At 43.3% G+C, this 72,089-nt stretch overlaps 2 protein-coding genes across 2 annotated transcripts; both read left to right on the top strand.

Moving 5' to 3' along the window:
• Positions 1–11,684: 11,684 nt before the first annotated feature.
• On the top strand, positions 11,685–43,773 carry mycbpap (mycbp associated protein; the record flags this gene model as incomplete). Its single annotated transcript, XM_080722701.1, has 18 exons — positions 11,685–11,739; positions 11,923–12,051; positions 12,663–12,769; positions 16,719–16,722; positions 17,044–17,159; positions 18,105–18,255; positions 19,266–19,384; positions 23,221–23,324; positions 24,875–24,983; positions 25,673–25,865; positions 26,366–26,553; positions 27,585–27,731; positions 30,698–30,796; positions 35,945–36,090; positions 37,232–37,362; positions 38,606–38,703; positions 41,322–41,501; positions 43,630–43,773. The coding sequence occupies 18 exons, from the start codon at positions 11,685–11,687 to the stop codon at positions 43,771–43,773; spliced, it is 2,220 nt and encodes a 739-aa protein (XP_080578827.1).
• A 9,244-nt stretch (positions 43,774–53,017) lies between these two features.
• epn3b (epsin 3b) lies at positions 53,018–68,130 on the top strand (the record flags this gene model as incomplete). The annotated part of the gene is made up of 12 exons (XM_080721630.1): positions 53,018–53,086; positions 53,951–54,109; positions 54,761–54,844; positions 55,674–55,839; positions 55,969–56,103; positions 57,834–57,952; positions 59,762–59,848; positions 61,789–61,915; positions 63,852–64,022; positions 64,935–65,027; positions 66,978–67,277; positions 67,832–68,130. The coding sequence occupies 12 exons, from the start codon at positions 53,018–53,020 to the stop codon at positions 68,128–68,130; spliced, it is 1,809 nt and encodes a 602-aa protein (XP_080577756.1).
• Positions 68,131–72,089: the final 3,959 nt, after the last annotated feature.

The raw sequence follows: 72,089 nt of genomic DNA, 5'->3' as shown, positions 1-72,089 counted from the left end.
TTTTTGGTTAATGCACAAAGTCCAGAGAAAGTGTCTAAAATATGTGCGTTGTAGGCCACTTTGGAGCTATATTACTCCACATTTCCACTGTAAAACCATTCAAAACTATTATCAGAGGTACAGTGGGACCCTGTTAGTTGATTCCAATTGGAATGGTGAACAAACCTATGAAGGAAGTGTTTTGGTTAATGCACAAAGTCCAGAGAAAGTGTCTAAAATATGAGCGTTGTAGGCCACTTTGGAGCTATATTACTCCACATTTCCACTGTAAAACCTTACAAAACTATTATCAGAGGTAGAGTGGGACATTGTTAGTTGATACCAATTGGAATGGTGAACAAACCTATGAAGGAGTTTTTTTGGTTAATGCACAAAGTCCTGAGAAAGTGTCTAAAATATGTGCGTTGTAGGCAACTTTGGAGCTATATTACTCCACATTTCCACTGTAAAACCTTACAAAACTATTATCAGAGGTAGAGTGGGACCGTGTTAGTTGATTCCAATTGGAATGGTGAACAAACCTATGAAGGAAGTGTTTTGGTTAAAGCTCAAAGTCCATAGAAAGTCTATATTACTGTATTATTACTATAGTAGTTGTAGGCCACTTTGAAACTATATTACTCCACATTTCTACTGTAAAACCTTACAAAACTATTATCAGAGGTACAGTGAGACATTGTTAGTTGATTCCAATTGGAATGGTGAACAAACCTATGAAGGAAGTGTTTTGGTTAATGCACAAAGTCCAGAGAAAGTGTCTAAAATATGAGCGTTGTAGGCCACTTTGGAGCTATATTACTCCACATTTCCACTGTAAAACCTTACAAAACTATTATCAGAGGTAGAGTGGGACATTGTTAGTTGATACCAATTGGAATGGTGAACAAACCTATGAAGGAGTTTTTTTGGTTAATGCACAAAGTCCTGAGAAAGTGTCTAAAATATGTGCGTTGTAGGCAACTTTGGAGCTATATTACTCCACATTTCCACTGTAAAACCTTACAAAACTATTATCAGAGGTAGAGTGGGACATTGTTAGTTGATACCAATTGGAATGGTGAACAAACCTATGAAGGAAGTTTTTTGGTTAATGCACAAAGTCCAGAGAAAGTGTCTAAAATATGTGCGTTGTAGGCCACTTTGGAGCTATATTACTCCACATTTCCACTGTAAAACCTTACAAAACTATTATCAGAGGTAGAGTGGGACATTGTTAGTTGATACCAATTGGAATGGTGAACAAACCTATGAAGGAAGTTTTTTGGTTAATGCACAAAGTCCAGAGAAAGTGTCTAAAATATGTGCGTTGTAGGCCACTTTGGAGCTATATAACTCCACATTTCCACTGTAAAACCATTCAAAACTATTATCAGAGGTACAGTGGGACATTGTTAGTTGATTCCAATTAGAATGGCGAACAAACCTATGAAGGAAGTTTTTTGGTTAATGCACAAAGTCCAGAGAAAGTGTCTAAAATATGTGCGTTGTAGGCCACTTTGGAGCTATATTACTCCACATTTCCACTGTAAAACCATTCAAAACTATTATCAGAGGTACAGTGGGACCCTGTTAGTTGATTCCAATTGGAATGGTGAACAAACCTATGAAGGAGGTTTTTTGGTTAATGCACAAAGTCCAGAGAAAGTGTCTAAAATATGTGCGTTGTAGGCAACTTTGGAGCTATATTACTCCACATTTCCACTGTAAAACCATTCAAAACTATTATCAGAGGCACAGTGGGACCGTGTTAGTTGATTCCAATTGGAATGGTGAACAAACCTATGAAGGAAGTGTTTTGGTTAAAGCTCAAAGTCCATAGAAAGTCTATATTACTGTATTATTACTATAGTAGTTGTAGGCCACTTTGAAACTATATTACTCCACATTTCTACTGTAAAACCTTACAAAACTATTATCAGAGGTACAGTGAGACATTGTTAGTTGATTCCAATTGGAATGGTGAACAAACCTATGAAGGAAGTGTTTTGGTTAATGCACAAAGTCCAGAGAAAGTGTCTAAAATATGAGCGTTGTAGGCCACTTTGGAGCTATATTACTCCACATTTCCACTGTAAAACCTTACAAAACTATTATCAGAGGTAGAGTGGGACATTGTTAGTTGATACCAATTGGAATGGTGAACAAACCTATGAAGGAGTTTTTTTGGTTAATGCACAAAGTCCTGAGAAAGTGTCTAAAATATGTGCGTTGTAGGCAACTTTGGAGCTATATTACTCCACATTTCCACTGTAAAACCTTACAAAACTATTATCAGAGGTAGAGTGGGACATTGTTAGTTGATACCAATTGGAATGGTGAACAAACCTATGAAGGAAGTTTTTTGGTTAATGCACAAAGTCCAGAGAAAGTGTCTAAAATATGTGCGTTGTAGGCCACTTTGGAGCTATATTACTCCACATTTCCACTGTAAAACCTTACAAAACTATTATCAGAGGTAGAGTGGGACATTGTTAGTTGATACCAATTGGAATGGTGAACAAACCTATGAAGGAAGTTTTTTGGTTAATGCACAAAGTCCAGAGAAAGTGTCTAAAATATGTGCGTTGTAGGCCACTTTGGAGCTATATAACTCCACATTTCCACTGTAAAACCATTCAAAACTATTATCAGAGGTACAGTGGGACATTGTTAGTTGATTCCAATTAGAATGGCGAACAAACCTATGAAGGAAGTTTTTTGGTTAATGCACAAAGTCCAGAGAAAGTGTCTAAAATATGTGCGTTGTAGGCCACTTTGGAGCTATATTACTCCACATTTCCACTGTAAAACCATTCAAAACTATTATCAGAGGTACAGTGGGACCCTGTTAGTTGATTCCAATTGGAATGGTGAACAAACCTATGAAGGAGGTTTTTTGGTTAATGCACAAAGTCCAGAGAAAGTGTCTAAAATATGTGCGTTGTAGGCAACTTTGGAGCTATATTACTCCACATTTCCACTGTAAAACCATTCAAAACTATTATCAGAGGCACAGTGGGACCGTGTTAGTTGATTCCAATTGGAATGGTGAACAAACCTATGAAGGAAGTGTTTTGGTTAAAGCTCAAAGTCCATAGAAAGTCTATATTACTGTATTATTACTATAGTAGTTGTAGGCCACTTTGAAACTATATTACTCCACATTTCTACTGTAAAACCTTACAAAACTATTATCAGAGGTACAGTGAGACATTGTTAGTTGATTCCAATTGGAATGGTGAACAAACCTATGAAGGAAGTGTTTTGGTTAATGCACAAAGTCCAGAGAAAGTGTCTAAAATATGAGCGTTGTAGGCCACTTTGGAGCTATATTACTCCACATTTCCACTGTAAAACCTTACAAAACTATTATCAGAGGTAGAGTGGGACATTGTTAGTTGATACCAATTGGAATGGTGAACAAACCTATGAAGGAGTTTTTTTGGTTAATGCACAAAGTCCTGAGAAAGTGTCTAAAATATGTGCGTTGTAGGCAACTTTGGAGCTATATTACTCCACATTTCCACTGTAAAACCTTACAAAACTATTATCAGAGGTAGAGTGGGACATTGTTAGTTGATACCAATTGGAATGGTGAACAAACCTATGAAGGAAGTTTTTTGGTTAATGCACAAAGTCCAGAGAAAGTGTCTAAAATATGTGCGTTGTAGGCCACTTTGGAGCTATTACTCCACATTTCCACTGTAAAACCATTCAAAACTATTATCAGAGGTACAGTGGGACATTGTTAGTTGATTCCAATTAGAATGGTGAACAAACCTATGAAGGAAGTTTTTTGGTTAATGCACAAAGTCCAGAGAAAGTGTCTAAAATATGTGCGTTGTAGGCCACTTTGGAGCTATATTACTCCACATTTCCACTGTAAAACCATTCAAAACTATTATCAGAGGTACAGTGGGACCCTGTTAGTTGATTCCAATTGGAATGGTGAACAAACCTATGAAGGAGGTTTTTTGGTTAATGCACAAAGTCCAGAGAAAGTGTCTAAAATATGTGCGTTGTAGGCAACTTTGGAGCTATATTACTCCACATTTCCACTGTAAAACCATTCAAAACTATTATCAGAGGCACAGTGGGACCTTGTTAGTTGATTCCAATTGGAATGGTGAACAAACCTATGAAGGAAGTGTTTTGGTTAAAGCTCAAAGTCCATAGAAAGTCTATATTACTGTATTATTACTATAGTAGTTGTAGGCCACTTTGAAACTATATTACTCCACATTTCTACTGTAAAACCTTACAAAACTATTATCAGAGGTACAGTGAGACATTGTTAGTTGATTCCAATTGGAATGGTGAACAAACCTATGAAGGAAGTGTTTTGGTTAATGCACAAAGTCCAGAGAAAGTGTCTAAAATATGAGCGTTGTAGGCCACTTTGGAGCTATATTACTCCACATTTCCACTGTAAAACCATTCAAAACTATTATCAGAGGTACAGTGGGACCTTGTTAGTTGATTCCAATTGGAATGGTGAACAAACCTATGAAGGAAGTGTTTTGGTTAAAGCTCAAAGTCCATAGAAAGTCTATATTACTGTATTATTACTATAGTAGTTGTAGGCCACTTTGAAGCTATATTACTCCACATTTCTACTGTAAAACCTTACAAACCTATTATCAGAGGTACAGTGAGACATTGTTAGTTGATTCCAATTGGAATGGTGAACAAACCTATGAAGGAAGTTTTTTGGTTAATGCACAAAGTCCAGAGAAAGTGTCTAAAATATGTGCGTTGTAGGCAACTTTGAAGCTATATTTCTCCACTTTTCTACTGTAAAACCTTACAAAACTACTATTATCAGTGGTACATTGGGACATTGTTAGTTGAGTCCCATTGGATTGGTGAACAAACCTATGAAGGAGGTTTTTTGGTTAATGCACAAAGTCCAGAGAAAGTGTCTAAAATATGTGCGTTGTAGGCAACTTTGAAGCTATATTTCTCCACTTTTCTACTGTAAAACCTTACAAAACTATTATCAGTGGTACATTGGGACATTGTTAGTTGAGTCCCATTGGATTGGTGAACAAACCTATGAAGGAGGTTTTTTGGTTAATGCACAAAGTCCAGAGAAAGTGTCTAAAATATGTGCGTTGTAGGCAACTTTGGAGCTATATTACTCCACATTTCCACTGTAAAACCATTCAAAACTATTATCAGAGGCACAGTGGGACCTTGTTAGTTGATTCCAATTGGAATGGTGAACAAACCTATGAAGGAAGTGTTTTGGTTAAAGCTCAAAGTCCATAGAAAGTCTATATTACTGTATTATTACTATAGTAGTTGTAGGCCACTTTGAAACTATATTACTCCACATTTCTACTGTAAAACCTTACAAAACTATTATCAGAGGTACAGTGAGACATTGTTAGTTGATTCCAATTGGAATGGTGAACAAACCTATGAAGGAAGTGTTTTGGTTAATGCACAAAGTCCAGAGAAAGTGTCTAAAATATGAGCGTTGTAGGCCACTTTGGAGCTATATTACTCCACATTTCCACTGTAAAACCATTCAAAACTATTATCAGAGGTACAGTGGGACCTTGTTAGTTGATTCCAATTGGAATGGTGAACAAACCTATGAAGGAAGTGTTTTGGTTAAAGCTCAAAGTCCATAGAAAGTCTATATTACTGTATTATTACTATAGTAGTTGTAGGCCACTTTGAAGCTATATTACTCCACATTTCTACTGTAAAACCTTACAAACCTATTATCAGAGGTACAGTGAGACATTGTTAGTTGATTCCAATTGGAATGGTGAACAAACCTATGAAGGAAGTTTTTTGGTTAATGCACAAAGTCCAGAGAAAGTGTCTAAAATATGTGCGTTGTAGGCAACTTTGAAGCTATATTTCTCCACTTTTCTACTGTAAAACCTTACAAAACTACTATTATCAGTGGTACATTGGGACATTGTTAGTTGAGTCCCATTGGATTGGTGAACAAACCTATGAAGGAGGTTTTTTGGTTAATGCACAAAGTCCAGAGAAAGTGTCTAAAATATGTGCGTTGTAGGCAACTTTGAAGCTATATTTATCCACTTTTCTACTGTAAAACCTTACAAAACTATTATCAGTGGTACATTGGGACATTGTTAGTTGAGTCCCATTGGATTGGTGAACAAACCTATGAAGGAGGTTTTTTGGTTAATGCACAAAGTCCAGAGAAAGTGTCTAAAATATGTGCGTTGTAGGCAACTTTGAAGCTATATTTCTCCACTTTTCTACTGTAAAACCTTACAAAACTATTATCAGTGGTACATTGGGACATTGTTAGTTGAGTCCCATTGGATTGGTGAACAAACCTATGAAGGAGGTTTTTTGGTTAATGCACAAAGTCCAGAGAAAGTGTCTAAAATATGTGCGTTGTAGGCAACTTTGGAGCTATATTTCTCCACTTTTCCACTGTAAAACCATTCAAAACTATTATCAGAGGTACAGTGGGACCTTGTTAGTTGATTCCAATTGGAATGGTGAACAAACCTATGAAGGAAGTGTTTTGGTTAAAGCTCAAAGTCCATAGAAAGTCTATATTACTGTATTATTGCGACCGTCAGGTCGCACTTTACTATCAAAACCACCACAAAGTGTAACTCCCTCCGTCTGTCTGTCACACCTCACACGTCACACTCTTGCCCTGCTCATATCTCCGCAACCGTTGCCCCGATCCATGCCAAATTTGGCACACACGTTCCTTGCCTGCCAAACTACAAAAAAAACTCCAAAATGTGCAAAAATGACCAAATGACCACCCCAACCGGCCTGCTCACGGGGAATTCCCGGGGACCACCAACTCCTGCTGCTCCACAACGGATGCCAAAGTGGTGGCGCCCCCAGTGGAGGACCCCCTACACTGCAGCTCACATAAAATGCCGTAACTCCGGCTAGGAGCCACCGGGACAGCCGGGCCCGGTACCTATTCGTCCGCCTTGCCGGCGCGGAGACCCCACCCCTCATTTCTCACATGGCCCTCTTCTAGCGCCACCATGAGGCCAATTCTTGCAAAACACATTTTTGGACACTGCTCCTACAATTTTCGCCCTAAAATCACGCAAATCGGTACACAGTATGTCTACACTCATCCCATCAACATGAATCTGTCCCATATAGCGCCACCTCCAGGCCGATTTTTAAAAACACATTTTTGGACACTGCTCCTACAGATTTTGCCCTAAAATCACGAAAATCACTACACAGTATGTCTACACTCATGTCATCAACATGGATCAGGAACATTTTGGCAAAACACATTTTTGCCCTATTTGTGGAGATAAGTGACCTACGGTCGCTTATCTCCCGATTAGGGAGCCTTACTGGTTACTATAGTAGTTGTAGGCCACTTTGAAGCTATATTACTCCACATTTCTACTGTAAAACCTTACAAAACTATTATCAGAGGTACAGTGGGACATTGTTAGTTGATTCCAATTGGAATGGTGAACAAACCTATGAAGGAAGTGTTTTGGTTAAAGCTCAAAGTCCATAGAAAGTCTATATTACTGTATTATTGCGACCGTCAGGTCGCACTTTACTATCAAAACCACCACAAAGTGTAACTCCCTCCGTCTGTCTGTCACACCTCACACGTCACACTCTTGCCCTGCTCATATCTCCGCAACCGTTGCCCCGATCCATGCCAAATTTGGCACACACGTTCCTTGCCTGCCAAACTACAAAAAAAACTCCAAAATGTGCAAAAATGACCAAATGACCACCCCAACCGGCCTGCTCACGGGGAATTCCCGGGGACCACCAACTCCTGCTGCTCCACAACGGATGCCAAAGTGGTGGCGCCCCCAGTGGAGGACCCCCTACACTGCAGCTCACATAAAATGCCGTAACTCCGGCTAGGAGCCACCGGGACAGCCGGGCCCGGTACCTATTCGTCCGCCTTGCCGGCGCGGAGACCCCACCCCTCATTTCTCACATGGCCCTCTTCTAGCGCCACCATGAGGCCAATTCTTGCAAAACACATTTTTGGACACTGCTCCTACAATTTTCGCCCTAAAATCACGCAAATCGGTACAAGGTATGTCTACACTCATCCCATCAACATGAATCTGTCCCATATAGCGCCACCTCCAGGCCGATTTTTAAAAACACATTTTTGGACACTGCTCCTACAGATTTTGCCCTAAAATCACGAAAATCACTACACAGTATGTCTACACTCATGTCATCAACATGGATCAGGAACATTTTGGCAAAACACATTTTTGCCCTATTTGTGGAGATAAGTGACCTACGGTCGCTTATCTCCCGATTAGGGAGCCTTACTGGTTACTATAGTAGTTGTAGGCCACTTTGAAGCTATATTACTCCACATTTCTACTGTAAAACCTTACAAAACTATTATCAGAGGTACAGTGGGACATTGTTAGTTGATTCCAATTGGAATGGTGAACAAACCTATGAAGGAGGTTTTTTGGTTAATGCTCAAAGTCTAGAGAAATCGTCTAAAATATGTACTTGTAGGCCACTTTGGAGCTATATTACTCCACATTTCCACTGTAAAACCTTACAAAACTATTATCAGAGGTATATTGGGACTTTGTTAGTTGATTCCCATTGGAATGGTGAACAAACCTATGAAGGAAGTTTTTCATAGAAAGTCTATATTACTATATTATTACTATATTACCTGTAGGCACTTTCTACAATAAAACCTTAAAAAATTGTTATCACATGTACAGTTGGATAATGTGAGTTGATTCCAATTGGAATTGTGAACAAACCTATTGTGGAGTCTTTTTTTATTTTATTTTCAGATAAATTGTCTAAGTAATATATGACAGACAGACAGACAGACAGACAGACAGACAGACAGACAGACAGACAGACAGACAGACAGACAGCCAATGCCTGGTTGGTTGTTTAAGTTGGCCAAAATCTGGCCATATTTTCCTAAATATGGAGATGACTGATGTCTCACATCATAGATGTCTGATGTCATAGACCACATGAGATTGACACAATAAGTCCATATATGGGCATTCCCAGATTTGGGCTTAATATTTATGACACCAGGGTACTTCATATATGTGCATAAAAGAGGGACAAGGACGGAATTCCCTTGCAAGTGTGAATCACGCTGCGGCAAAGGACAGCATTCATTTGCAAGGGTCTTGGCCGTAATGGTTAGATAGATAGATAGATAGATAGATAGATAGATAGATAGATAGATGTCAAATATCATGAATATTCAAATATCATGACTATTCAATCAAAATGAGGTCACTGATTTCTTTTTTTCTTTTTTTCTTAAGTTGCTGTCAATGATTAGCCAATTAATTATTATTATTATTATTATTATTATTATTAGGCCTACTATTATTGTTGGATTATAGTATGAGGTAAAACCAGTGGTACTCACATTCATTACTTGAGTAAAAGTATAAATACTGCAATATAGAAATACTCTGTTACAAGTAAAAAATCAAAATGTACTTGAGTAAAAGTACAAAAGTATTGGAATAAAAGTAAAAGTAGAAAAAGTAAAAATAGGCCTACTAATGTTTGAAAATAGCAGATCTACAAGCTGAGAAAAAAAAATACTCTGGTAAATTAAAAGTACTTGAGTAAATAATTAGTTACTTTCCTCTGGGTAAACCCATAGAGTTATAGGGTAAACCGTAGAGCTGCTTTGTGTTGATAAAACACTCAAAAGATACATTATGTATCTTTCAGGACCATTGCCCGCTTTCGTCACAGCCCCAGCGAGCTCCTACGGTAATTACACTACATGATGCGCAGCGAACTTTGATCGTCGGCTCACTTCACCTCCCGTTTTGCAAAGTCGGATGGCTTCACTCCAGTAACTTGGTGTGCCAGTGTGCCAATGTCCTCGTGCATTGGAACAAACATGCACGATCGATGTTCTACGGCTATCATTTAGTGGTGAAAAGGCACATGCTGCATGTCAGAATAAAACTAGGACCTAGTATCCATGTAATGTTTCTGAGTCTGAGGTGTTCAAAGGCTTATTCACGAGTCATTCTATACAGCATGACAAGTTGTAATAGGCCTGCGGCATAATAAATATCCTTGAACGAACCACATTTCTTAAGTTCAGACAATAAAAGTAATAGCCTACAATTAGGCCACTTTTAAGTTTTAACATAGGCTATAGGCCATTTATTATCTGTAAAACGCTTCTTATTCCCCCCCCCCCCCCCCCCCTTTTTTTTAATGGCTGGAGATCTACATAATATCCTACCCTAACCCTAACCTAACTCTGACTTGTGGTTTAATCATTTTTAGGCTAAATGTGAGTGAGCCCATTTTTATTTTCCATTGTATTTCATTTCGATTATCAGCGGATCAGCTGATACTGTTGAAGCCTAGAAACAAAAATCGAGGGGAAAAATGCATTACATTAGCCCAAATGAAAAAACAAACCAAAACAAAAACAAAACAATTATGTAGTAGCCTAGGCTATAATTGAAATCAACAAGATGTAGAAAAAATGTTGTTAACTGTCCAAAGAGAGTCTGAGACCTATATAGATCCAACCAGTGGTTCTCAACCCTTTTCATATCAAGGCGGTCCATTATTTATTGGGTATTTGAGAGACGGACCACCAGAGACCCAAAAACTTTGAATATTTTGTTATCGTTCGATAGGATTTTGTCCTCAATTCCATGCTGATACAACCACAACCACAGAGGAAACCAAACCGATGCGTCCGTTGCCATGGTTACTGTCCAAACATGTCTGTCTGGGAGGTGGTAAGCACCGTAAGCTATATCGTGTTCGTTATTGAAAAGTATAGACCTATTGCCTACTTAACACACATAGCACAAATGATAAGAGGAACTGTGGCATTTCAGTTGACCAATAACATGCTAAAATAAAGTGTTGTTGACAGCAGCAATAGCGTAGCCAGCCACACACTCTGATAGACAACACAGAAGGAGTTACAATCTCGTAGCCAGGCTCCAGGTACAGTAACCTAAATGTCTATCTGTCTGTAACTGCTCTCTCTCTCTCTCTCTCTCTCTCTCTCTCTCTCTCTCTCTCTCTCTCTCTCTCTCTCTCTCTCTCTCACACACACACACTCTCTCCGACACACACACACACACACACGCACGCACGCACGCACGCATGCACACACACACACACACACACACACACACACACACACACACACACACACACACACACACACACACACACACACACACTTATTCGTATGTTTATTCGTATGTTAACCCCTATAGGCCTAGGTTATGTAGGCTACATTTAGGCTACTTCTAATTCAACAAATAGTGGAAAAAAAAATCTTGAGCAAATTAGCAAGTTGTGACATCACACCTGCTGGCTGCTGCTCCCAGTTCTTCTGGGAAGTACAAGCTCTCCCTCTCCAGTCCAGGCAGGGGAAATGTGTGAATAAGGCAATTTGTGACACCTTCTCTGCACAAATTACATTCTGTAGTTTAAAAGTCACGCCTTCAAGTGGTGATATAACCATAACCTAGTTTTCCAACTCACAAGGACAAATTAAAGTCTGGATAAGAACTTCTGTTGAACATGTCTAACTTAAGGTACATGTACAAGGGGCTACTTAGTCACTAAATGGTAAATGGTACATTTATATAACGCCTTTATCCAATGTGCTTTAAAAAGTGCATTACATTCACTTACGGTATTCACTCACACATTCACATATAAACGCAAAGGGAAACATGCAAGGCATCAACCAGGCTCATCGGGAGCAATTACACCACACTGAGCAGCTCAGTACTTTATAGTCACTTATTGTATCACTATAGTTATAGTACATTGTTAAACGTTGCGTCCTAGTGACTATAGGAAGTAGGATAACAATGCACTCTATAGTGCATGTTGGTTCCAAAATTCATCTTAGATTTATATAAACTGTTACACTCTTCTGATTAATTAATTCCCTTCACTCCCCTCCAGAGGAACCTTTGGCCATGGCCTGTTCCCAGGTGCATGAAAGCCAGCCAGCTGATGGCGCTAGAAGCTCTGTGTTCCGCCCCATGTCACAGACAATGGACAATAATGTCTCTCAGCCTCAGGACTACACTGGTGAGATGAATTATGTGTTAACACTGTAGCACAGTGATACCATAACAACAACTACAAAAATGTAAAATTGCCTGCAGAAATTGTTGCATACGACGGTAAATCACCTCCTGAACCTTGTACTAATACTGTAGGCTACTACTTCTATACAGATCTTACAAGCAACACTTAGACAGAGATACAATCAAAGAAACAAGCTTAAGAGTAACTACTGCAAAAACTGGCAACATTAAAGGGGAAGACCACCCATTTTGATTTTGGGGTTTGTATTGGAAAGTACAACTTGATGACATCACACCGTTGTAATACAAACCCCAAAATCAATCTTCCAGTTCTATAGGCAACACAGAAGAGGGGGAACTTTTTTCTATTTCCACACAACTCCTCTAAGTTATAATTAATGACATAGTTCAATATTGAAAATGGGTGGTCTTCCCCTTTAAGCACTTTCAACCTAGCTGGCGTCCATCATTATACACAGGTGAAAACTTTCAAGGAATTTCTAAACAATTGGAAATGAAAACAGCACTTCCACGTTCTTATGTGGCCCAGGCACAGGCCCCAGGCTGATGTTGTTGTTTCTGCTCCATGTGTAAACGTACGCCCCCTTTCAGGACCTGCATGTGTTCGGTTTGATGATCAAGGCATGATTCTCCCACACAGCATCCTGGGTAATCTAGAGGGATTTAGGAAATACCTGGAGAACAAGGGAGACACAGAGGTGAGGAGCGCCTTCAAAAATGACTGTGGAACTGTTTTTAGACCTACGTACATATGTGAATGTATGACACTAGAAAGTCGCGCCGCAAGCGGCGCTCCTGTCTAGCCCCCCTCGCCGAGAGAGAGAGGGGAGAGAGGGGGAGGGGGAGAGAGAGGCACGACGACGACGATGAGTTATATGCAAAGAAATGCAAAGATGTAAAAGTCAAAGTGAGCACAAATTACACACACACACGCGCGCGCGTTTGCAAGAGAGAAAATAGGGAGAGAGAGACGATGTAGAGAGAGAGGGGAGAGAGAGGGAGGGGGAGAGAGAGGGACGACGTCGACGCAGCGAATAGCATTACTTTTGTGCTTTTACTCGAGTACATTTTACTTGAGTACATTTTAGAGAGCAGATACGGCCGTAGGGTGGTAGCGAATAGCATTACTTTTGTGCTTTTACTCGAGTACATTTTAGAGAGCAGATAGGGCCGTAGGGTGGTAGCGAATAGCATTACTTTCGTCAGTACCTTTTTGTGCTGTAGTGGGGCTTATGGTCGTCATTGTCACTGGAGAAAAAAATAGGTGTTGATGCTCTTCTTGTTGTGGGACTCTGCTGTAACTTTCCGTCTGTGCTGTGGAAGTGTTTGCGGGATCCTAGCCAGTGGCGTCAGTTCAGAAAAAGCTAAGGTATGGCAACATGACTGGTGCGCACAGGCTAGGGTTGGGACCCGAAACCGGTTCTTTTTAGGAACCGGTTCCATGATAGCGGGTCCAGAACCGGGTCAATCATTTTTGCCGGTCCGATTCTCTTAACGGGTCTCATCAGCGCGCATTAGCTGTTTGCATTCCATTACAAGCAGCTGTGGTGACGTCAGGCCACCTCTACAGAAGAAATGCTGGGAATGTCCGCGTCACTGAGCAGCGCGAGTCGGCCGCAGCCGTTTGTCCTTTGGGGGGGCCGTGTGTCTCGCTCCACTCCAGCGTGATAGCGTCACCTCCTTCTCACACACGTGTTAATATTAACAAGCCAACAACAACAACAAGATCAAGCATGAAGCCATCAGAATGGTCGCCGATGAAGAAAAGAAAAGACAGCGCGCTGTCACACCGCATGCATGGATGTTACACCGACATTCCTTTGGAACCGAAATGTGTGACACCAATGTCTGAGTAACATTACCCAATGCAACTATGCGATGCAGTCACACATTTCTTTGCCAAACCGATGTCGGTGTAACATCCATAAGTTCCACACGCACGCTGACAGACAGTCACAGAAGCTTGTTCTTCAACAGGGAACAAAATGCGAAAATTGGATTTTACAAAACGGACCCCGTCAGCGTCGATCCCGTTTTAAAGAGGAAAAAAGAGCTTAAAACCAACTTGCTAGGGTTACGTTGTCTTGGTGTTGATGAAGACAAGTTTATATCGGATCTGCAAGCTCAAAAGTAGTCGCGCATAGTTGTCTGAGTTGTATGAGTGGAACGTTAAATCAGACGCACTGCAGTGCAATTATTTACTATAAAATCTACTATTACATTTGCGTGTACAGTACACTGGGACTTGGGAGTTAATCTGTTATATGGGGCTCGTGATCGCGCTGCTGCTGTTGTGATGTGTTACATTATAGACATGATGTCTGCAAAAAAACACTTTCTTTAATATAGAAAACATTTGTATCATAGCCTATTCTTCTTCCTCGTTGTATTGTTGTTTTTAATGTAATGAAAATAGGGAGCTTTATTATGAGGAAAAAACTGGTGTGTTTTCCCTTTTAAAATTGGGTAAAATCGCGCATTTTTAAACACATTTCCTTAACGGTTATCACTTATGTAACCGATAAACTTTTGCTCCCGACAACCCCCCCCCCCCCCCCCCATGGTTTAAGAAGTTGTGTTTATTATGTAATTGTATAATGGATGTCAGAAAATATGAAAAAAAATATATATTGGAACCGTTAAGAGAACCGTTAGGAACCGGAATCGTTAAGAGGGAATCGCTAAGGACTCGGAATCGTTAAAATCCTAACGAGTCCCAACCCTAGCACAGGCATGATACAATTAAGAAGAAGTAGCTCTACATACTAACTTTTATCTTCCCCCCTGGACCCCCTGGACCCAGGGTATGGTATATAGCTGCATACCCCTGCCATACCCAAGTGACGCCCCTGATCCTAGCGATTAGCGAATCGGCATAGAGGTGGGTGGTATTATTCCGTACGTTCTCCCTACCGTTGAGTTGAAGTTGAGTTGGAGTGGATGCAAAGTGGGCGTGAATGGGCTTGGAAGTGGGATGCGGCTTTTGCTCAATTGTATAATAAAGATTAGAGTGCTTGGGATATAAATAGCTTTTGCAGAATAATACACATCTTCCTCTGTCATGGTTTAGACTTTCTGCCTCATGCATTGTCTTGTCCAGGTTATTTCTATGTGTAATACAAGGGTCTTCAACAGGGGGTCCAGGACCCATAGGAGGTCCTCCAAATCTTTGAGTGATAGAAACTTTTCTTATTCTTTTTATAGTAACAACTTGAACCCTAGTGTCCATATTCTGAGAAATATGAAAATATGCCTCGCGCTGCGAGGCGTTGTGAGCTTGTAGATCGACTATTTTCATCAAAGAGGTTTGGTTTAGAGCAGAAAAGGAGAAGACCAAGTACAGAGTGAAAGGTCAAGTTTATTAAGTATTGACGGTTCAAGTGAATATCTGAAAACACAAATTGACATGAATCCAAAATACACAATGATTGTGCTGTCAAACAATGAAACTATATGGAATCTATGAAAAGGTTGTGGGGGTCCCTGCTTCATCTCTCTCTCTCAACTGTCCTTGGCCTGAAAACCTTGTAATATGTTCTAGGTCTAGTTGTTGTAGTTCTGCATTTCAGTCTGCCCTCACTGTTTCTCATTTGTAATCATTATTCATCCCCATGTATACTGTATATTAGTCTTGTTCGGTTATTCCCCAGTCAGTGCGTGTCATATTATTGCAGTGTGTTATAATACACTCTTCCTTCAGTTGTTGAGGCGCGTCCCGGGTCACAGGAGAGAGCATCCAGCTGAAGCCCGGGTTCAGAATGGGGTGGTTGTGGAGGAATGCCCTGTGCTTCCTCCAGGCCACACACACACACAGAGCAACTCCCTGGAGCACTGGAATACACGCGTCAAACAACGCCGGCGTCAGGAGGACTTCTTATCTGGTAAAGGCTGTTACAGTAGGTTAGAGCAGTGGTTCTCAACCTTTTCAGGCCGCGCCCTGCAAAATAATCATATTTTAACTGGGGACCCTCCACACTGACGAGCACTAAGAGTTGAGGCATTACATTTTGTAGCACGGTTCTATTGTGAAAATAACAGATCTACATGCTCACAACGCCTCGCGTTGCGAGGCGTTGTGAGCATGTAGATCTGCTATTTTCACGATTTTAGCATCTAATATTTGACAATTTGGTCAATGTTTCATTAGTCATTTTAGACGTATTAAAAAAAGTCCTTAAATGTCCACTTTAGAAATGTGCATATACTCTTTATACACTTGAACTTTATGTTGGTTTGTTTACTGTTGAGTGAGAAAACAATGTTGCACATTAAGTTAATCATCTGGGGACCCCCTGGGGGTCCCGACCCACATGTTGAGAACCGCTGTGTTAGAGCGAGAATCAGCCAACAGCCATGGCAATAGCTGCAACATGGTTACAGAGAGACGTACAGACAGACAGACAATCGTTAATGCAATGTTTACCAGCAAAAAATTGCCCACAATCTATTTATATATTCAAGATCATTATAATGTAAAACATGCTTTTAGAGGTAGTAAAAGTATGTTAGTTCTGACTAAACTCTGCATAGAGGTCACAGTGTAAAAGAACATGATCATAATTGATCATTATTTTGCATGTCTGCAAAGAATGGTCACCGTTGTTCTCTCATTAACGAGCCTGATACCACATCTCCTCTCCTACACAGTCCAGTAACGAGGGGTATATATTAGACCATTGTTTCCCAAACAAGTATAACATTCGAATGATTAAGAAGTAGTGAAAATAGCCGATCTACAAGCTCACAACGCTGCACGAAGTGACAAGTTGTGCTCTTGTAGATCTGATATTTTCTCTAGTTTGGGTCCTGGGTAAAATCTCACCCTTGGGTCTCGACCTGAAAAGTTTGGGAACTCCTGTCATTTTAGCCTTTACTACTTTCCAACAGGGTTCAGTCAGAGTAAACTGTATATTTTCCAGTTTCACCTTTGTTTCACCTTCGTCTCTTTTGTAAACCTCTGTCTCTCTTTCAGACTTGCTCCACAGGCCAGTGGAGAACTTGTTGATGAACCAAGGTGACCGTTTCAGGCAAATTCAGGAGCAGAAGGAGATTCTGAGCCATGTCCTGCCAACCATACAGTCTGGATATGTAAGACACAGAGACTCACTCACTGTCATAACTCCACATCACGTACAGCTACCCTCTGGAAAATTGTGTGTGTGTGTGTGTGTGTGTGTGTGTGTGTGTGTGTGTGTGTGTGTGTGTGTGTGTGTGTGTGTGTGTGTGTGTGTGTGTGTGTGTGTGTGTGTGTGTGTGTGTGTGTGCAGGCACGTGCACACATACAATAAAGGGGGCTTGAGCCCCTGCCCTTTTATCCGTCTGTAAAAGGTGCCCTCTCCTGACCATGCATGCAGTTTTTACCATGGTGAAAGAAATGCAAATGCCCTCTTTCCATGCCGTACCTGAAGGCAGCATTCAAGAGAATTGCCTTTTCCAAACTCTCCTGAACGACAAATACGTGTTTGTCATACGTCCTGTATGACAAAAAAACAAAAAAAACAAAAACACAAATGTAATGATGTTGACCTTGCAATGTTAAATACATGAAACAAACTGCAAATAAAAAACAATTAAGTTAAAAAAAAAAAAACTCTCCTGAACTTGAGTGCAGCATCTTATGTTGAAATAATTGCCCTCTATGTGTAGAAATCCATGCTGTCTCCAGTATTGATTTGATTATGCTTAGTTCAGTGTGGTATCATATCAAGCACTGAAAATAGCCGACCTCCAAGCAGCGCAACGTGTTGTGAGCTCGGAGGTCTGCTATTTTCGATATTTCACCAAAGGCTAACCCTAACCCCTTTAGAAATGTCAGCCCCTGCCTCTCTAACATTCTCTGCACGTTCCTGTGTGTGTGTGTGTGTGTGTGTGTGTGTGTGCGTGTGTGTGTGTGTGTGTGTGTGTGTGTGTGTGTATGTGTGTGTGTGTGTGTGTGTGTGTGTGTGTGTGTGTGTGTGTGTGTGTGTGTGTGTGTGTGTGTGTGTGCGTGTGTGTGCGTGTGTGCGCGCACACGCGTGCATGCGTGTATCTCAGGGCTACCGCGTGGGCAGTGAGTTCTGGAGTCTTCCTCAGCGGTATGGAGACGAGAAGAGTGGCATTAGTGCCACCCTGACTCGGACGGAGCAGGGGGTGCGAGAGGCGGTTACACGTGTAGGACGGCCATGCATCGCACAGCGGGAGTCAGGTATGCACATTGCACTGACACACACAAGCAATTAAAATGCTATTATTGCAGTGTGTGGTGTTAAATACCACCAGTCAATGTAATTAATAATGTAAGTAATACTCCTCTAACACCTGACTGACTCAGAAATGAGCAGGAAAGCAAGCACATGGGCACGCATGTGTGTGTGTGTGTGTGTGTGTGTGTGTGTGTGTGTGTGTGTGTGTGTGTGTGTGTGTGTGTGTGTGTGTGAGTGTGTGTGTGTGTGTGTGTGTGTGTGTGTGTGTGTGTGTGTGTGTGTGTCTCAGACTACCGTGTGGGCAGTGAGTTCTGGAGTCTTCCTCAGCACATGCACACACGCACACACGTGCACGTGCGTGCGCGCGCGCACACACACGCACGCACGCACGCACGCACGCACACACACACACACACACACACACACACACACACACACACACACACACACACACACACACTAGGGCATTAACGAAAAAGTCTACAAGTCAACTCCCACCAGAGAAAGTTGAAAAAAACTATTAAATAATACTTTCTATTGTGAAAATAGCAGATCGGCTATCTTCACAATTTCTGCCTCTATATAATATTTCACAATTTGGCCAATGTTTAATTTGTCATTTTAGAGGTATTAAAAAGTCCTTAAATTGTCACTTTAGAAATGTGAAGATACTCTCTATACACTTAAACGTTATGTTGGTTTGTTTACAGTTGAGTGAGAAAACAATGTTGCACATTAAGTTAATCATCAGGGGACCCCCAAAATAATTGGGGGGACGTGTGTGATGTGATGACGTCATCAAAAGATAAAGTCGACTTCAACTCAACTTCTTACTGAGTCGAGTCGACTTGCAAAAATCACAAGTCGTTAATGCCCTAACACACACACACACACACACACACACACACACACACACACACACACACACACACACACACACACACACACACACACTCACACACACACCTCTCCACAGTTCTGTGTGTTGTTTCAGGAATTTGTGTTGTTTCAGGAGACGTTGGTGCTGAGTTGTTGCGTCCGGCTGCGCGGGCCTGGGTCCACAGTGAGTACCTGGAGCAACAGCGCCGCGAGCTCAGAGAGGTTCTGGCAGACCTGGACTGCAACCCGCCGGTAACACACAACTCAGACAAGCATGTGTACAGGGTAGTGTAAGCTTAGAGTTGCTGTAGGCTACACTCTCATAGTATAATTCTGTATCAATTTCTTAACATTCTGCCAGCTATCATTGACTCAAATAGTGTGAGATAACACACAATCTCTGTAATTCCTTGCCTCTGGATTTGGGCCCTCTGAAATCTCACTCTCAGTAAATCGCTCAACCAATCAGGGGAGATGTTTGAACTTGAACTATGGGGAAGGGTCTGTTTGTCCACCCGTCCGCCCGTCCGTCCGTCCGTCTCTCCGTCCATCCATCCAGTCGCTAATTTCTACACAGCACCTCTTAGCTCTATAGTGAAAACACAGATGTAGGACACTGACCAATGTCCAGCAATTTGTTACGATTTTAGATTTGCTTGCAAAGCTGTAGATTTGTTGAAACTCATTAGGGAGTTCACACAATTTGTTTTTGACAGGTTTTGTTTAGTTTTGGACATTTGGCACATGGGAAGTGTTACTTTAGTATTTTGCATAAAGAAAACATGTCCTTGTTACCCAATCAAGGCACGATGTCTCTGTCGTCTGCTGCTGCTGCTGCTGCTGCTGCTGGCAAACTGCCTCGATGTTCCCAACCAGCCTGTGTTCTTGCAACCACATGGCACACACTGTTTAAACATTCTGTACACTGAACAAGCCACAACAGCACACACAACAGCACACACATACACATACACATACATACACACACACACACACACATACACACACACACACACACACACACACACACACACACACACACACACACACACACACACACACACACACACACACACACACACACACATTTCCGTAGTCTACTGTCATCCGCCATCAGTGTTGTATTGGTCCGGTCACACGTGTAGACGCCGTCCTGTATCTTTTTGGAGCAGTGTCATGTCTCCCACTCACACGGACATGCATCGCTGTAAACAACCTTTAAGTTCACACCTTGACAATGTTTGCAAACACTGTAGTGCATACATGGGCAACTGGCGGCCCAGGGGCCACATGCGGCCCCTACCTTCGCTTAATGCGGCCCGCGGGTTAATACTGGAATACTGATATATTATAGATGTCAGCTGTTACAATTTCATACATAACCTGCTTTAATTCCTTCAGTCTATATAGTATAGTATAGTATTATTAAAAAATATTTTATGTCCAATGTATTTGTAGTTCATAAAGTTAACATGAGTATATAACTAAATGTGTTTGAATTTAAATCAAAATGTTACATTTCAGCCCAAAAAAAAAATCAGGATTCCAATTCAAAAGAAGCAAAAATAGCCGATCTACAAGCTCAAGCGTTTTGAGCTTGTAGATCTGCTATTTTTGCTTCTTTTAAGTTTTGTATGAGATGCTAGAATGACAAAGTAGAACGTAGCAATATGCAATGTGGCCCTCTGGAGTGAAGGTGGAAATATAGTGGCCCTCTCCATCATCAAAGTTGCCCACCCCTGCTGTGGTGTCACACCAGGTTGATTTAACAAAGGAACGAGCCTGTATGCATATCAACAGACCATTGTCGGACCTGTTAACTCCTGTAATGTAGGTGTTAAGCAACGTGCACGCGACGTCATTAAAATTGCGTCTCCCCCCTCCCAAACATTGAATCACCAATACAACACAGTCTGCCATACTGTATGAACCCCTATAAAATAATATAGGGGTGCCCTGAGCCAAAAGAGTTTGGGAACCCCTGATGTTCCTGCTGCTGTTGGATTTTTTGAGTTTTATGTAATGTTATGTAATTCGTATTGTTTGTTACTGTTTCTTGTTTGTGTATTTGTATTCGCTCAGGTGGCAAAACAAATAAAATTAATTTCTATTAAGAAAATAAACCATACCATACAGAACCGCATGGCCGCTGTCTGTGTACCCTCGCAGCGGCGTGCATGGTCGTGGTGCATGTCCGGCCGTAGAGCAGCAGTGTTGTGGTGCTGTCGGCATGACAATCACTCTATCACTGGGGGTCCTGGAGCACAGCCAGTTCTAGACCACACACACACACACACTTCTGTGCACAAGCAGTGCCCATTAAACCTAATTTAACATCTTGAGTAGCAGGTGTTGATTATAACTCCCCATCTGTCTCCATCAGCAACCTTAACAGCTTTGAAATCTGTTAGTTTAATTCTCCCTCCGGTTATGCAATGCCCGTTGTAGGCTACCTATTGCGGCTGTATGTACAGGAGTAGACTGTTCTTAAAAAGCCGCGAGGAGCTAAGCATGAGCGTTGGCTATTATACTAAACGTGGATGTTAAGTTGCATTATGAAGATACATTACGGTCAACAGTAATTGTCCGCTCCCAGCTCACCCCTTCCCCGTCCAAATTCCCAACTACACTGTGCACAGGTGAACACCATGATTAGTTATTAGCGTGGCAGCGCCCCAGCTCCAGTACCCACACCCACCACCTACTAACACTGCAGTGCCCAAGCTGTCAATGTGTACTGTATACCGGTACCTTCATGACAATAATCTTATATTTACAATGGGCTTATTGCCGCATCCCACTTCCACGCCCCCTTTACATCCACTTCAATTCATAGGTAGTCGTCTAGGGCGTAAGGAATACCGCCCCTAACCCTATGCCGTCCGCTCATTCGCTAGAGAGCAAGAGAGAGAGAGAGAGAGAGAGAGTCTCAGGTTACAAGAGGGAAGGGGGGGGGCCGCTGCACAGGGGGAGAGAGAGAGAGAGAGAGAGAGAGAGAGAGAGAGAGAGAGAGAGAGAGAGACTCAATCGCTAGCCGAGAGCCTGTATCTTACAAGAAGTTCGCGGCCCTTCGGGCCACTCACCTCTAGAGTTCACAGCAAGATACTGTCTGTCTGTCTGTCTGTCTGTGTGTGTGTGTGTGTGTGTGTGTGTGTGTGTGTGTGTGTGTGTGTGTGTGTGTGTGTGTGTGTGTGTGTGTGTGTGTTGCTAAAATGAAAACATTGAAATAATGAAAATAAAACATTGGCAGGCCTATTACAGTAACAATAATAACACAATTAGGCCAAAACTTTTTTTTATTCAATTTTTAACTTTTTTTTTTTATTTAAAAAAAAAAAGCGGGCGTGGACTCTAGATGTGAGCGGCCCGAAGGGCCGCGAACCTCTAGTACAATACATTATGGCTCCTACAGTAGGCCTACCCATTGTCAAAGTATCCCTTGTACCCATTTGTCCCTTTTATGCTCATATACAGTGTGGTGATCTCAATCTGTCTAGAGTCCAGGCCAGTATTTAATGTCAGTAATATGTCATACTGAGGACAGCATGGTACTCCAGATAAGGGGTTTTGCAGATTTACCTACATTCTTTGGACAACTGAATATCCACTGGCAGCATTGGTCCTTGGCGATATGCACGCAGAGTTTGAAGTTGATTGCTTGGGCGGTTCTCGAGATATAGGGGGCACACATGCACACAAATTCCATGTTCTCATTGTCATCCTTTGCCCTCTCTCTCACACACACACACCAAGATACACACAGACCTGTAGTGGTGACATAAGAGGAGATCATAGCATGTTTTCTCATCTACTATGCAGTATGCAGCTAATGTGGTCGTTAGATCTGAAGTACCTATTGACAAACAAAGACACGTCCTGTTGTCAGCCAAGTAAAAACCAGGCTTACGGTGCTTGACAGAACATTGCCTTTGACATCAGACAGATTTGTACCTTAAGCCTAATCACAGGTACTCAGCCACAAAAGAGCTTTGTTATATAATATCCTCAGTCCTAGCAGCAGCGCTACAGGGTCCGAATAATGCTGGAGTGTTGGGTGTTTGTACTTACTATTGTTTCACTCTGTACAGGACATTGCCGTGTTGGCCGGTAAACCTTATGTCACAGGCTGTGAGATCCCGTCACTGGAAGGGGACAAAGAGGAAGAGGAGCCGAGGGAGGAGGAAATGAACCGGTAAGATGTTAAGGAGTGACTGAGTGGCTTATTGCCGCGGTTCCCAAACTTTTTTGTCTCAGGGCACCCCATAACTATTGTTTTAATCCGAGGCACCCCTACATTATAATTTTCACTCCCAGCACATATCATTGCTGTCGGGTGGAAACCTTGTATGTCCAAAACCGTTGTATTTATCATCTATAAAATGTACTAAACTAGTGAAAACAGTTTAGATCTACAAGCACTCAACGCCTCGCGATGCAAGGCGTTGTGTGCTTGTAGATCGGCTGTTTTCACTAGTCATCACTGTCAGGTTCTTGCCTGACAGTGATGATATTTTAGTGATTATGTTGCGAGGAAAACGTTGAGATAATAGCCATTTTGGTTAGAACTGACTGAAAATAACTTTGTACTTCAAGTTTAAAATGATACTAAATATTTGTTCAAGTGTCCAGATAAATTCCAAATAATATTATCAAATGATCTCGCGGCACTCCTGGACTGCCGTCGCGGCACCCCAGGGTGCCCCATCACCCACTTTGAAAACCCCTGGTCTAATGATTGAATAGCAGCGGGACTGACTGACTGACTGACTGACTGACTGACTGACTGACTGACTGACTGACTGACTGACTGAAGGCGCTTCCACACAGACTCCGTGAAATGTGTGATCGCACGCATCCCATTCATTTCCAAAGACAGAATTGCGTTCTATACGCTTAGACTCTGTGTCCACGTACCCGGTGTGAAACCGCCTTAACTGATGGTTACAAGACTGGCTAGTTTACTGATTGGCTGGCTCCAAGAAAGACTGACTTACCCTATAGCAGTCAAAAGTTTGGACACAGCTTCTCACACACGTTGAATGTGTGTGAGAAACTTTTGACTGGTAGGGTACTTGCAGCCAGTGGCGTCAGTTCAGCAAAAGCTAGGGTATGGCAAAGATGGGAGTCCTCATGGATAAGAGGCATTACATTTTGTATAACACGGACACACAACGCCTCGCGCTGCGAGGCGTTGTGACCATGTAGATCGTCTATTTTCAAAATGTCTGAAAAAAAAAAAAGAATTTTGGCTGTTTATTACACAGGTTTCTACGGTTTCTTGGGCTGGATATGGCAGCCTGGAACGGGGTTGTTCAAGTGCAGCTAAACTTGGCATGTTAGTATGTGCCACAATTAACAATAATGCATTGCACCTGTGCAACTGACCTGCGGAACCTGGGAATATACCATTTTGTCAAGATGGGAAGAAGTGTGGACAATATAATTATGATACCTTGTTAAAGTGACCATTTTGTTACATTTTGCATTTGTAGTCATTTTAACAATTTAACAATTAACAACATAATTACCAGCGCAGATAGACAAAGAGACATTCATGGATTTGTATTTAAATTAAAGTAACTTTTATTTTCCCTCCTGGACCCAGGGTATGGCAGCTGCATACCCCTGCCATACCCAATTGACGCCCCTGCTTGCAGCAGGGATAATTTGATTATTGCCCTCCTTCCTGACTGTCCGTTAAAGTTAAAGAGAGTGACGCAAAAGCATTGGTCCTCTCCACAGTGATCCACTGGCAGGGTCGGGTGACGTCATGTTGGACACTCTGCTGATCCCGGCCCTGAGGTTCTGTGGCCAGTCAGCCCACTGGACCGGCAGCTCCACCTCCCACCAGGTACACACACTGCACACTGTTGCCACCAGTTAGCAGGGGTCGGAACACGCACGCACGCACACGCACACACACACAGTCACACACTCACAATTACAGTGTGGTTGGCCCAGGCCATGTCTCTCTCTCTCTCTCTCTCTCTCTGTATGTACATAATTATTCGACAGAAATATGACATGACCCTGCTGCATTTCACCATTGAAAGTCATGTTTACTTTCCACACTCTGTGAGGTTTTTGATTGACTATTTTCACAATAAAACATTTTATTTGTTTTACATAGCCTATTTGGGAAATATTTTTGTCTTGCATTGATGTTTCAAAGAAAATATACTTCATAATTCGTACTATGGAATTATTTTCGCTTGAGTATATATGTCACAGTTAGTTTGAGATTCAGTTAGATTGAGAACAGGAGCGCTCGTTTTTGGGCACAAGGTGGAGCAAGCGGTGCCTCATTCAGGGAACTAGGACTAATTTGACTGAGGTAGTATAGGGTTAGGATTAGGGTTAGGTTTAGGCCTAGGGTTAGGAGGAACAATGAGACCTGGGACCAATGCAGTCAAATGCTCTACCACTGAGACATGGGCTTCTTCCACATCCAGGTGAACTAAAACATGCGCTCCTTTCCCAATCTAACTGGTTTCTCAAACTAACTGTAACATATACACCACTGCATCTGTCCATATCCAGGGAGAGGTGGGGATCAGTGTCAGGATGAACTTTGAGGCCCTGACTGGAGAGAGAGCCTCGTCGCACCTGGAGGTGCACAACGAGGGCAGCACCGCCATCTACTACAGCTGGCAGCAGCTGCAGCTGCCCTGCAGCTTTCCTAACCTGGTGGCACAAACAACCACTCCACACTTCTACTTCAACTCCTCCACAGGTGGTACATATCATCGTTGTCGGGTGGAAACCCTGTATGTCCAAAACCTTACTTTTTTGTTATCATTTTAAAAACGATTTCAAGTTGTGAAAATAGCCGATCTACAAGCACACAACATTGCAGGTGTTGTGTGCTTGTAGATCGGCTATTTTCACTAGTTTTGTGCGCTAGTCTTGTATGATGAACCAGGGCTTTACTTTACGAAAAAAACGTACACATTTGTAAATTGGGGATACTTGGTTTCTGCCCGACAGTGGCCATACAGGCACACACACACACACACACACATACACACACACACACACACACACACACACACACACACACACACACACACACACACACACACACACGCACACAGAAACACCTGCTGCTGCTGCTGCTGCTGCTACCCGCTTCCTACGTCAGCTATACTGTGATCTGATTAGTGTTTCATTGTCACGCCAAGCCTTCGTTCACACGCATCCCGTGCATGTTTGCTGTGTTCCGCCCTCCTCCAGCCGTGATCCTACCGGGAGACACGCACAGGGTGGAGTTCACGTTCAAGTCTGAGGTCCCGGGCATCAAGAGAGAGCTGTGGCAGCTCAACACACACCCCGTGCTGCTGGGCGGAGCCTCCATGCAGGTGACGCTGCGCGGACTGGCCGTCTACCAGGACACTATGGCAGAGAAGAGACACGCCATAGAGGTAGAGAGTACTAGAGACACGCCATAGAGGTAGAGAGTACTAGAGACACGCCATAGAGGTAGAGAGTACTAGAGACACGCCATAGAGGTGCGTGTGTGTCTGTGTGTGTGTGTGTGTGTGCAGGGGCGTCACAAGGGCTAGGAAAGTGGGACTGAGTTACTAGGGCCCAAGGTGGAGGGGCCCTAGTAACTTTAGCTATTGAAAAATAGCAGATATACAAGCTCACAGCGCGGCACCGAGTGCCGCGCTGCGAGCTTGTAGATCTGCTATTTTTGAAAAGTCGTGAAAATGTGCGCAAATCTTTGAATATATGTATTTTTTAAGTGAACATTTGTAACTCAAATTTTGCTTCTGGGGGGTCCCTGGAACTAAATATTTTGAGATGGGGGGGGGTCCTTCACATGAAAAAGTTTGAGCATCACTGACATGGAAACATAGGTTTCTTGGCACACATTTTCATGATTTTTCAAAAATAGCAGATCTACAAGCTCGCAGCGTGTGTGTGTTTGTTTCTTTGTGTGTGTGTGTGTGTGAGAGAGAGAGAGAAAAATCAAAAGCATTTACAAGCAAGTACAAACACCCACATGTTTTTGTAACCTGGTCTGCAAGACTGTGCAACAACAGCAAAACAATATACAAGATAATAAAAAAATAACCAGTAAGACTCCCTAATCGGGAGATAAGCGATACATTGCATGTATGGTGTCTGCAAAATGCAACCTCATTGTGGCGCTAGAAGAGGGGCATGTGAGAAACCAGAGGTGGAGGTTGTGGTTTGCCAGCCAAGGAGTGTGTGTGCAAAGGTTGGCATGGATAGGGGCAACGGTGCCGGAGATAAGAGTATAGGGCCAAAAGTGTGACGTGACATGATGAAAATAATAATACTGAACTGTAATTAAATGGGAAAAAAGAGAGTAAGAGAAGCAGTGCTGAGAAGGCAATCATTAACAATGGTTAGCAATATTGCATGTATTTATGTGGTTGCGTGCGTGCGTGTGACACTGTGTGCGTGCACATCCGTATGTCTTCAGATGGAGCTGGAGAGAAGCGTGGCTAAGAAAGCATGTGAGACGTTGCTATACGAGCTGCTGCAAGGAGTTCACAGCCCAGAGAGACGGAGCTCCCCTGCTGACCTGTACGTTACTGAAGAACAAGAGTTCCTCTGCAGAAACCCCAAGGTATACAGCAGAGCTGATGTGATGGATGGCATCTCTGTTCTCATTCCTTTCAGTTGAGTGATGATCCCTTTGTTTTGAGGCAGCAGGTTTGAGGCACAGAGAGTTCAGGAATAGCCCTGTTTTACTGTTTTACTCACATGTTTCACTCAAAAGCACATTTGTTACTCAATAAATCATGCATTCTTTTGTATTGTAATTTGTAATAAATTCAAGTGAATTGAATTACGATAGGCGTTAACCACTTTAGTTCTATACGACGAATAGCTAAAACAGACGATCAAGCTCGCAGTTGCAAATAAGGCAAAAAATAAATTTGGGAAAATAGATGCCATGGTTGAAAGTGGTTGAAAGTGGTACTCCTCATTTGACCGGACAGGAAGCCCTGGAAGCATTCCCGATTTGAAAAAACACGTTCTTCTCAACCTGAAAATGGGTCGTGAGAGGCCCCCACTAAGTCGCACATTGCGTTAATAAGTCTATTGTCTATTGGGAATCCCAAGTACTCTACTAGGCCCATTGTGAGCTTGTAGATTGGAGGTTAGCACTCGGCTAGGGTTTAAATGGTCAAGTCAGTTCTGTACTTAAATGCACTTTTGAGTTATTTGTACTTTACTTGAGTATTTCCAATTCCCAATACTTTTACTTTTTTACTAAACGTTTACTAAAAGTACAAATATTGTACTTCTACAAAAATTGTACTTTTACTCCACTATAATTATTTTAAAACTTTAGTTACTAGTTACTTTGTAGATTTTGATCATTATTACAAAACATACATTAACCACTTCAGCCCAGCTTGTAGATCTGCTATTTTCAAAATACATTTGCTTATACATTTGAAAACTTTAAATGGGACATTCTGCACAATGAGTACTTTCTACCTTTATACTTTAAGTACATTTTCATACCAATACTTTTGTACTTGTAAATTTTGAATTCCGGACTGCCGACCAAAATATGGTCGGCAGTGGATAAACTCTTCTGGTGCGCGGCTGGCAAAAAACGCAGAGAGCATATTCCGTCCCAAAGCCAGTGACGCCCCTGTCACTCACTTCCCGCACCGCCCTCCCTCCCTGTAGCCTGTTACACTAGCGTAGCGATCCTCATCATATTTTACGTGTCAACTCTATAATGGACAGGCGAAGGGTACTCGCCCTTGCTTTATTGGAAGGGGAGATGCAACAAGCTAAAAAGAGAAGAGTTTGGGTGCATGAGACTCTTGATCAAAACAAAACATCTCCCAGTCCCTTCCTGATTCTCGGAATGTTACGCCTTCGACTCACCCGATTGGACAGAGGGGGCAAACCAGAATCTGCGTGGAGAATTTCTTTGCTCCAGCATAAACGCAAGGTCTGCGCGGAGCGCAGATATCCTCCACTGACATGAAACCGCTCCCTTATCATTGAAATGCATTGGCGGAACGCGGATTCCACTCTCATAGGTATTTTGGTGTGAGGGCACCCTAACAGTGTAATAGTATTTCGATATTGCAGTATTGATACTTTTACTTAAGTGAAACATTTGGGTACTTTTTCCAACACTGCTCTCACCATCAATCCCACATTTCACATTATTAAGGGGTCCTGGCTGTCATTTGGTACATTAGAGCAGGGGTCTTCAACAGGGGGTCCGGGACCCCTAGGGGGTCCTCAGAGTTACTACAGGGGGTCCTTCAAATCCTTGTGTGAGAGAAGCTTTTTTCTTCTGTTTTATATTAACAACTTGAACCCTAGCGTCCATATTCTGAGAACTTTTGCCAAAAATAGCAGATCTACAAGCTCACAATGCCTCGCGCTGCAAGGCGTTGTGAGCTTGTAGATCGGCTATTTTCGGCAAAGAGCTTAGAGGGTAAAAAAGAGCACACTACAGAATGAATTGCAATGTATTAAGTATTGACAGTTCAAGTGGTTAAATATCTGAAAACAAAAATTGACATGAATCCAAAGTACACTGATGATTGTGCTGTCAAATGATGAAACTATATGGAATCTATGAAAAGGTTGTGGCGGTCCCTGCTTCATCTCTCAACTAATGGGTCTTTGGCCTGAAAACGTTAAACGGTTGAAGACCCCTGCATTAGAGGAGTGATTAGATTTGTTTGGTGAACATGGAGTACAACAGTATGAGGAGAACTACTCCTGAACTACTGTCTGTGGGCACACACGCACGCACGCACGCACGCACGCCCGCACGCACGCCCGCACGCACGCACGCACGCACGCACGCACGCACGCACGCACACACACACACACACAGCACACTGACCTACCTAACACATTCACATTCATCCAAAGCATAGAGATCAGTTTGACCTTTAATTGGTATGAATGGAGAAGGAGTACATCGTGATATGTTTCTACCATTATAGCCAGGGACCCAGAATGGGAGATGACCTGTGATGTCATGCCGTACTTTTTATTTCTGTTTCATCTATTAGTTTGGTTATTAAGGTCCACAGAATGAGAGGCCTGCTCTGCCGGAAACATCACTATCCCATCGACTTCACTATCGATATAGTAGATCATTGAAAATTAAAATCACTTTTTCGATTCAGTTACTATATCGTTACACTGAGCTGAAGTGTCTAAAAGAAATAGAGATCTATGTATATGTTAGTCCTTGTCCCTTTTACACCCATAGATGTTTATGCCCATATGTGGACATGCCCCAGTTTGTCTGTTTGTCTGTTTGTTTATACTGTATATGAAGCTGACTGATTTGTTTGAGGGTGATGCCATGACACCAATTTACTGTGTAGACAATACAGGACATATACATATCACTATATATTGTCGCTGTCGGACAGAAACCTCACATCTCCATATTTCCCCTTTTTCAAAAACGTATGCTTTATTTTATACAATTCATCATATGACTGTTGAACAGCTTTCGCCCAAGGGGTATTCTAATGTGTGACTTTCACTGCTGTCTGGACATACTATGACACTGCGAAAATTGTGTTTTAGCTGCAGTTCCACTTTGAACCAATAGAGGCGCTGAAGAGACTGTGGCAAGAAGTGTGTCCTGGAAGCGTCTGGAATCTCTCTGTTCACACACTGAGACAGGTAGAGTCCTTTGCACTTGTCCTTTGATTAGGAATGACACATGATCAAGGAACCTTTTGAAAGGAAAAGACTTGCTGGGCACTGGGGGATGCGCCATGATGACACTCATGGGTGACAGTTCGATTAAATACATGCCAGCTCATGAACAAACACTATTTATGAACGATGAGACCTTTGTCATATAATCTGTTCAGGAATATAAAAAAGACATCACAGGTTGTTTTATAATCACTTGCTGCTTTTCGGTGTGCACAGTACATCATTTTATTGAGGCATAAACAGCGGCAGATATCGTTTCTGCCTCAGAGGTATCGCGAGATTTGGTTGTCAGACAGGAAATGGTGGACAGTCTCGCGATACTTGGCACGTTTAGATGCGTAGGCTACTTTGTGCTCTTTGGATAACTGTATAGTGTACTGTACACATCGAAAACAGAATATACAGTATGTCTTCTTTTATTTTCCTGAGCCGAGTATTTTACAAAGGTCTCTATCGTTCAGAAATCCAGCCGGCTCTCATAGCCACCATTGTTATTTTATCAAACTTCCGTTGTCAGTTCCCCACCCAGTGCGACGAATTGCGGGTAGAGAAAATTGCGTCTATGTTTATGTTTATTAAAGCAGTGGTTCTCAAACTTTTTGGGCTTCAGTACCCCCTTTTCCTGAATCCAAGTACCCCCTTTAATCAACAACAACATATTGATTAGAAAATACTGACATAAAAGGTCCAGTTTCTATGTCAATATGTTGAAAATAAAAGTAAGTAGACTATTTTGTTCTATTCAGTAACAGTTGTGTTAGTCAAAATTCATACTTAATTTGGTTTAAAGCTTTACAGAGCAGCACGTTCACATACATTTGTCAATGTTTTAAACATAACAGTAATATAAATGTTTCCATGTTCTCTCAAGTACCCCCTGTAGTACCTCTGAGTACCCCTAGGGATACACATACCCCCATTTGAGAAACACTGTATTAAAGGATCCCCATTAGAGACAAGTGTATGAGTCTCTAGTCTTCTTGGCTGGAGTCCTAAATATAGCAAATACATGTAAAAAAAAAAAGTAAATATGTAAATAAATAACAGTTACATATCGCCCTTGCTTTGATGATGTGGTTCCCAGATTGCATATTGGCAAGATTTCTCTTGATATGTTAAAGCCATACTGTGTAAGATGCCCAACTAGTGGTCATTAGCCCTATAGCAAACCGCGGTCGCGTCCGCGTCTTTCGGACGTTTTTCGTACCTTCAGACCCCCGCGTCTGCCTCCACCTCGCTGAGATCTATCTTTTAAGGGGTCCCTTGTTCCTGTGCGTTCAGTAATTCCAGAGATACGGACTCCTTCACCCTGCCTGGTAGGCGAAATTACCTAGAGAAGGGATGGTACAAACGGGCGACAACAAATATGGCTGCCATAGCGACCCCACTTCAAGATGCGCTGTGATTGGCCGGCAGTTGTATAACCCTCGCTGTGATTGGCCGGTAGTGTGATGACGCAATTTTGGCGCGAGATCCGGTCCACGGCAAGGATCTCAGTTTACATACAGAGAAGGCTTTACAGGCTGAAATTCACGGCGCGGATCTTCTAAAACTTTTGTGATTTAATAGTTAGGAGAATTTTAAGATTTGTTTTATAAAAAAAGTTACATAGTACAACTTTAAGTTTTTTTGTTATGGATTGTAGATACCGGTAGGATGTTTTTCGGCAGAGCATTCCAAGTTCTATTGACCGATACTGTATATAACAGTAAGTTTGAGAAAAAAAAGATTTGGGTGCCATTTCTGTTCTTATTTTACCAGAAGCTGCTCCTCTGGTGTTGTACCCATGGTCAGAAGCCATTTGTAACAGTAGATCCAAGCTAGACGGCTTATCTATCTATAAATGCGACAAATCTCTGTCTGTTTGTTTGTAATCCGCGTATCTCGAGAACCGTTCGTCCCACCGGCTTCAGATTCGGCACGCGCGTTCCCCGCTGCGGCGCGGAGTGCAGTGCCGGGCCTCGGCCCGACTCGGCATGCGGTTTTCCCGAAGCGGCGCGAAACGTTCGGAATCTCCTTACGCGGAGCTGATTGTTAACATCAGGCTGTTCCTGAGGAAATCGGCACAATCGCTGACTCATTGTGACATCACTTCATAAAAGGCTCTGACATCACGTACGCCAGGAGTCAACAAAAAATCTCTGTGAATGTGTATGTATGTATGTGAATCTCGAGAACCGTTCTTCCCACCGGCACGCGCGTTCTCCAGATATGGGCATAAAATGAATCCCCGAATGCGGAGCTGATGTCTGACATCAGAGTTTTCCGCAACCGGTACTGTGTGTGCAGATATCTCCATATATTGGGGTTTGCATTAAAGGGTGGGGACAAAGGCTAACAGAAGGCAAACAGATGGTCAAAACGGGTCGATTGACTCATTGTGACATCACTTCATAAAAGGCTCTGACATCACGTACGCCAGGAGTCAACAAAAAATCTCTGTGAATGTGTATGTATGTATGTGAATCTCGAGAACCGTTCTTCCCACCGGCACGCGCGTTCTCCAGATATGGGCATAAAATGAATCCCCGAATGCGGAGCTGATGTCTGACATCAGAGTTTTCCGCAACCGGTACTGTGTGTGCAGAGATCTCCATATATTGGGGTTTGCATTAAAGGGTGGGGACAAAGGCTAACAGAAGGCAAACAGATGGTCAAAACGGGTCCTATGACAACATGACAACAGGTATATTGGGGTTTGCATTAAAGGGTGGGGACAAAGGCTAACAGAAGGCAAACAGATGGTCAAAACGGGTCCTATGACAACAGGTATATTGGGGTTTGCATTAAAGGGTGGGGACAAAGGCTAACAGATGGTCAAAACGGGTCCTATGACAACAGGTATATTGGGGTTTGCATTAAAGGGTGGGGCAGGCATAAAATGGACGCAAATAGACAGATATCTCCATATATGGGCATATGGGCATAAAATGGACCCAGAACTATATCTGCAGTGATCTCCATATATGGACATAAAATGGACGCCGACAGACAGACAGATACAGATATCTCCATATATGGGCATAAATGGACACAGGCAAACAGATGGTGTGTGTGCAGAGATCTCCATATATTGGGGTTTGCATTAAAGGGTGGGGACAAAGGCTAACAGAAGGCAAACAGATGGTCAAAACGGGTCCTATGACAACATGACAACAGGTATATTGGGGTTTGCATTAAAGGGTGGGGACAAAGGCTAACAGAAGGCAAACAGATGGTCAAAACGGGTCCTATGACAACAGGTATATTGGGGTTTGCATTAAAGGGTGGGGACAAAGGCTAACAGATGGTCAAAACGGGTCCTATGACAACAGGTATATTGGGGTTTGCATTAAAGGGTGGGGCAGGCATAAAATGGACGCAAATAGACAGATATCTCCATATATGGGCATATGGGCATAAAATGGACCCAGAACTATATCTGCAGTGATCTCCATATATGGACATAAAATGGACGCCGACAGACAGACAGATACAGATATCTCCATATATGGGCATAAATGGACACAGGCAAACAGATGGTCAAAACAGGTCCTATGACAACAGGTATAATGGGGTTTGCATTAAAGGGCGGGGCATTCATTCTCTATTTACATCGTTCCCGAGTTGGCCAGGTCGCCGACTAGACGCTGGGCAGTGCCGGGCCTCGGCCCGACTCGGCATGCGGTTTTCCCGAAGCGGCGCGAAACGTTCGGAATCTCCTTACGCGGAGCTGATTGTTAACATCAGGCTGTTCCTGAGGAAATCGGCACAATCGCTGACTCATTGTGACATCACTTCATAAAAGGCTCTGACATCACGTACGCCAGGAGTCAACAAAAAATCTCTGTGAATGTGTATGTATGTATGTGAATCTCGAGAACCGTTCTTCCCACCGGCACGCGCGTTCTCCAGATATGGGCATAAAATGAATCCCCGAATGCGGAGCTGATGTCTGACATCAGAGTTTTCCGCAACCGGTACTGTGTGTGCAGAGATCTCCATATATTGGGGTTTGCATTAAAGGGTGGGGACAAAGGCTAACAGAAGGCAAACAGATGGTCAAAACGGGTCCTATGACAACATGACAACAGGTATATTGGGGTTTGCATTAAAGGGTGGGGACAAAGGCTAACAGAAGGCAAACAGATGGTCAAAACGGGTCCTATGACAACAGGTATATTGGGGTTTGCATTAAAGGGTGGGGACAAAGGCTAACAGATGGTCAAAACGGGTCCTATGACAACAGGTATATTGGGGTTTGCATTAAAGGGTGGGGCAGGCATAAAATGGACGCAAATAGACAGATATCTCCATATATGGGCATATGGGCATAAAATGGACCCAGAACTATATCTGCAGTGATCTCCATATATGGACATAAAATGGACGCCGACAGACAGACAGATACAGATATCTCCATATATGGGCATAAATGGACACAGGCAAACAGATGGTCAAAACAGGTCCTATGACAACAGGTATAATGGGGTTTGCATTAAAGGGCGGGGCATTCATTCTCTATTTACATCGTTCCCGAGTTGGCCAGGTCGCCGACTAGACGCTGGGCCGCCCGAAGGGCGGCCCAGCTTCTAGTTAGTTATAATAATGTTACACAGCTGCAGTAAAAGATTCACAGATACATTAATTTCTGTTCAACCATTAGCCATGGCAGATTTTCATGCATATAGCATGTAGCTCACGACCAGATTACAGGGCAGTATTCTAAATAAGACAAGACCAAAACATTATTAACTGATTTCATTATGAAGGGAGTGATGAAAGCAGAACACTTCATAGCCATACCGATTCCTCTTCCCTTTTGACGACAATATTATTTATAGGTTTAGACCAACATAAAGAGCTATCAGTTACTCCCAGAAGTTTTAATTTGTGTGATGCCAATTGACAACACAATTGGCATCACACAATTCACAACAGCCTTTGTCTTAGAAATATTTAATACCAACTTGTTGCACGCAATCCATTCATAAATGTCTGTTAAGGTTAAGGTATCCTTGCACATACTGGAAAGCATGTGTAAACTGACTGTGTCCTCTTCTGTAAGACTGAAGGAATTGTTGTGGGCTGAAGAAGACACATGTTGTGATGGTGTTTGTTGTCGTGCAGGCAGTGTTGTCTCTACCTGAGAAGCAGCTGGACTCGGCTCAGGACAGCCTAACTAGAGACAGGGGTCTGTGTCAGCTCAACTCCCTGCTCCTGGAGCTGTCCAGACCACCGCTCCAACGCACACCTCTGACATCAGCAACAGTAGGGTGAGATATGCATACGGACATACACATGCACACAACTCATTCCTCAAGTCTATCCTCAACCATAATCAAAGTACACTAACCACACCACGTGTACCCAGTAACGCAACATACAGTATACGTGTCCATTAGGTTACGCACGTGCGCGCGCACGCACACACGCAACGCACGCACGCACGCACTTTAATTCATTATTTAGAGCCACAGTTCAGACAAGAACATACCGGTACAAAAGTTCAATATAAAAGATATTACTGTTGTTTAGCCTTGCACCACCAGTAAATGCTATTGCACATGAATCCATATGCAATATCTCCAGTACTTTAAGCGGAGTTAAACAACCAGCCGGGGTTAGTACCACAAACGGACCCACCTCTGGGGGAGGCCAGCCCTTTAACCATCTCGGAGCACAATGTGCGTTCAAGCATCTGAACACTCGTAAGGCGGCGGGATCCAAGGCCACGTCTTAAAAGCATTTTCAGACCAGCTGGTGGTAGTCTTCGTGGTCAACTTCAACCTCGGCTCTCGCTCTCCTAGGCCAGTGGTTCTCAACCTTTTTAAGCCGCGACCCCCAAAATAATCATATTTTAACTGGGAACATTTTTGTATAAAACGGTTGGTTATATTGTGAAAATAGCCAATCGACACGCTGCGACGCGTTGTAAGCAATTTCTGCCTCTAATATTTTACAATTTGGCCATTTTAGAGGTCACATTAAAATGTCCTTAAATTGTCACTTTAGAAATGTGCAGATACCCTCTAGACTAGAGAGAGAGAGATCCACCATTCTGCGTCACTCCAGACTGATATATGACATCATCAATATGTCAGTTATATTCATGGGGAAGTGTTATTAGATCCTAGCTAGCTGTTTTCTTCTATTCTATGAAATGCAGTTTATACATTTGTTTTGAGAGATGCTTATTAGTCTAAATGTCATTTTCATGGGCATGTCATACTATTACTGTTGGTACATTACCATATTGTCTTAAGTCACAATACATTTTCTATTTTGCTCTCTCTCTCTTACACGCACGCACGCACGCACGCACGCACACACACACACACACACACACACACACACACACACACACACACACACACACACACACACACACACACACACACACACACACACTCTTTGTAGGAGGCAGCTGTGGAGGGAGCTACTGGACAGAATGGCTGCTGAGGCTGTGAGACTCAGACAAGTACTGGGACTCCCAGAGAACAATACATGGACAGAACAATCACAGCACCCAAGCAACACTGATGCCTGTGAGTCACACGCACACACACATGCACGCACGCACTCATACAAAAAGACAATATAGTGACGCAGCACACAGGTGTATGGACATTATCACCCACATGTTACTGTTTATAGGGAATGTTATATTATTTTATCATTCATTATTTACAGCGCAATGGTCTGGATGATTAAAACGAAAGCGTTTAGGCAGAGTGCCCTGTTCACTCCCATGAGATACTAGCTAACCATTCTCAGACTGAACACAGAGAAGCAAATTGTAACTTTTTGTTCGTTCTCATTGTATTTTGGATATTCGATAGTGACTCCATTTTTCTAATGCCATATTTACAGTATACTGCCACAAACTTCCCATGCAAAGTGCTAGTCTAGCCAGTAGCTGGCTCTGCTCTAAGAGACCCCATCTGATCATGTTGTCATGCTCGTTTGAGCACAGGTAGAGAGACGTGTTTGGGAAGGTTGTTAAAGGTTATGTTATTTTGTTGGCTGACACCCAAGCCTTACAACGTTTTGATATCGCCGACATCTGGTCTCCATAGTTTGCTTTCAAGCAGGAATGGGTACATGTTAACTTCGATGTCTGAATCCTTCCTATTGCATCCCACAACGCAGCAGTTACGACCCATTGCTAAATTTGGGGCGACAGGCAATTTAGAGATAGAAGAGAGAAGGTAGTGTACTGTATTGTACACTGTCCCACACACCACTGTCACAAGGTGTTGCTGCTTGCTCGACAAGAAGCACTAGAACTACAGAATGATATGATCTCACATGCATCAAAGATAGACGTCACCATCCCCGTTCATAGCACAGTAATAGGCTAAAAGTACAAAACAGTACTGTACACACACCACCACGCACGCACGCACGCACGCACGCACGCACGCACGCACGCACGCACCACACACACACACACACAAACAAACAAACGCACAAATACATACAGGTATGGTAATATGGTTGACCATACATGAAAGCTAGATAGCTTTTTATTTTTAGATTTTTATATAAAGCTTTTATAGGTGCTCAGTCTACCGCCGTTGTTCTTTTCTAGATTGATATTTCTATGTATTTGATGTATTGATGTATTAGCTTGCTATATGTTTTGATGTACCGGTAGGCCTATTACCTTACTTATATGTCGCTCTGGCTTAAGAGCATCCGCTACATGCTAAACCTGTAAATTGTAAATGGTATCTACCATCTATATATGGTGTATGTTATATATCACTGAACTGTGATGTGATCTAGATTCAGAGGACAAGCTCAAGAAACAAGAGAAGACTGAGAAAAGGGGAGGGATGGCCACTGAGGAGGAGAAAAGAAAGGAGACAGAAAGGAGCTTCCAAGTCAGCGAAAGAGAAATTGACCGAGGTTAGAGGAAGACTGTGCAAAGTGTGCATGCATGTGTACAGGATGTGTATGACACAACAATGCCATCGCATGCCACAGGGTGGCAGCAGATAGATATATAAGGATATTGATTAAGAACATGAGCATGCCTCCATGCCTCTGCATATGTTTGTAACTACATTTCCAGTGTTCTGCATCCCACATCAAACCTGTCAGTCAGTGTCGGGTGGAAACCTCGTATCTCCAAGTTTCACATTTGTACATTCTTTCACAAGTAAAGCCCTGCTTCATCACACAAGCTGTCGCACAACAGTAGTGAAAACGGCAGATCTACAAGGACACAACGCACACAACGCCTCGCGGTGCGAAGCGTTGTGTGCTTGTAGATCGGCTGTTTTCACTAGTTTAAATCATTTTTAAAATGATAAATACAAAAACAAACGGTTTTGGACATACAAGTTTTCCACCCGACAACGACGATAGGGTCATCCTGATTACTAATCGTAGGCTCATTAAGCTCATAATAGCTCACAGGAAAATGTTAGACTATATTCTACATTTGTATTGTTCTATGAACAGACATATTATTATGAATGAATCACTTGAGGCCTGTGTGGAAAAAATAGTTTATTTATTTATTTAGTTGGTTAGAAAGAAATAGGAAGGAAAAAATGAATACATAAATAAACCATGAAAACGCCATGAAAACAGAAGAAATTCAGTACACTGCAAAATCCTGTTAATTTAGGCACTTTAATCCTGCCTTCTCTTTATTTTGGGCATTACATTGACAAATAATAATATTAATAATTAAATGGGAGTTCTACGACGCATAGCAAGCTTGAAGATTTCTAATGTTTTTGGAGACTATAAATAGGCCTACTTAAACAGACTCCTGAGTCTGAAAAATTATCTGTTCTGATGTTATTCCTCTGCTGTCTCTCTTTCCCGTCTGTCTCTCTCATGGCGATTGACTCATAATTTAGATGAGTACAGCCTATTAATTACTGGGTGCCATGGTAACTGAACAATGTGTGAGAATTGCACGCCTGCTCTCCGCCTGTGTCCAGGGTGTTGTATTCATGGTGGCACCTATAGAGACCAGACATCATAATAATCCAAAACCAGTGGTGTAAAGTCACTAAGTACATTTACTTAAAGGAGTAGTTCACCACTTTTCAACCTGTCTTCATATAATAGGTCCTCACTAATGTTCATGATAAAATATCACAATTTATTTCTACTCAGCCCAAGTCTCCTAGGAGAGCTGTGGGAAGTTCAGAATCCATCGTCTTGTGACATCATCATTTTCCAAAAAAATAAATTATCAATATTTTTGAAAAAAATATTTAGATTGTTATTATCGCGAGAACAATGGCTTCCACTTTAAAATTGCAACTTTTCAGGAATAGAAAGCCTGCGGTTTCTATAAGCTGGATTGCAATCGATGATGTCACAAGACGATGGTTTCTGACCTGCCCACAGCCCTCCTCTGAGAAAAGAAAAAGCTATTTTTGAGTGAGGACCAATTATATGAACATAGGTTGAAAAGTGGTGGAGTCCCCCTTTAAGTGCAATTCTCACTTTACTGGAGTTTTCTAATTTTCAGTACTTTTACTTCTACTTCTACTTCTTTACTAGTACAGTTACTATTTGATTATTATTACAAAACAATGAAACATACATTACCCACAGTCATATATACATTTCAGCCTACAAGGTCACAATTGTGTTGCATTTTATACATTTAAAACCTGAAAAACAGGATATTCTGCATAATGAGTATTTAGTGTCTACTTTTGGTTCTTTATACATTTTGATACAAGACACCTCAGGGCGACAAGCGCCATGTCTTGGCCATCTGGCCAGTGATGTATATCAGACAGGTTACCCATATATGGAGACACTTGGCTGGTACCCATATATGGAGATCCAAGTACTATATATGGAGATATGCCGTGAGAGCCCAAACATGCTTACTCAGTTATTCGTTATGTGAAAGTCCTATGACGTCTATGACATCTGACATCATACATACAATCCATTTTATGCCCATACATGGAGATCTCTGTCTGTAGAACCAGCCACACAGATATGGGCTGTCTTGGCCATCTGTCTTGGCCATATATGGATTCTGTTAGTGTGGTATGTGGCCGATGTGGCCTCCATATATGGGCATTCCCATATGAAGTCCTGTTAGATATGGGCTTAATATTGATGACATCAGGGAACTCCATATATGGGCATAAAAGGGATTCTGTTAGTGTGGTTCCCCTGACATCACAGTGATGTCAGAGCGTGTTGTCAGAGTGGCAAATCCATAGACTGTAAAAAAAAAAGTGTACAAGACGGAGTCATGATGTGCCGTTTCACAATACTTTTGTATACTTTTTCTCAAGTAAATTTTGAATTCCGGACTTTTACATAATAGAGGATTTCTACATTGCAGTATTTATAATCACAAAATGTAAAAAAAAAAAAAGTACTTCTTCCACCACTGAACAAAACTATAACATGATTGATTTCTGTCCACGTCACAGTCACAGCCACACTGTTCTAACCAGGATTATGATGATGCAATGTCTGTGTGTCCGTCTGTCCACCGGGGGAACAGGAGCGCAGCAGGAAGGCTCGGGGAGGGTTGGAGGGGGGGAAGCATCTCGGGGGGAGGCAGGGAGAGAAGGACCAGTCTAAACAGGTCTCCTCACTGACCATAGAGCAGCACCCCCGCACTGACCACCTCCACATCACACCAGAAACCATGGACACATACAGGAGACTTCTGCACCAGCAGGCCAGTGTGTGTGTGTGTGTGTGTGTGTGTGTGTGTGTGTGTGTGTGTGTGTGTGTGTGTGTGTGTGTGTGTGTGTGTGTGTGTGTGTGTGTGTGTGTGTGTGTGTGTGTGTGTTTGTTTGTGCGCGTGCGCGTGCTCGTGTTCGTGTGTTTGTGTTTGTGTGTGTGTGTGTGTGTGTGTGTGTGTGTGTGTGTGTGTGTGTACACGTTTTGTTTGTGTATTCATATAATTATTGTATTATGGTGGTAGTAACTAGCAAAACATGCTGACTCTCTGTATTATCTATCTATCTATCTATCTATCTATCTATCTATCTATCTATCTATCTATCACAGGTGCATGTTCTGATGGGAGGTCTGGTGGACTCTCTGTGTGACCTGGTGGATGACATTAAAGAGGGATGTCTGTCAGAAATATGATGTTTTTTTTTGTATTTGCATGAGCGGGGATATGAAATGTTTTTATTAATGTTTGAAAATCAAATAAAAAGATTGAAAACTATCTATCTATCTCTCTCTCTCTCGCTCTCTCTCTCTCTCTCTCTCTCTCTCTCTATATATAGCAGGGGTCTTCAACGTTTTCAGGCCGGGGACCCCCAAACTGATGGGGAGATGGAGCAGGGACCCCCTACCACCTCGTAGGGTGGGGGGGTCGGGGCTACGACATATAAGACATATAAGTTACAGCGAGCAGGGTGGGCCGTACCACTACCATTTCTAAACATACTAGGCCTACTTATAACTGAGAACCAATGTCAATAATATCAACAATCTGTCAATTGCATAGTAATCATGTATTCAAGCTATTCAAAATGGATAGAATCATGATTTATTTTTTAACATAAATGTGAAAAAAAACATTTTTTTAAATCTTTTTTTTTTTTTAAGCAATAATTTCGCGGACCCCTGCAGTACCTCCGCGGACCCCCTAGGGGTCGCGGACCCCCTGTTGAAGACCCCTGCTATATAGGTTATATATATATATATATAGGCCTATATATTAGTGGTGTCCAACGATTAAATATTTTAATCGCGATTAATTGCATGATTTATGTAGTTAATCGCACGATTAATCGCAAATAAGTCATCAGCTTTTATCAGGTCACAATGTAACTTAGAGGGATATCTTTCAAGTCTTTTGTGGCCCTATTAACTTGGGAGTGGAAATATTTGCTGGATTTATGCAAAAGTATGTCAATATTTTATTGGAAATCAATTAAAAACCTGAATAAATCATAATGGTATTGCATTAAACAGACTGCAGCTGATGGGTATAAGGATCTGCTAAATTGACTTAATATGATTACTGTTGTGTCCACCTTTATGCTTTATTTATACTTTGTATTGTTTGTTACATCAACAGGGATGGACCTTGTAGCCAATATAGCCGATATTGTAGTAATGTTTGTAAATATGCGATTAATTGCGATTAAAATAATTAATCGCGATTAACATAACGGTGAGTTAATTGCGATTAATTTAGTTAACTCGGACAGCACTACTATATCATATATCCAGTATTTTTGTAGTGTTACTTTATCACATGAATAAAAATGTCTAAAATAAAACGTCTAATGTCTTAAATCCAAATTTATGTTGCACTTACGCGCACGCACGCGCACACACACACACACACACACACACACACACACACACACACACACACACACACACACACACACACACACACACACACACACAGTGCACGCACGCACACACACACACACACACACACACACACACACACACACACACACACACTGACGGCGCGCTCATATCATCATTCACCATCATCATCATGGTGGGTTAAAACGGGACCGCTGACTCCGCAAACCACGCGTGCCCGCCCCCGCCGCTCTTTCGCACCCCGTGCGTTGTGTGTATGTATGCTGTGTAGTGTAGGTAGGTACATGCGTGCCTGTCCTGGCTGCCTGCCTGCCTGCGGCCCAGCCTGCCGGTATGTTGTGCGGTGCGGTGCCTGCGTGCTTGTGCAATGTGCATGTGTGTGTGCGGGGTGGGGGGGTGTGCGAGTGATTGAGTGAGAGATGAGCGGCTCTGGCGTGCACGCTGGGTTATCCTTGTCCAATGCGGATTTCACGAGTGGCCGCTCGGCTCCCATCCTCCTCCAGCTGGGACTGCACGGCACTAGCCTGCTGCTAGGCCTCCACTCCAGCATCCCTGCACCGGCGGACTGGCAGCCGTCCACCTCGCTCCCTTCACGGATCTTATTTGAAAACGCCGAGGTGCTGATGCTGCGGCGTTCGGGCTTCTAATTTTGCCGGACATCGGAGGGAGTGAGCGGTGGGTTTATTTCAGCTGGTTGGTCACTCTACTGATCGTATAGTGGATTCCAGCGGACAGGTCGACGCTGTATGTGGAGTAGGAGAGCTGAAAGAAGCAGAGATGCGCGGTGCGGAGGACAGGAGATGAGTGCTCACGGTAAGCAGTAGCACCGGGCAGGCAGCATGCGGTAAAAAATATAAATAAAACAAAAATAACATTGTGTTTTTGTGATTTTCATCATTTTTACTGTATTCCAAAATTCAGCCTACAAATATATACATGATTTACAGTGTTTGGGACCAAGACAAGCAGCGTTTTATTTAGGTTATAACACATTGGCCCATACTGTTTAGTGCAGATTGTGTCCATATTTTCCTGAGGGCTCGAACAATGCGTTGGCCTTGGCTTGTGTAAGAATGTACACATGGACTGTCTGTGTGCACTACAAGGTGAGTGCACTCACTGCACTGTACGAGGGGGCGTGTGTGTGTGTGTGGGTGGAGGGCAGAGGAGGGGGTTCAGGCCCCCTAATGTAGCCTACTGTACTAAGTACAATTTTGAAGTATTTGTACTTTACTTGAGTATTTCCAATTTAGATACTTTTACTTCTACTCCACTAGCCTACATCTCAGAGGCAAATATTGTAGCCTACTCTACTCCTACTACTTTTACTCCAGTTATTTGAAAACTTGAGTTAATACTTTTTTTTTTTTATATTTTGTTTTTATTTTCAGTTTTCACAAAAGTACACATACATACAACATACATACAATACCCACGTACGTCACTGCACTTTAAAACATAATAAAAATAAAGGTACAAAAAAGAAGATACAAATAGCCTATACTTAGATTTTTATTATTATTACAAAACATACATTAACCACTTCAGCCTTGTATACAATTTTGGCATTTGAAAATGGCTGATCTACAAGCTCACACACTGTTGCTTGTAGATCTGCTATTTTCACATGATTTTTATCCACGATTTTCCTACGCCCCATAGTGCATTGCGCAGACGTTTGCACCGATCTTCCGCCGCCGATTTACAAGCTCACAACGGGTTGCATCTGCGACGCGACGTGAGCTTGTATGTCTGCTGTTAAACCCGGAAGTTTGGTCCTGATAGTCTCCAGTAAACCCCCGGGGAAAATTGTGGATACATTTGAAAACTTGAAATTGGACTTGAGTGCATAACGAGTACTTTTACTTTTGATACTTTAAGTAGACCTACATTTTAATGACAATACCTTTGTGCTTTTACTGAAGAACATTTAGAATTGTGGAATTTAACTTGTAAAGCCTCTTTCAGACCGACTCCGTGAAATCCGTGTGAACGCACGCATCCCATTCGTTTCCAATGGGAGCATGCGTGACAGTCCGTCTAGTGCGATGCGGCAAAGTTCTCGCTGATGTCCCATATCTGACGTACTGGCACAACAGATCTAATTTAAATAACGTTTTCTCACCCAACTTCATGCAAATCTGGTCCGGACCGTCCGTGAGATCCATCAAGCCAATGACTGCAGCGCTGCTGTGCGTATGTGGGAGATGACAAGGAAGTGATCCAAGAGAAGGATAGAGTCCGCAACCCAAGGAAGTGATCCAAACCGTGTGACTGTCAAACAACAACAGCACAACCAAGACTCACCTACGTGATTGGAGCCGTTGCGGACTGGTGGCGGACAGAATTGCGTTCTATACGTTTAGACTGCGTGTCCACGGCGTTGGTCTGAAAACACTTTACTGACTGACAGCCAGGCTAAACCAAGGCTTTTCACGCGCGTCAGTGCGTACGCGGGGCGTGCGAGCCTTTGGAAAGATCCAATATATATCAATAATATTGGCTACACCAGGCTCATGGATAGCGCGAGGCCCCGCATACGCATGCTGTAAAAATAGGATTGGTTCTATTTTGTACGTGTGCGTATGCGTTTTGTACACAAACTCCCTGGTCTCTCGCACATATACTCCCTCCTTGGTGTAGCCAGGGGCTTTTCGCACACGCACAGACAGCGCACGCGTGCACACACGTTTTCTGGTGTATAGCCCGGCCATTATAAACACACACCGGCTGCGGACGGCGCACAGATGTTTTTCACCGCACGGCAAACGCCTGGAAAATAGAACAGTGGCGCATCGGTGCGGCGGGCGAGGCATGGACGAGCACCTGTGCGCGTCTGACACCGGCGGTGTGGGTATGTTCGTTGAAAATAATGGGGGCGGCTGTTTTGATGCGTGCTGTCCACAGCCGGTGTGTTTCCCCCTTTAGGCCTGAGTAAAAAATGTGAGTACCTTTTTCCACCACTGGTAGGCTACTATGCAGAGCCAGAAAACAGCAGCACGGAAGCCCTGGTATCACCACCTGTCAAACGCACCTGCCTGCCACATGCACATGTTCTAAGCAGCGGTGATGTGATGACGTACTGTACGAGACCCTGGTACCACCACGGCTCTCCTCTCTCCTCTCCTCTGCTGCACACTAGGGATGGGACGATAATCACTATTATTGATTATCGTGATAAGAAACACTCGCGATAATCATATTGTGCAGATTTAATTTATCGTGAAATCGTCCTCCGTCATGCACTGGGATCAATTCACCTCTTATTTGCTGAGCTGCATATCCGGTGCCACTTAAACCCTCTATAATTTGTAAAAGGGACCTGTAAATAAAGTACTTGATACAGTCTTTTTTTTCACTCTTTACCAAATCTCTTGTAGATATGCTATTCTTTGGCAAATGTCCTGACCCAGGATAATGGATATTGGGGATATTTAGAATTTATTGCGATAATATCCTAAATCTATTTTCTCATATCGTCCCATCCCTACTGCACACAGTCCAGATGGGAGGATGTGGTGGTGGACATCAGTCACTGCAGAGCACAGGAGGCTGCTGCTGCTCAACTCAGGATGAATTAAACCACAACATGGTTTTCAACAAGCAGCTTTTCACTGTGGATTGGGACATTCAATTCTTATAAAGAGCGGTGGACTTACTATTTATTTATTCATTTATTGGTAACCAGCCCACTCGCCCTTATTCACACTCGCCCCAATTTCTTCAGCCGATCTCACACAGACCGCTCGGTGGGGCGGTTCTTTGTTTTTACTGAGGATGAGGTTATAAAGAAGTTTAGAGTTAGACTGCATGAGGTTACTGAGGTTACGATTAGGAATAGGGTTAGGTGTTGGCACCGTTTCACAGAGGTTAAGGTTAGGAATAATGTTAGTTTACCAAGGTTAGTTTTAGGAATACCAGGCAGTCAGACCGGTTTTCTGTTCCGCCGGATAGATGCCCGAGGCGAGTGTGAAATTGGGAGAGAGGACTGGTATTGCATTTATTGGGGGGCATGATGCCACTGTAATTAATTTTCTTGTAATGCCATTTCTTCTTCTTTTGTAACACACACACACACACACACACACACACACACACACACACACACACACACACACACACACACACACACACACACACACACACACACACGTATCTTTCACTATGGTATTGGAATTGTGGTAATTAACAGATGGCTCATAATAATTACATGATGAACAATACCAATATGTCCATGCTTTTGGTGGTGATGAAAAAGCTACATTAACTCCAGCAATTCTGTCTGTCTGTCTGCTTGTGTGCACGTGTGCATGCATGCCTGTGTGTGTGTGTGTGTGTGTGTGTGTGTGTGTGTGTGTGTGTGTGTGTGTGTGCGTGCGTGCGTGCGTGCGTGCGTGCGTGTGTGTGCATTTGTTAGACCACAGAGCCAAAGATGATTTGGCAGAAAGGTGATACTGATTGAAGTTGCTGATCTTTTCTTTCATTTCTGTGCCCTTCATTCCCTCTCTCTCTCTCTCTCTCTCTCTCTCTCTCTCTCTCTCTCTCTCTCTCCCGTTCATGCACACACATTGCATGCACGCACACACACACACACACACACACGCACACACACACACACACACACACACACACACACGCACGCACGCACGCACGCACGCACGCACGCACACACACATTGAGAAAACAAGTCCTCTTCCTTCTTGTGTTTGTATGTTGTGCAGTTCTTCAGCTCTTCTTGCTGAGGTGTGTGTTTCTGCAGGACAACACATTCTATCACTCAGTGAACTGAATAGGGCCAAAAAGGAGAATTAAAGCAGACATTTAAACAGGCAAGGCGCTATTATTCACGGGGTACCATGGTAACAGGACACTGTGAATAACAGTGAAGGTAGCCATACACATAGTGATAACAATACTACTAATAGTGGTGGTAAAATACATGGAATCCTGATTTATGCTAAACTGAGAATAACTGGGTAGCTGTTTTATAGTTTTACTGTTCATGATGATACAGTACTATACATGACTAGGGATAAGACGATAAGCGATATCATCGTTTATCGTGATAAGAACACTCACGATAATCGTACCGTGGAGATTTAATGTATCGTGATATCGTCCTCTGGTACCACTTAAAAACTCTATAATTGGTAATAGGTACTATAATATACGTACTTGATACAATCTTTTTTTTCACTCTCTATCAAATGTCTTTGCCAAAACATTGCTGATCTACAAGCTCGAGCTTGAAGATCTGCTATTTTTTGGCAAATGTTCCGCCCCAGGATAATGGCTTTTGATTATCGCGATCGTAAATTGTGATGTCTTTTGTGACAATAATCGTGATATGAAATGTTCATATCGTCCCATCCCTATACATGACATGGGCCAGGCAGCTGTCTCTCAGCCGTGTAGGACAACAATGCAACCCATGAATAGTAGCCTACTACTTGTTGGCTCTACCACCATCCTCCAAGTGTCGCAGCTGGATTTGGTAGGTTACAGCTCAGTGACTAGAGTCACAGCTGGATCGGTAGCGTTACAGTTCAGTAGCCACTAGCCAGTGATTAATGACAATGAGTCACAGCTGGATCAGTAGGAATACTCTACAGTAGCTTTGGTTTAGTGGGTTAATTGTGGAAAGCGCTCAGACACAGGAAGATGAACAAGACTTGAGTACTTAAAGATGAATTCCCATGTGCTCACAGAAATATTCAGAAGGGAAATTAGGTTGTTGAGAGAGAGAGAGAGAGAGAGAGAGAGAGAGAGAGAGAGAGAGAGAGAGAGAGAGAGAGAGAGTCTGTTGGCCTGAATAAACCTACCAGACAGTCTTGTCGGACATTTGAGTGCTAACATTCCTGCCTGACCTATTTCTTTGTAAGGTATACCCCAACTAAAGTTGTGCCACTCTATCACTCGGCATCTATTCCATTTCTTTTGTTACACTCATTCTAAAGCAGAAAAGAAAACAGCGTAGAAAACTTGATAGAATCCAGTTAGTTGACTTAAAGGATAATTATTTTTTTGTAAATCTTTTGTATTCTTCCCCCCCATCCTTTCTGGGCGTATGAACTGGTGACTTTACACATACTCAATTAGTACTGGTTGAACCCTGTCCCAAAGCCCACAGCTCACCCTATGACCTCTGTCCCGGAAGAACCAGCAGAGCTTTAAGGCCTTCCGACTTCCAGTTCAGAAAGGCTTTCCAAGGAGAATAGGGAACCACTTTAGATTATGAAGCGAGTGGAACAGAGTTATCAGCGAAAGGGAAATCCTCGGCTAACCTTTTTTGTTGGTAGCCAGCAACCACTCGATGGGAATTAACGGATAGCGGCCAATTAGGCTGGCTTCCCTTTTTACAAGGAGTGCTGAAGTAGACATACTTTGCTTTTGGGGTTTATTAGTACACATAAATTGCCTCTAATTTCTCTCTCATTATGCCTCCTGTCTTGTACACTGCAACCAGATTGATGTGCTCTCTCTGGAGTTGATCGCCTCCTTTACATTGAACCACCGAGCTACACCTACTGCCAAGTTGTGCCAACCATTTCTGCATTCTATTTTCTTCCTTTCTGTGTCAGTTAGTAGCGATGGAGGTTGTTATTTTTTATTGATAATGAGCACCTTATCGATCCTGCTTATTGATCCAGGCTTTTATCGAGCCCACTATTGAGCGTTTTCTAATATTTTGTGGATAGATGTGAGATGACAAAATCTGAACAGAACTGGTATCTTTTTTTATTGGCCAGTTGTGAGTTTGTGGCTGGCCACTAAGATTAAATGAAGATGACAACAAAATATTTGCCTATCATTAAAACAACCATTCATTAATGTGCAATAAGTGTTGGATGACTTTATATTATTAATATTGCTGTAATCATTTCTTGATCGCTTCTTGTCTTGATGGTTTAAACATGACGGCATATGCTCGATAACAGGCTCGATAAGCCCAAAGCTCATTGATACCGGGTCTCAATAGATTTGTTATCGAGTTTGTAATGGGCTCGGGTTTCACTTCCTTGGTACTCTCTCTCTCTCCGGTTGTGAAAGTAACAGGACATTTACTCAAGTACTTTTACTATACTTGAATATTCAGTACTTGACAGACATCTCGGCACAAATATTGCACTTTTTACTCCAGTACAATTATTTGCAAACTAGTAACTTGATTTACATTATTATCATAAAACATACATTAACCAATCAAAAATGGTCGATCTACAAGTTCACAACGCTTCGAAATGCAACGCAACGTGAGCTTTTAGATCTGCTGTTTTTTTTGAGCGGTGGTCACACCGTCTCCATAGCGTGGCCGTGTGTGTAGGTATGTATGTTTGTTTGTATGTATGTATGTATGTGGGTGGGTGGGTCTGTATGTAGCCTCAAGCCTGTGGTGTAGTACCTTTTCTGACCACACATGTTAAGGGAGGGGCGCTGTTGTTCAGGCCAGGCCAGAACAGGCACACTCACACACACACGCACGCACGCACACACACACACACACACACACGCGCACAGACTCCACCGCTCAGTTCACACGGGTGTGATTTTTTTATATATTTTGATGCCAATACTTTCGTATTTAAAAAAAAAAAGTAACATCTTAACTTTAAATTCTTTTTGAATACTGGACTTTTGCTTGTGACAAAGTAGGCTATTTCCACAGCACATTGTGGTATTGCTAAAACCAATCTGAGTACTTCTTCGGCTGCACTCACACTGGAACGCACTAAGTTGTGTGAGAGTTGTGTCAAAGTTCTGTGGTTGTCAAAGTTGCATCAAAGTCTCTTCCAAAAAATAATACATTTCCCACAATGCTTTGCGGGAAGTGGGCGGTTCCGCTTGAGAAGGAAGCACATGGTATTTGGCCATGTAGTTCTTTTGGAGTTGTCATCGGGTGAAGGCAGAGTACCTGCTGCTTTTTGGTGACACATAAAATGGATTTACAAGCTCACAGCGTGCCACCATGTGACACGTTGTGAGCTTGTAGATCTGCTACTTTAGGCACTTGAAGTACATTCTAATGCCAACACTAATACTTTTACTCAATACATTTTGAATTCCAGGCTTTTACTTGTAACAAAGTATTATTTTGTATGTTTCAGTATTGATACTTTTATTTAAGCAATGAATTTGAGTATTTTTTCCACCACTGTATAAAGCTTACATTTTATTATGAATAGCACATTCAATCAATTGCATCTGTGTAGGCATCACTGTCACCATGTATGACATGTAAAGAAATATTTGTAATATTCATTGTTATTGTCGAATGCTTACTGTGACACACACTTAACTTTAATTTGTTTATAATATTTTTCGTTCTGAAATGGAGGTTTTATGTCACTGCAGCAACCACAGGACTCTCACTAGACTTCAAACCATGTGACTTCCATCCGCAATGCATTGCGCTGTCTCTGCCCCCCGCCTCCCCCACACAACTCTCACACAACTTAGTGCCTGACTGTCTGTGGGAAGCCGAAGGAAGTCACCACTGTGTGTGTGTGTGTGTGTGTGTGTGTGTGTGTGTGTGTGTGTGTGTGTGCGTGCGTGCGTGCGTGCGTGCGTGCGTGCGTGCGTGCGTGCGTGTGTGTGTAGCGTTGTCACGATATGACATTTTACATGACGATTAATTGTCACTCAAATAATTGCGATTAACAATTGAATTGTGTTTTTGTCGTTGATAATTACATTTCTGTTTGGCTTTTAGGCTTTGAAGTTGCACATGGCAGATATGACAAAGAACCTAAATATACAAAGAAATTATGAACATATTTGACAACTTTCTACTTAAAAAATAACATTGGTGGTGGAAATAGCCGATCTACAAGCTCACACCGCGTCGCGACGCGTTGTGAGCTTGTAGATCTGCTATTTCCAATATTTTTTGGAGCTGTGTGCAGCTCCCTATACGTGGCTGTGTGGGTCTGTCTGTGTGTCTGTCTGTGTGTCTGTCTGTGTGTGTGTATGTAGCCTGACTTCGGCGCGTAACTAGTGCCGCACCATTTACGCCACTCGCGCAATATATACATCAAAATGTGCGGCTCGGCCGGGAATGGTGTTCTATTACCTTTCGTTCCGATCCGCCTTACCATGCCGACGTAATCGGCAAAAAACAACGCTTAATTGTCCCCATTGACTTATAATGGGACAATGCAAGAAATCACTTTCAAGTATTTTTCTCTCGTAAACCATAGGAGCTACAGTTTCAAACCTCGGAGAGGAGATTCATAATGATTTTAAGAATGAATAGAAAAATAATTACATCACTCGGCCTCATGGTGGCGCTATAACGGCCCACTTTACGTTTTGCCCCGTAACTCTTGAACCGTGGATCGGAAAATTAAAATTCTTTTTTCCCTGGATTCCTTGGGTCAAGACGCATCTCCCCATATAGGCCACGCCCATTTGCGCCAGGATAGATTATCCGCCATCTTGAATTTTCTCCAAAACACACCTTTTGCTCCTTTTCCTACATATTTTCTTCAAATGTCACAAAGATCGGTACACATGATCTACACACACACACACACACACACACACACACACACACACACACACAGACAGCTCCACTTCACACGGGTGTGATTTTTACTTTAAAAAAAATATATATGAAACATTTCAACATTCACGATTATGACGATTATGAAAAATAATCGCGATTATGTAAAATAATTGCGATTAGACGATTATGTAATAATTGTGACAACCCTATGTGTGTGTCTCTCTCTCTCTCTCTCAGTGGTGTCCATAAAGCCCGCTGTCAGACAAGAGGAGCCTCATCCACCATAGCTGCCTCCTGGTCCAGCACCCCCCCCCCCACTCCCCCCTCCAGGCCTCTCCTGAGGGGCTCGTTGTTGACTGTTCTGTTCTTCTACCACCTCCGTCACCATGACAACCTCAGCCCTGCGCCGGCAGGTGAAGAACATCGTACACAACTACTCCGAAGCAGAGATAAAGGTACGAGAAGTTGTGTGTTGATTCAACGGATGCACGTGCAATTAGCCAGTTATAAAATACTTCTAATACGTGTCCAAAACCTGCCCTTTTTTGTTATTTTAAAAACGAGTGAAAATAGCCAATCTATAAGCACACAACAGCCTCGCGTCGCAAGGCGTGGTGTGCTTGTAGATCTGCTATTTTCACTCAGTCTTGTATGATGAAGCAGGGCTTTACTATCCTTTTCTGGAGGGTGGGCCGTGTTTTTCTTTCAATGATCAATCTATCAATTGTGTTCCGGCTAGAAGGTTTGTTCCTTCTTAATTTAAAAAAGTTTGCACTTTGTAGGTTTTTGGTGGTTGGGAATGGGAAGCAAAAGGAAGCCACAGTCTCATGTTTCTCAAAAAATCCTCATGTCAAACATGCCCCTGTTCATAGACCATCTAGACCACTGTTTGGAACTACAGTAAGGTAGTATGAAGTGTAGATGTAGAGCCAATGTGAACTAGAGTTCTCAACAGGCCTGAAAATTAAGCCCGGGCCTCGAGCTGGCCCAGATAGGGCCCAGTAGGGCCGGGCCTTAATTTTCACCAATCAGCATACATTTTAGGCCCTACCTGGCCCGAAAACGCCGGGTCGGGTCGAGTAGAGTCGGGTTCGGGTATAATTTGAGAACAATATCACAGAGTAAAAGTTACATAAGTAATAAAAACATATATTTAATTTTTTCATTGAGCCCTAGGCCCAGCCCGGCCCGACTAAATAGCATACATTTTAGGCCCTACCCGGCCCGAAAACGTCGGGTCGGGTACGGTCGGGTTCGGGCAGAATGTGAGAACTCTAACGTGAACCACAGCTTGCTCTCTCTGATGGTGTGTACTGTAGGTACGTGAGGCCACCTCTAATGACCCATGGGGACCCTCGTCCTCGCTCATGTCAGAGATCGCCGACCTGACCTTCAACGTGGTGGCGTTTGCTGAGGTGATGGGCATGGTCTGGAAGCGCCTCAATGACAGCGGCAAGAACTGGAGACACGTCTACAAGGTGAGCGTAATATTCACACAACACTAACTCTAGTCCAGGGGTTCTCATAAGAAAGGCTGTGACCCCCAAAATAAACACATGAACTGGGGACCCCCACCCTGACAAGCACTTGGAATTGTAGGTATTACATTTAATGTGACTCGGTTCCACAGATAAACATTGTGAAAATAGCCTTGGCGTTGTGAGCATGTAGATCGGCTATTTTCACAATGTTCGCCGCTTACTTAATATTTGACAGTTTGGCCAGTTTGGTATTAAATCTCTTTTCTTGAAAGTCCTTAAATTGTCACTTTATAAATGTGCAGATACCCTGTATACACTTATTCTGTGTGTTGGTTTGTTTACCGTTGAGTGAGGGGAAAAAATGACATTAAGTTAATCATCTGGGGACCCCACAAAATAATTTGGGGACCCCACTTGGGGAGTCTGGGGACCCGACCCCAAGTTTGAGAACCACTGCCCTATTCAATTCTCAGATGAAAAACATGTTGTGCTCAACGACGCAGGAGTTTGATTCAGGTAGGGCAGTCCTGTTGCCTGTTGAGTTAAGTGACATTACTATTATTGTTCAGGTGACGACAGCTCAGATTTAACTGTCTACTTCTAGATGCAGTAGCCATGATTGTACAGTAACTGTTAATGTGATTTCAGGCCCTGACTCTGTTGGACTACCTGCTAAAGACAGGCTCAGAGAGAGTGGCCCAACAGTGCCGTGAGAATGCCTTCACGATTCAGGTACAGACCCAACATACCGGTACAGTACAGTATGATATCATCATGTACTTGTTTAATGCAGAGACATTGGGGGTCATCAAGCTTTTTTGCACCCTGGACCACTTTCATGTAGTCAATATTTTAACACACCACCGAGGGGGCATGGTCTTGGTGGGGGTCACAGATTGAAGTAACCGATGAAATATCTTTTAATTATTAAGCCACGATGTATATTCAATTTTATTCAGGCTATTTGAGATTGTTGACCTGTTATCTGAATTGTTTCATTTGTTTCTATTTTGTATACTGCAAATTGTTTTAGCTGTTGGTTGAAGCTTCATTCATTCATTTACAAAGTTTGTGGGTTTTTAGTGGTTGGGAAGTAGAAGGACACCACAGTCTCATGTCTCTCCAAAAATCCTGTTCATAGGCCCCCTGTTCATAGGCCATAGACAGTTCTAGTTTGGCTTTGAATGCAGCCACTTTATCTTTCAACTTAAATTCAGTTGCCATAATCCCCTGAAATGACAGATTGAGTTCATTAAGCAGGTTGAATAATGTCACACAAGTACGTTTTTGACCCATTCCACATCATGTGCTGCCAACAGGGAGCAAGAGATCTGCTTGAGGGTGGCTGTCCGACAGATTTGTGTTAGAATATTATGTATAAAACCTCTGTTTTTATACATAATATACATATTGTACATAATACAATGTTCTTTTCAATTATGCGTTGCTACAGTAGACAGAATATAAATAGGGCTTCACCCTCTTCCTACAGTGTCTGCATCCACCCTAAGCACTAAGACCACTCCACTAAGATTGTCCCATGCATGCGTGGTTCATTCAGACACTGCGAGACTTCCAGTATGTGGACCGTGACGGCAGGGACCAGGGGGCCAACGTCCGGGAGAAGGCGCGCCAGCTGGTGTGTCTCCTGCGGGACGAGGAGCGCCTCCGCCAGGAGAGGAGCCAAGCCCTGAAGACCAAGGAGCGCATGGCCGGCGGGGGAGGGAGTAGTGGAGGAGTTGGAGGTGGAGGCGGTGGAGGAGCAGGAACTGGAGGAGCAGGAACTGGAGGAGCAGGAACTGGAGGAGCAGTAGCGGTAGCAGTAGCAGGAGCAGCAGGAGCAGGAGCTGGAGCAGGAGGAGGAGTTGGGGCAATTTATGGAGGTGTGCCCCCATCGTACCACCCTGGCAGGCGGACCAGCCAGCCCAGCATGGCTGTGCTCTATGGAGAGGAGTTCAGCCGCTCCAGAGGCTCGCCGTCCTCCTTTAACTGTACGTCAACGTATTTTAGAATTCACCCGTTTCATTTTGAGGTTAGGGTTAGGGTTAGCCTTTTTAAACAAATGAGAAAGGAAACTGGAATGTTTGAGGTGATGTCCCCTACACCAGTGGTTCTCAACCTTTTCAAGCTGCGACCCCCAAATAATCATATTTTAACTGGGGACCCCCCCACCCTGACAAGCACTAAGAGTTGAGGAATTATATTTTGCATAACACGGTTCAATTTCTGCCTCTAATATTTTACACTTTGGCCAATGTTTAATTTGTCATTTTAGAGGTAATAAAAAGTCCTTAAATTGTCACAGACATGTGCAGATACCCTCTATACACTTACACTTAAACTTCGTTTGTTTACTGTTGAGTGAGAAAACAATGTTGCACATGAAGTTAATCATCTGGGGACCACATGTTGAGAACTGCTAGAGATGGGGAGTACGCAGCAAAGGCCGTCGGGATCGGGACTCAAACCTGCAACGCGCTCAGGCTAAATACATTACAGCCTAAGTGCCCGGACCGCTGGGCCAGCGGTCTGGGCCTAATGTTGAGGTTTCTGAACCAAAAAACTAACCCTATACCATAAGCCTAACCTTGACCTCACTCTAAAAAAACTAACCCTATACCATAAGCCTAACCTTGACCTCACTCTAAAAAACTAACCCTATACCCTAACCTTAACCTCACATTTTGTTGGGATTTTGGGACATGTTTTGGAGTCAAAATTAAGACCAGTTTCAACCAGTGATCATGGGAAGATCTACAGAAGATAATGTCTTAACACAGGGCTTGATGTTCTATCACAGTTTGTTGGTGCTTTAAGTGTTGTTTTTCCGGATGTTATTAGAAACACTATCCAGTGAAAACCGCCTGGGAGGCATTGCAGGACGAGGTCATTGACCAAGTGGTGAAGGGAAAATAATGTAGTCTAGTGGGCTGGCAAACTGGCCTGCAGTAGAGTACTGGGCAGCTACCAGGTGTATGTAAAGCAGGTTTTGTGTTAGTGTGAAATCTTGGTTTAAAATAAATGAATAAGGTTTTCCCAGCTTAAATAAAGTTTGGGGGAAAAAGAGCCATGGATGGAAATCAACATTGTTAGTCAGGCAGAGTCATATCATTAACATGCATCAGGTGCTTGAGGCTCCAGGCGATCGGTCACTCAGATGATCAATAATGCCGCGTCAGGCTGCAAACATTCAATGTCCCTCGTTATTCCCTCTATCACTTCCTCCTTTCTTCTTTCCTCTACCTCTCCATCTCTGTCTTCAGGCACGTGCACACATAAGACATCAAAGCGGGCTTGAGCCCCTGCCCTTTTATCTGTCTGTAAAAAGTGCCATCTCCAGGCCATAAATGCAGTTTTTACTATGGTGAAAGAAATGCAAATGCCCTCTTTCCATGCCATACCCGAAGGCGGCATTCAAGCGAATTGCCATGTCCAAACTCTCCTGAACTTGAATGCAGCATCTTATGTTGAAAGAATCGCCCTCTCTGTGTAGAAATCCATGCCGTACGCCACATCTCCAGTGTTCACTTGATTATGCTTAGTTCAGTGTGGTATCAAGCATCGAAAATAGCCGACCTCCAAGCTCACAACGCGCCGCGCTGCGACGCGTTGTGAGCTTGGAGGTCTGCTATTTTCGTTATTTTCACCAATATGCCCTTTTAGAAATGTCAGAAATGTCATAACATTCTCTGCATGTCCTTGTCTGTCTTCACCCCCCCAGCCTCCTCCTCGTCTCCCCGTGCAGCGTCAGATCTGGAGCAGGCTCGTCCTCAGACCAGCGGGGAGGAGGAGCTTCAGCTGCAGCTGGCCCTCGCCATGAGCAGAGAGGAGAGCGTGAAGGTAACAGCACACAGTACAGTACAGTACAGTACAGTACAGTACAGTACAGTACAGTACAGTACAGTACAGTACAGTACAGTACAATCCTCAGGGTTCATCTAAAGTGGAAAATGTTCAAATGGACTATTTGGTGTGTGTGTGTTTGTGTGTGTGTGTGTGTGTGTGTGTGTGTGTGTGTGTGTGTGTGTGTGTGTGTGTGTGTGTGTGTGTGTGCGTGCGCGCGCGTGCGTGCGTGCGTGCGTGCGTGCGTGCTGTGTGTGTGCGTGCGTGCGTGCACAGCCGAGCAAACACGCCTCTCTGTCCATATGCATTATACTGTATGTTAACTCATTCGCTGCATTTTAAAAATCTTTCTGAAGTGCCATAGACTTCCATGTAATTCATAGTGCACGGATCATGCACGCCCATGCATTAGATCATGCACCACGTGTGTGCACGCCGTTCACAGCCTTCAAACAAAAAGAAATCTGCTTGGAAATCCGTTCAGGCATTCATCAGTAGCCATTATGTTTTCTTCAAATGTAAACAAACATGGCCGCCAAATTTGAAAGAGGGGTTGGTATGGGGGTCATACATGCAATTTCGCGATCGCAATCATGCCTAGTAGAAGGAGGAGGTCCAAACTCAGGAAACTCGGGCGTGGCAGCGGTGGGGTACGGGAATAACTCGGGAGGGGGCAGCAAATGTGGGGAGCGTGTCGCTGTTACTACATGTCATCTTTTCGACACCCGACTCTAACCCTCACCCTAACCCTAACCTCCGTGGAGTGAGTCGCTAACCCTCCGGTCGAAATGATGGTCGTTCGAAAGAGCGTGATTTCCCCGCAAATGTGTTAAATGGTGATCTGAACAGGTCTCCACCGACTAACCTCCCTGCTCTCCCTGGTGACCCCCCTTCCTCCCCAGGAGGATTGAGAAGGGCATAACAACCTATAGCATATCATGAAGGGTATAACTATGACCTATAGCATATCTTATACTTCATTATGCAAGGGTGTCACTTACAAGCTAACAATGAGTATAGATTAGGCTTTAATCCTTCTCATCTGCCTCATGCCTGAGGTGATGTAGGATACAGTATGTCTGTACTGTGGTGATGTAGGATACAGTATGTCTGTACTGTGGTGATGTAGGATACAGTATGTCTGTACTGTGGTGATGTAGGATACAGTATGTCTGTACTGTGGTGATGTAGGATACAGTATGTCTGTACTGTGGTGATGTAGAATACAGCACGTCTATACTGTGGTAATGTAGGGTGTTTCTCTATAGCAGGACTGTGTGACATAATAATGCATAAGCTGCCAGTAATGTGGTTGATCTCTCTTCGGCGCGCTACAGACAGTTGCGAGAGCTATCATGTCCGTATCGTCTGAGATTGAGGGGAGGAGGGAAGTCAATTCATTGTCAACGAAGGTCACGTGGTATTTTGTCGTTGCCGTGTCTCTTAGCCAAAAGACAGCCTTCGGTTGAGCAAGATACACAGCAACGACATGAAACCATGTGACTTAGATAGTAAATGCATTGGACTCTCCCCCCCCCCCCCCCCCCCCTCATTCTCAGACGATACGGAGAAGATGTCTCACGCGTATGTGTGATTCCGGCCTTCCGTGTGCTCGTCCAAACTCTTTATCCCTGCCCTTTATCAACTAACAACACACAAACAAACACACAAACAACAACAACGATGCTGTCGTGTGTCTGGGTCAATCCAACGCCACAGTGTTTCTCAGCGTGTGTGTGTGTGTCCACACTCCACAGCATTGGCGTGGTAATTATTCTGATGGTCCCGTAATGCCGTCCCTTGCAGGAGCATCGCTGTCGCCAAGGAGACGAGTCTCTACTGAAGAAGGCTCTGGATAACAGCAGGCAGGACGGCCAGACGGGCTCACGAGAGGTGGGTGTGAGGTGTGGGGCGCTGCATGCATGGAAAGGCTGGCAGATGCGTGTGTGTGTGTGTGTGTGTGTGTGTGTGTGTGTGTGTGTGTGAGTTAGGGTTTTCCGATTAATCGATTTTTAATCGAAATCGGGATTTTTTCCTTTGGGCGATTTAAAAAATAAGAAATCGTAAAATCAATTTTCACTTTAATTAGGGTAATTCTTACTCATTGGAGCCTTGCACGGGGCAAAAAGTGCACAGCCCGGTCCTCCTGAAGCAGGACGACAAGGTCCGACACCAAATTAATACTACTTTATCTCTGATGTGTAATTTCTTTGATGCACGTGCAGCGCACGTCAGACTGGGCAGGGCTCACCACATTAGATTTTGCTATTTGGCTATATAATTTTTTTTAAATAAAACAATAATAAAAAAAAAATCATGTCCTTGCATTTTTTAAATGAAAACAACATGGTTGAAACAATGTATTATTCTTTTACCAAAAAATCGAAATCGGAATCGAAAATCGACTTTTCTGAGAAATAAATCGAGATTTTATTTTTAGGCCACATCGAACAACCCTAGTGTGAGTGTGTGTGTGTGTGTGTGTGTGTGTGTGTGTGTGTGTGTGTGTGTGTGTGTGTGTGTGTGTTAGGGATGGGACGATACGCGATATTATCGTTTATCGTGATAAAAAACACTCACGATAATCGTATCGTGGAGATGTAATTTATCGCGATGTCGTCCTCTGTCGTGCACTGGGATCAATTCACCTTTTATTTGCCCAAGCTGCATATCCGATACCACTTAAACCCTTTGGGAAAAGGTACTTATAATATACCGGTACATACTTGATACAGTCTTTTTTTTCACTCTATCAAATGTCTTTTGCTCACAAGGCGTCTCAAGGCGACGCGTTGTGAGCTTGTATATCGGCAATTCTTTTGGCAAATGTTCCACCCCAGGATAATGGGTTAGGGTTGATTATTATTTTGATTATCGCGATGATATCGTAAATCGTGATTTATTTCGTCACAATAATCATGATATTAAATGTTCATATCGTCCCATCCCTAGAGTGTGTGCCTACAGTGTGTGTGTGTGCGTGGGTGGCTGGCTATCGGAAGGCATTGAAGAGGAGTGAGTATTTGCTGCATGACATTTACTGTATGCAGTTATGGTGAGAGTGTAACACGCAGAAACGGACAAACGAAAAAGACTGGAGTTGACCACTTGTCCTATGGGTAAGGTACATTTTATTTTTTAAACAGACGATTTACAAGCTCACAATGCATCGCAAATACTGCAGGGTTTAAGGGCAGGGGGGAATTGATAGAGAGCTGAGAGGGAGGAGTTGTATGCAGAGCGGTAATGACTTTGTCTCCTCTCTCACCTTGAGCTCAGCATGACATTTGCCTGAATGCATGTTCCTTATCATGCAGCGCACCAGCAGTCCTTCTCATTGGCCTGTCACAAACCAATTGGAATCCCTCGCTGTCTTATGTATGTGTAGTACGTTTCCATGGCTGTTGTGCCATGGCCTTTGGAGTGTTCTACCATCACCATATATATAAAACAAATGGATGTTTATAACCTATAGGAGCCTTGCGCACAGCACCTTCAAGCTCTACGACAATGGTCAAACTGTTCTTGATTATTATTTGTTTTATCCACTTATTGTACAATAACCCCTTCCTCTCACACACACACATACACACACACACACACACACACACACACACACACACACGCACACATGCGCGCCGCACACACCACAGGAGAAGGTTCCTTGGTTTAGAGGCAGAGGACAGAATGAAGACAGCAGAGAAGTAACATGTAGACACTTGTCTGTGAGCAGGTTGCAGACACCCCATAATATCTGTCCTGTGAGTGACTACAGTATAATATTAGTTCTAATATTAGTGAATAGATTCACAGCTTGATATTCCTCTCCGCAGTCCGCCATGTTGGACCTTGTGGACGTATTTGGTCCTTCCCCCTCTGAAGCTCCCACGCCCTCTAACGACCCCTGGAACACCGCCCAGCCCGCCTGTGATGTCACCTCTGACCCCTGGGACTCTGTAGGTGAGTGGCTGGACACCAACAACCAAAGGCGTACTGTATGTAATGCATGCACAGAACGTTGCAGAAGCCTTGTATCTCCGCTGGGACCCTCTTGTTCTTACGATAATCCACAACCATCTCCCTGGTCTTGCTTGCATTGAGCTGGAGGCAGGGGGGGGGGAGTGGGACTGAGTTACTAGGGCCCAAGGTGGAGGGGCCTTAATTATTTTATACTTTAGCTATTTTTGAAAAGTCGTGAAAATGTGCGCAAATCTTTGAATATATGTACTTTTTAAGCCAACATTTGTAACTCAAATTTTGCTACTGGGGGGTCCCTGGAACTAAATATTTTGAGATGGGGTTCCGTGGCCAAATACATATCATTTTGGGGGTCCTTCACATGAAAAGTTTTGAGCTAGTGATGCACGGGTCAGGTTTTTTTCATAACGTTGTATTCTTATTCTTATAAGCCTACTCTTATTAACTGTTCTGCTGCTGTTGACGGTGCTCACCGTCATTGAAAGGGTTAATACCATGGCGCCGTTGACGGTGAGGACTGTGAATCTTACTGTATATACAGTAAAGATATTATTACTTACTGTACGTCGCTCCGGTCCCGCCCGCATCGGCAATGTCCGCGATTTGTTTACAACGCACGTCGGGCGTGCACGCGAAGTTAACGTCCTCCATAGTAAATCCATTGAGAGGCCCATAAAGAGACCTCATTTTCTCCAAAAGGGACATTCTTATACAAAGGATGGTCTCCACTCTTCCATACTGTATACAAAAGGTGGGCGCAGCCATGTTCTCTTGTGGGCCCACACTGTCAAGTGATAATCCAAAAAAACAAAAACAAACCCCTTCCGGCCCTTCAAAATAATAGCGGCGGCCTATGGAGGAAACGGCGTGGCACCGAGGCACCAAGCAACTTTCAGATTAAGAGGCACTAATTGTGTTAAGAATAAAAGGCAAATAAGAACAGATGATTATTCTTATTTATTTTTTGCACATGAGAGTGGTGATAACCCGCCCGCCCGCCGCCCGCCAATTGAGTCTGAAAACCTTGACCCACCCAACCGCATGCGGGCGGGGGCACCGGGTCGGCCCGCGCATCACTAGTTTGAGCACCACTGACATAGAAACAGACTTTTTCACCATTTTTCAAAAAGAGCAAATCTACAAGCTCGCAGAGCGGCAGTCGGTGCCGCGTTGTGAGCTTGTATATCTGCTATTTTTCAATAGTTAAAGCACAAAATAACGCAGTGAATCCTTGTACCCAGGGCCCAGAATTTGGTGCGACACCCCTGCTCACAACGTACCCCAAGATAATAAAGCTCTCAATGCGTGGCATCGTGGCACGCTGTGAGATTGTAGAACAGCTATTTTTGAACATCTTTGAAAGTAAAAAACTAAGTGATTCATGTTGTAAGTGGGTTTTGAACCAATGAAACGCATTAACACAAGCTTGTGACTAATAACAACATTGGGTGCAAAAAGAAAGGAAAAAAAGCTCCTTTTTCCTGGAAAGCCGTAGTTTCCACCTGACAGCAACGAGGGGCATGATGCTGTCTTCCCAGATTTTCTGAAAGTGTTTCATTGCACTGTGTATGGTTTTCTAAAATCACCACGCCTAGACACAGCAGTAAATAGCCATCACTCTATCGTCGTTGTCGGGTGGAAACCTTGTATGTCTAAATTAAAACCTTCCTTTGTTATTTTAAAAACGATTTAAAACCAGTGAAAATAGCTGATCTACAAGCTTGTAGACCTGCTCTTTTCACTAGCTTTGTGCGACAGTCTTGTATGATGAAACAGGGCTTTACTAAAAAAAGAAAAAGTACAAATGTGAAACTACACAGGTTTCTGCCCGACAGTGACGATATTCTGGTTAGTAAACACATTAATGAATTCGCCCTGAACTGGGCAGAAAACGAATCCTGTCTCCCCGTCTCAGCAGCGGTCCATTCCAGCACTCCTGTGGTTGGTAGCCCGTGGGCTGCCCGCGCCTCCGCCACAAACCTGTCCAATCCCTGGGCCCCGTCTGCGGACTCCCCTTCAGACCCCTGGAAAGCCACACCCACATGTTCCAGCCCCGTCAATCATGGCTGGGAGAGTCCTTGTCACACAGGTGCTGAAATACTGGTGGTCACCCTCATCATCGTTCGTAGTCGTGCTCAAAGTAATACAGTTTTGAGCGATATGGAAGCAACATTAATGAATGAGGAAATCAAATGATATATATATTTTTTTGTTTTCACTAAAGGTGTCATGTCACGCCACAAAATGTTACATTATGATACAGTAGGTTATGTGGTCTCTCTGTAAACGCTGCAGAGAGCCGAGAGCAGTGTCTCTCGCAGCTTCGCACTGACCAGGACATTGAGGAAGTGGCCTCAACTTAAAATGTATTTTAATTGTAATTCTGTGCTTATAAAATATATGTACCCAATCATACAAGTACAGTACAGTAAGAAGTACAGTAGAGGTGCGGCATGACGTCATCAATAATATTAGCTAATCGGATGATTTTGCTTTTTTTTCATGTCATAACAGCTTCAAAATGTAAAAGCTCGGTATTCTCAGTATTCTAAGCTCGGTATTCTGACAGTAACATGGGTCTCCCCATGCATATCTAGATAGATAGATATCTCGAGCTTTAGCAAACAGAAATACATTTTCAGGCAGGTTGCCAATTTCATCCAATCATGAGAGAGAACCCATTCATCAGCTTCAATCTTTTAGTGTTCCAGACACCTTTCTTTTTCTTTCTACTAATTATTTTATTTCATCACTTCCAATTTCATGTGTTTATCCAGTATGAGTTTTCTCTCCTGGTTGGATGAAATTGGTATCCCATCGTGATACCAAAGAGTTACTAAAGAGGTGGAGAGAGACGGGGAAACCCCTGTTACTGAACAAACACTGTAACAATGATTACTATGAGAGATTCTAACAACAAATATCACTGACGGCACCTTTATCTGATGGCATATTTGACAAACCGTGTACTGTACTCATCAGCAGTCCTTTTGGTGTGCAGGGACCGATGGGACAGATCCATTCTCCGTGCAAGACGAGGAGCGGCCGAAAAGGGAAGCTCCTCAGTTCTCCCCCCAGCCTGTCAGAATCACAGGTACAATGATTATTTCCAGTGGTGTAAAGCAGGGGTTTTCAAAGTGGGTGACGGGGCACCCTGGGGTGCCGCGACGGCAGTCCAGGGGTGCCGCGAGATCATTTGATAATATTTGGAATGTATTTGGACACTTGAAAAAATATTTAGTATAATTTTAAACTTGAAGTACAAAGTTATTATCAGTCAGTTCTAACCAAAATGGCTATTATCTCAACGTTTTCCTCGCAACATAATCACTAAAATATCATTACTGTCAGGCAGAAACCTCTGTCGCACAAAACTAGTGAAAACAGACGATCTACAAGCACACAACGCCTCGATTTTATAGATAGTTTAGAACATCTTGTAGATCTGCTGTTTTCATTAGTTTAGTACATTTTATAGATGATAAATACAAAACGAACGGTTTTGGACATACAAGGTTTCCACCCGACAACGACGATATGCTATAAATATAAGGTGCTGGGAGTGAAAATTATAATGTAGTGGTGCCTCGGATTAAAACAATATTTATGGGGTGCCCTGAGACAAAAACGTTTGGGAACCCATGGGGTAAAGTAACTAAAAGGGCATATGAGCGGAGCGAGGAGAAAAGCCGATCTGCGCTCCAGAGGGCTCTGGTCCCGTTCGCTATTCGCTCTGGTCGGCCACCGTGCCACTCCGCTGCCCCCCACTCCGCCGCTCACCCTGATTTGCGCATCTCTCGCTCCGCGCGCTACGCTCAGTTCGTCGATCACAGTCAAAACGAAAAAAAGAAATAAAAGTAGGCCTATTTTGCCTCGTGTCTCTCCTTTGCCACAAGCGTTCCCAATCCCAACACAAAGAGCCTACCTACTGCCTGCGCTAACGTGAGCCACCAGCATCGGCTCGATGTTACAAAAGACGCCATCTAAGTTTACTTTTTTGGTGATAAAACCGACACTGACACAACTCACACAAGGTATTCATAAACATTTTGTGTGGATGACAGAAAAATCTTGATCAAGGACGACGGACACATTCTTTGACTGCTGTGCTCTCAGCGGTGCCGGGTGCACTTGGTGTGCGAGGTTCATGTTATGGCGCCCGGCCCCAACAGCATCGGCTTGGAGCGGAGGAGGGTCGGCTCTCCAAGGAGCGGAGGAAAAGCCTCGCTGCAATGCCGCTCAGACCCATTTTAAAACCTGCTTGCTCACGCTCAACTAAAAAAAGACCCGCTCCGCTCTGCTCCCTGCGTTGCTCGTGCTCCGCATCGCTCGCATGCCCTGGTAACTAAGTACATTTACTAAAGTACTGTACTTAAGTACACATTTTAGGTACTTTTTACTTTACTGGAGTATTTTACATTTTCTGTCCTTTTACTTCTACTCCAATACATCTCAGAGGCAAATATAGTACTTTTACTCCACTACAATTATTTGACAACTTTGGGTTAGGGTTAGGGTTACTTTGTAGATTTTGATTATTATTACAAAACATGCATTGACCACTTCAGCTCTATACATTTCGGTCATTTGAAAATAGCCGATCTACAAGCTCACAATGGGTCGCAATGGGGAAAACTTGGGAAACGGCATTCTGCATAAAGAGTACTTGCTACTTTTGGTACTTAAATTACATTTTGACACTGTTACTTTTGTACTTTTACTCAAGTACATTTTGAATACCGGACTTATACTTGTAACAGGTTTTCAGTATTTCTACATTGCAGTATTGATGCTTTTACTTTTGTAAAACATTTGAGTACTTTTTCCACCACTGATTATTTCTCACAGGCAAACAGAGAACTTCAAAAATGGAAAACAGTAGATGTGAAAAAGAATATAACTTCATACATTGAATGCTTGGCACCAGTCTGGTGCCAAGCATTCAATGTATCACATCCCCATTTCATCCCCATCACATCACATCCCCCATTTCAGCACATCCTCACCAAGCCTTTTGAAATGGTTTTCTATCCTCCAGATGCAGATGTGGATGACGACCCTTTTGGCGTAAAAGCAGACCCTGACCCGTTTTCTGCAGTGGAGAGTGAGCTCGACCCATTCAGGGCGGAGCCCCCGGTGAACCCCCTGGTAAACGGCGGAGGCACCGCCAGTCCAGAGATGTTCGACCTGTCCCGGCTGGCGCCTCCACTCGGCGCCCCGCATAGACGCATGTGTCGGACCCCAGAGGCCTTTTTAGGGCCCACTGGTGCCTCCCTGGTCAATCTGGATGCCCTCATCCCACCCAGCCAATCTAGCAAGACGCACAACAACCCCTTCCTCTCAGGTGACTTGCTTTACACACACACACACGCACGCACACGCACACACACACACACACACACACACACACACACACACACACACACACACACACGGACACACGGACACACACATAGGGTTGTCACAATTATTACATAATTGTCTAATCGCAATTATTTGACGTAACCGCAGTTATTTTGTGATAATCGTCATAACCGTTTACATGTTGAAAGATGTTTATATATGTTCAAACATTTAAAAATAGTGGACATAGCAGCACTATCGATGTTCTTTTTGTGTAAAGTTGTGAAATATGTCCTTAATTTCTTTGTATATTTAGGTTATGTGTCATATCTGCCATGTGCAACTTCAAAGCCTACAAGCCAAACAGAAATGTAATTGTCAACAACAAAAACACAATTACCGGTACATAGTTAATCGCAATTATTTGAGAGACAATGAATCGTCATGTAAAATGTCATAATCGTGACAGACCTACGCACACAAGCAACTGCAACATTTCATGAATGTGACTAAATTTAAATCTGTCTTTTCTTTTCCTCCCTCTCCCATTTCCAGGTCTCAGTGCTCCTTCTCCCACCAACCCCTTTCACTGCGACCAGCCTCGCCTCACCCTCAACCAGATGCGCCCGATGTCCACCTCCCCGCTCCCTCCACACATGCTCTCCTACAGCCCCTCCCTGCCCCTCCCTCTGCCTCACCAGCCCCCCGCCCTCCCCTCCTCCCTCACCCAGCCTCCGTCCGGACTCCTGGACCTCCCCTCCAACCTCCCGCGGCCTCTGCTCCCCCTCTCTCCCCGGCCGGCGTCCAACCCAAACTTACAGGCGCGCACACACAGCCACAACCCTTTCCTCTGAAGCTCTCGTGCCCCCCGACGTCGCCTTCGTCTCTCTCTGGGCTGTCGTCGGGGGGACGCTGTGGAGCGGGGGCCGTCTCCAGTGGCTTGGGACACTGACCGGGCCTCCCGCGTAGTTTCACAAAGCCTGCACTGGCTTGAACTGAAATACGGATCCGGATGTCTGATGTCAGATTGTCAGTGTGAACACTTGAAATGGAATTAAGCTCGGACTGCTTTGTCTTTGTGTGAAGACACCTCAGCTGCTATTATCTTGAACTCTCGAAGAAAGAATCTGCTCACACGCACATGCTGCACGCACACGTGCGTGCACACACACATACAGTACACAAAGATGCAAGCATATACACGCACACGCACACACAGACAGACACATAAACACACGGTCACAAACACACACGTCATACTGTCAACAGGGTGTAGTATAAGTAGTCTTTTCAACGTCTTTCACCATCAAGTGTTTGGAGCAACAGAAGATGAATGTTACCATTAACCACTTAAGCCCTATGTAAAAGTTGTTCAACAAATGGCAAGAATAGCTGATTACAAGCTCACAACGCATTGCAGTTGTGAGCTTGTAGATCTGCAAATTTGATCTCTATTTTAGAAAATTAAAAGAGTAGTTCACCTCCCAAATTACTTTTTTTTCCGATTGATTACTCTTGCCATGGAGACTTTTTTTGTATTTGTCGCAAAACAATGATTATGATAAACATACCCCCATTGATTCCGGATGGGGACCCAAATATTTGGGTCCCCATCCGGAATCAATGGGGGTAAATGTATTATAATCTAATTATTGGCTTAGGAATGCAACAAAACATATTTTTTATTTATTGAACTCAAGTCTCCATGCGATGAGTAATTAATAGAAAAATCACACTTGTGTGAACTGAGCGGTGGAGTCTGTGCGTGTGTGTGTGTGTGTGTGTGTGTGTGTGTGTGTGTGTGTGTGTGTGTGTGTGTGTGTGTGTGTGTGTGTGTGTGTGTGTGTGTGTGTGTGTGTGTGCGTGCGTGCGTGCGTGCGTGCGTGCGTGCGTGCGTGCGTGCGTGCGTGCGTGTGAGTGTGAGTGTGCCTTGCCTGTTCTGGCCTGGCCTGAACAACAGCGCCCCTCCCTTAACATGTGTGGTCATAAAAGGTACTGTAGGCTACATACAGACAGACAGACAGACAGACAGACAGACACGGACGGAGACAGACATACCCACACACACGGCCACGTATAGGAGCGTTGTGACCACCGCTCAAAAAAAAGTCATTCTAGGGTTGAACTACTCCAACCCATTTAGAACGGATACACATTATAGTGTATTATTATTTTATGCTTTAACTATTGAAAAATAGCAGATATACAAGCTCACAGCGCGGCACCGAGTGCCGCGCTGCGAGCTTGTAGATCTGCTATTTTCGAAAAATCATGAAAATTTGAATTTTGACCTGATTCTATAAGTGTCTTTTGAATCCTCTATGTTTCTATGTCAGCAATCTGGCCAGCCATCGTCAAAGAAAAGGTCCTTTTCACTCAACTGGAGCTCAGTTAGTCTGTTCTTGAGAGACTGCTATGTCAGTGGTTCTCAAACTTTTTCATGTGAAGGACCCCCAAAATGATATGTATTTGGCCACGGACCCCCATCTCAAAATATTTAGTTCCAGGGACCACCCAGAAGCAAAATCTGAGTTACAAACGTTCGCTTTGAAAATACATATATTCAAAGATTTGCACGCATTTTCACGACTTTTTCAAAAATAGCAGATGTACAAGCTCGCATATCTGCTATTTTTCACTGGTTAAAGCATTCAAAAATTTTAGGCCTAAATGGGTTTTTTAAAGTAGAAATTTTAGAAAATGTGCCCCAAACAGGGACACCAGGGTTCATGTGGTTAACGGTTGGGATTGAAGCCACTGATTGATTGTTGATTGTAACCTTCAGCATTCACTGAAGTCCACCAGGATCCTTACTGCTGCTTATTCACCGAGAGCATGAATGCCCCACCTCCTACCCCCACGTCATCCCCCTGAACCCCCGTTATAGGAATTAAACCAGTGGTTCTCAACCTGTGGGTCGGGACCCCCAGAGGGGTCCCCACATTATTTTGGGGGGTTCCCCAGATGATTAACTTAATGTGCAACACTGTTTTCTCACTCGACAGTAAACAAACCAACATAAAGTTTAAGTGTATAGTGTGTAGAGGGTATCTGCACATTTCTAAAGTGACAATATAAGGACCTTTTAATCTGAAATGACAAATTAAAGTTTGGTCAAATTGATAAATAGTAGAGGCAGAAATTGTGAAAATAGCCGATCTACATGCTCACAACGCCTCGTGTGAGAATGTAGATCTGCTATTTTCACAACAAAACCGTGATATACAAAATGTAATGCCTCAACTCTTAATAGTGCTCGTCAGTGTGGGAGGGGGGGGTCCCCAGGTAAAATATGATTATTTTGGGGGTCGCAGCCTGAAAAGGTTGAGAACCACTGAATTAAACAATGAGAAAAAACATGGCCGCCATTCTAATCCCTGAGAGGAATCTTTGTAACTTTTACCGCAATTTGGCAACCGAGCCTGGCACATTCACCCAACGCACACAAAACCTTCTGCTCCTGCAGCCTCTAACTTACAGGGCACTTAGTCGCACAACAGTTTCACTCACTGAAAAGAACTGAGTTTTAAACACAAACAAAATGCAGGGGAGAAAAAAAGCTTGAAAAGCTATTATTTTCAGTGAGCATACGACAAAGTACAAATTAGGCTTTAGGCTTTTGCTCTTGCCCCAGCTTATAGGAGGACGTCCTCTCTTTTGATGACTTAAATAAGACATTTAGCTTCCTCATTACTATGGAACAACATAGGAAACCTCACCTATTTATCAAAGTAAAACGTGAAACAATCAAGTCTTCTCTTCTGCCCATGCACACTATTTTATGTTGCTTTGTCACACTAGACATAGCCAGCTCAACACCCACTAAATCAAACTTAAGAGGAACACACACTGGACGTGGAAGCGACGCGGAGGCGGCGCGGAGGCGGCGCGGAAGCAGCGCGTCAAAAAATACGACCCCGTTATTTTCAATGAACTAACCCACACCGGCGGCGTCAGACGCGCGCATGCGCGGGTCTGTCGCCTCGTCTGCCGTGCCGATACGCCGCTGTTCTATTTCTCCAGCGTTGCCGCGCGGTGAACATGTTCTCCCATGGTTCTCCCCACCAAGGAAACGGATATGCTGTGTGGCAGCGTGCCGCATCCAGTTGGGGTTTCCGCGCGCAGCCGTCCACGTTCAGTGTGTGCTCCCCTTTAGCTATTTCTATCTCATGTCATTTTGGGGCTAATTTGCCACGGCAGGACGCAAGTGGAGAGAAAACGAGACTCGACCAGCTCAAAATCAGATATACCTGGTTGGAATTTTAACCTAAGCAAATCGCTGATTGTAACCCATCAGACCCGCGTGCCTGTCTCTACTGGCTGACCCACAATGCATTTCAGTCTGATTCACATTGGTGCAACTGAAGAGGACCTCAGGGAGAACACTCTGTCCCTCAGCCAATGAGATTCAACCCAACGGAGCGTAACAGACGCCAGAGCGTAACAGACGCCAGGCTTTACTAGTGCACTGAGTGACAGGATAACAGACAGCGCACAGGTGGGAAATCATGGAAGGCAGAGGAACACAGAAGAAAGGAGAGAGGGATCGGCGGAAGATAAAGATGATATACTGTAGAATAGATAGAATGAGTTCAGATATCTATTTTTATTTATTTTTTCACTATATTGTGTATTATTATTTTATGCTTTAACTATTAAAAAATAGCAGATATACAAGCTCACAGCGCGGCGCTGCGAGCTTGTAGATCTGCTATTTTTGAAAAATAGTGAACATTTGAATTTTGACCCAATTTTGACCTGATTCTATTAGTGTCTTTTGAATCCTTCTATGTTTCTACTGTATGTCACGAAA

Source organism: Nannobrachium achirus (assembly GCF_963921795.1).
Source record: "Nannobrachium achirus genome assembly, chromosome: 3".
In the NCBI taxonomy this organism is placed as follows: Eukaryota; Metazoa; Chordata; class Actinopteri; order Myctophiformes; family Myctophidae; genus Nannobrachium; species Nannobrachium achirus.
Note: the sequence above shows the minus strand (reverse complement) of the source record. Positions and strands in the feature narration are given on the sequence as shown.